Raw genomic sequence first — 72089 nt, 5'->3', positions numbered from 1 at the left:
TTGTCGATTTTTCGAACCCTAAAATCCGCGAAAATCAGCAAAGAGTACGGAATTTCAAGGGGGGGAATAAGGGGCAATGGTCTATATAATTGATTGCAAGGAGTGATTTTGGGTAATTGGATTGGTAATTAGGGGAAGAAAAAGGGGGATTTGGGGTTAATTTTGGGGTTTTATCGCGAAAAGGGAAGAAAGAAGAAGAAGAAATGAAAATAGATTATGGGATTAGAGAACTCCCTCGTGTATTAACGATGCAGGTTACTGGATCGAGTGATTTGAAACCACTCGATCGAGAGCTCTCCTCATAATTATGTTCGATCAAAAGCGTTAGAAGTGTTCGATCGAAAGCTTCATTCTCCTCCTTGGATTCTACTCGATCGAAAACAGCAGATTATTCGATCGAGGACTTTAGCTCCTTATTTCTTCTCGATCGAGTACAGGACAACTCGATCGAGGAACCCTCAAATTGGACATTTCGATTGAGCACTCTTGTTTACTCGATCGAAGGCTTTACCTGGGCATTCTGCTCGATCGAGTACAAAAGGTACTTGATCGAAGCCTTTTCTTTTGGCACGCATCCAAATGTAGCATATCTTCCCCAAACCTGCATAAAAACGCAGAAAATACTTCCCGAAAATACCAAATCCACAATACGCAGTCTATATTCGACCTTACGCTATTTTAAAACTAACTACTCTAATGTCTAAAAAGCAAATAAAAATGTCTAACAATTAAACAAAATACAAAAGTTTTTACAACGGGACATTTCCCGTTTATCTTCCAAAACACTTCAACAGCCCACAGGAGGGCTTCTGACTGGAGGAGGTCCCTATTGGAGCTTGTGTCCTCCACAAATTAGTGTGATAACATTTATAAATCTCTTATAGGTTCACAAGAGTATACTTCGTATTTTATCAGCTGATTAACGATTACCTAATAACGGTTGGCTTGCTAGAAAATTTGACGTTATTATCATACAGATGGCGGTGATCAACTGGTCCCTAAAAGTCACACCTAAAGGATGTGTTTTAGAGATGTGATTGTATGAAAATATAATCACATTGATGCCTGACTAAAAGGTTAGTCCAAGTAATTGACTAAACAGATAGTCAACGTGTTGATGAGACGATTATTTACTACCGATTAAATAATATTTGCTGAGACGAATTAACTGTCAATTCGTAAATTGAATATAAGAAGTTATATTTAATTAATGTATATAATGTTAGCTTGGACGAATTAATATGTTAATTCGTAATTAAATGTAATCGGTTATATTTAATTAGCAAGTTAAAGTATATATTATACGATATTGTCCTGCACCAAGCATTAATAAGTTTACTGCAAGCTGTTATGTGTAGACTGATTAATACGGAATGATATAACTGACAATTTATAAATAATACATTTTATACATTTTGTATACTATCAAAATAAGAAGATTTAATCTCCTTATTTTTGGTAAGTAGAAAAACCGAAAAAAAGAGAAAATAATTTCTCTTATTTTCGGAAAAATGGGCCGAAATTAGGAGATAAAAAATCTCCCTTTGGACTTCTCTTTTTCGATGTAAATAAGAGGAGAAGGGAGATTATTTCTCAACCCGAATTTCTAACTCATTCTTGCCTCTCATCTAAAACACAAAAACGAAAAACCCTAGCAATTTACAGAAATTGGGGATCGATTCTAGCAAGAACACAAAGGGCATATCTCATATCATCTTGGGTGCAACTGATAGGTGAATATCATTGTGATATTGTTCTTAGGCCGATTTTTCTAGGACCGAAGGTTGTTTCTTCATTCTCTACTTTTGTTTATGTAATTTATTTTATGACTAGCATTCATCTTTATAAATTCGTTATAATCCTTAATAATAAGGGAAGTATACAGATTATTTCCCACAAGTAGTATCACAGCCAAGGCCACAAATTTTATTTTGATGATTTTCATAAAATTGGATGTAAACAATAATTAGGGTTTCGAAAAAAAAAAAAATATTCGGCTGGAATTTTTTTTGCCGAGAAGAAATTTTTTTTTTCAGCCGATTTGTTTTGTCTTTTTTGTTGTTTTATTTCCATTTGATTCTCTCATATTGTTATTTTAATCAATTAAGATAATAATATGATAATTTGTAGATGTTTTGATTTAATAAATCGAGATGTAAATGGAAATCGTTTTTGTCGGATTGATGAATTGTTTTTGCTGTTTTTTTGGCATATTACTTAATTTAACAAAAGTTCAAATCAGATATGATAATCGGTTTTATCATGATTTAGATATTCTTTTAACAGGTTAAACTTGAATAATCTAGTTTGAATATGTATTTAAATTAAAAGTTGAATATGCCAATCTTGTTAATAGCAACTTTAAACAATTGTTCGTTTTTTCGATCGTAGGATGCGGCTCTTTTTCCAAAAGAAAAAATTTGAGTTTTTTTGGTTTTAAGGTTTTTCAGCCGAGATAAAAAAAAAAAAAATTGGGTGTTTTTGCTGAAATGCCGAGAAAAAGGAGGAAAGAAAAATTCTGTTTTTTTTTCCGTTTTACTCCAGCCGAGAGCAAAGGGAAAAAAAAATTCTGTTTTTTTTCTGTTTGCCGAGACCAAATGAAAAAAAAAAGGTTTTTTTTCGGTTTTGCTTTGTTTGTTTTGGCCTAGAAAGATTATACATTATATTTACAATGTATGATAAATTATTGTGAAGCGGTTCATAATTCATAGATATCTAATTATTTTAAAGAGGTTTAAAATAATGAATCGATTAAATTCATATTACAAGTTTAATGTGAATTAAGATTAAAATTAATGTGATTAATTGAGGAATTGTCACTTAATTTGATCAATTAAATAGGTGTTTTGGGTAAAATTAATCTACATAATTAAAGAATTATGTCTTGCATGTTTAATTTTTTTAGTTGATGCATTTTATTTTAGTTGAATGAATCGTTGAATGGTTTTATTTACGTATTTTTGCAATCGGTTGTAATTTGTAATACCTAGTGTGGCCTTAGTCAAATTATGTTTTCGTAATGATGGAAACATAATTTTTAATGTAATTTGAGATCTCGTATCTCCGTTTTGGTTTTCTTTATTTATTACGGTTTTGAAATTAGAATGTAAATAGGCTTATTATGTAATTTTAAATTGTAATTTTTGAGAAGACTAAAGATGGAGATTGGAGCTCACTCCCGCTACATGGATCAAGATGGAACATCAAGACAAGCTTCTCGGGTCCATGGATGGATTCCAAAGTTGTATTTATGTTCATTTTGATAAGATAAGCCACACTTGGACTTTATTTTGTTTTACGTTTTACCGTTCTTATTGCTTTTCATTCACATGCTAGTTAATGCATCATATTCCGCCTAAAACCAAACCACCTACTAAAATGCATGAAAATTGACACATATAGGTTGTATGTTAGTTTTCATAGACATACAGATGTCACATGTTTATTTAGCCATCACCTTAGTTTATTCATTCACGCATGCTAGATATTAATTCGCTTAAAATGAATTAAAATAAAGTTGATGGGATCTTCCTCTAAAACGGAAATTGAGATTAGTCTTTATAAGGGCAAACAAATATGAATCCCTTCTTCGTCGGTAGGCATAATATGACCCCTTCTACGTTGGGTAAGTAGTTTGTGTTGACTTAGTTTATCTCAACATTATAGTCCGAAGAGTTTCTCGTGATTATGATGGACTAAAGATAGAATTTACCGAAATTTATCGACCAAAAATTCTAACAGTAGAATTAGCCAAAAGGTTGGCTTATCAATTTACAGATAATTGAGTCTTGGGATCATTTATATAATTCTTGAGGAAGGTCAATTGTATAAATGCATGAGTCTTCGCGTTATAACAGTATTGCATTAGACTTAAATTAAAATCGATGCACATGCTTATTATTTATTCTTCTTTTCGCAGTGTAGAACACGTTTATATTACTGTTACAACAAATGGCTGGAAATAACGAAATCCCAATGCCTAGTGCCACACTTAGACGCGAGTCCTGGCTGAAAGTTTTTATGGACAACATGAATCAGTACACGTGACTGAAGAATGATGGGTCCAACTTTGCGGATCGGGAGGCAAAGACTACGGAATCTTGCCATTGCTGACGGTAAGCTCAAGTACTTAACTGAGCCAATACCGGTTAACCCAGGCCCCAATGTGGGAGTTAACGAGTCACTTGCTTATAGTGATTTCGTCATGAAAGCGGGTGCGATAAAGAACGTACTCATCTTTGCAATGGAAACCAATTTGCAAAGACGCTTCATTGCCCAGGGTGCAAACAAGATTTTCACCACGCTCACTAACGAGTTCTCAAAAGCACCGAGAATCGTTACTTATGAGCATACATGTCGCTTCTTTGATGCGAAACTCCAAAAGGGCCAACCAGTTAGCCACACATTCTTAACATGATTGAGAATGTCGAGAAATTGGAGGCACTTGATTGTAAAATCAGTAAGAGCATAGTCATTGACCGTATGCTTCATTCTCTTCACGATGGTTTTGCCCTTTTCAGGGCGAATTACTACATAAATGACTTAAAGAAAAGTCCTCATGAGCTACACTCACTTCTCGTACAAACCGAGAAGGATATGAAATTGAGTGGGAGCATGAAGCAGGATGTTATCACGATTTCCAACAAGGGTAAAGGTAAGGGCAAAGCTCCAGGCGACCTAACTGTAGGTAAGCAAAAATTCCAGAAGCCAGGAAACGGTAAGAGTGGGCTTGGTGAGACTAGTGGCTCACAGGGCAAGGCAAAGAGCAAGGGCGGTGACATTAAGTGCCACCATTGTCACAAGACTTGACATTGAAGGAGGAACTGTCCCGTGTACCGTGAGGACATTAAAGCAGGCCGCGTCGTTCCTGTTGGTATGTCATCTTATATTCATATGATTGAGATTAACCATGCAAGTTTCGGAACTTGGGTACTTGATACTGGTTGTGGTTCTCATCTGTGTAATCGTTTGCAGGGCCTAAGAAACATCACACCTCTCGGAAAAGGTGATGTGGACCTGCGAGTCGGGAATGAAGCTAGAGTTGCTGTTGTCTCGAAGAGAACATTTGTAATCCAACTCCCTAGTGGTTTTGAGTTATTTTTAAATAACTGTTACCTACCATGTACCCAGTTTGTCTAAGAACATTATTTCAGTTTCTGTACTTGATAAAGACAGATTTTCATTTTTAATAAAGGATAATAGCTGTATTTTCTCTTTCAATGAAATGATTTATGGCAAAGCGGTTTCCATGAATGGAATTTACATCTTAGATCAAACCACGGAAGTATTACACGTGAATAATAAGAAATTAAAGGTTGGTGACAAAGATCAAACCTATCTACGGCATTGTCGAATGGGACACATAAATGAGAAATGCGTAAAGAAACTCGTCGATGATGGGACCATTCCCGCATTCGAATTTTCTACATATGGCACGTGTGAATCATGTCTCAATGGCAAAATGACTCGAATTTCCTTTAAAGGTGTTAGAATGCGTGCTAGTGACCTATTAGGACTCATACATACTGATGTTTGTGGACCTATGTCAATTACCGCTAGAGATGGCTATAGATATTTTATCACTTTCACGGACGATTTGAGTAGATACGGATATGTCTACTTGATGAAGCATAAAAGTGAGTCCTTTGAGAAATTCAAGGAATACCAGAACAGGGTTGAGAACCAACTGGGTAGCAAGGTTAAAGCACTCCGTTCAGATCGGGGTGGCGAATATCTTTCAAATGAGTTTGATCAACACCTTAAAGACTGTGGAATCGTTTTGCAGTTAACTCCACCTGGAACACCTCAATTAAATGGTGTGTCCAAAAGGAGAAATTGAACCTTACTTGATATGGTTCGATCCATGATGAGTCACACGGTAGTGCCTGATTCATTATGGGGTTTTGCTCTTTTGTCAGCTGCTCTTATACTTAACCGAAGTCCGACTAAAGCTGTCGACAAGACTCCATATGAAATGTGGAAGGGAACGGTCCCTAACTTGTCCTTTATTCGGGTTTGGGGCTGCGAGGCTTATGTCAAGTGGCGACACGAGAATAAGCTCGGCCCGCGATCGGTCAAAACGTACTTTATTGGTTATCCAAAAGTAACATTTGGTCATTACTTCTATTCGCCTACCGAACATCGAGTTTTTGTTGCGGCTAGTGCGACGTTCTTAGAAAGAATTTCTCGAGAAGAAGACAAGTAATAGAACCTTCGAGCTGTCGAAGATTCCAGAACCAACAACCGAGAACAGATGGAGAAAGTAGTACCTCCAACTGAAGATACGGTTAACATTCCTGAGGAACCTAGGAGGTCGGGTAGAGTCTCTAATCCTCCGGACAGATACATTGGTATGGTCGAGGAGAATGACGTTTTGCTCCTAGAGAGTAATGCACCCGCTACCTATAAAGGTGTTATGGCCTGTTCCGCCTCAAAGCTATGACTCGATGCCATGCAATCCGAGATGGACTCCATGTATGAGAATGACGTATGGGATCTTGTTGATTTACCTAATAAGGTAAAACCTCTACAGTGCAAATGGCTTTACAAAATAAAGCGTTCTGTAGACGCGCAACCAGATACCTATAAGGCACGACTAGTGGAAAAAGGTTTCACTCAAGTGCACGGATTGCATTTTGATGAGATTTTTGCACCTGTAGTCATGCTACGTTCCATTCGGATAATCTTAGCGATTGCCGCATTTCATGACTATGAAATTTGGCAAATGGATGTGAAAACCGCCTTCTTAAACGGTTATTTGGAGGAAGAGTTGTACATGGTGCAACCCAAAGGTTTCATAGATCCTGAACATCCTAAGAAATTATGCAAGCTTAAGCGTTCCATTTATGGACTTAAGCAAGCTTCTCGGAGTTGGAATCATCGTTTCGACCAGGTGATAAAAGAGTATGGTTTCACTCGATCGGTCGAGGAACCATGCTTATATATCAAGTCGAGTGGGAGCAAGATTGTATTCTTGATATTGTATGTCGATGACATACTCTTGATTGGGAATGACATTCCTGTCCTATCTTCGGTTAAAGAATGGTTGAAGAACCATTTCCAGATGAAAGATCTGGGTGAGGCACAACTCATATTGGGAATCCGTATCTACCGAGATAGATCACGACAGACGTTATCACTTAGTCAGGAGTCTTATTTGGATAAGATTCTTGAGAAGTTCAGCATGACCAACTCCAAGAAGGGGAACCTTCCAATGACGCCGGGATACGATTGAGCAAGTCTCGTCACCCACGACGCCTGAAGGGATTGAGCGCATGAGTCGTGTTCCTTACGCATCTGCAATAGGATCAATCATGTATGCCATGATATGCACACGTCCAGACGTGGCATATGCATTGAGTATGACGAGTCGGTACCAAAAGAATCCAGGTGAAAGACACTGGATAGCTGTTAAAAATATCCTCAAGTACCTACGGAGGACTAAGGATAGGGTATTGACTTTGGAGGCGATACTAAGCTATGCGCAATCGGTTACGCAGATGCTAGCTTCCAAACGGATCGAGATGATTCAAAATCTCAGTCCGGGTTCGTCTTCACTCTTAATGGTGCTGCGGTCAGCTGGAAGAGTTACAAACAGAGTGTTGTAGCAGATTCTACCACTGAATCCGAGTACTATGCCGCTTCGGAAGCAGGAAAGGAAGCGATATGGATGCGTCAATTCTTGCAAGGACTTACGATAGTTCCTTGTTCAAATGACCCGATCACCATCTATTGTGACAATAGAGGTGCCATCTTCCAGGCTAAGGAGCCAAAGTCTAGCAACAAATCTATACATGTACATCGGAAAGCTCACCTGATCCGTGATTACGTGGAGCAAGAAGAGATAGTATTGACAAGATAGCTTCGGATGATAACATCGCGGACCCTCTCACTAAACCGTCGAATTTTGATAAGCATGAAGGGCACGTTATTTCCATGGGAATTAAACGTGTTCCTGAGTTGTAGTAGTTGATTATGGATTTGATACATTATCTTTTTCATATACTATTTATAACTTCATCGTTTTTAAAATATTTTGTTTTTCATGTGGATTGTACCGACAACATTGAACGCCACAAAGTGAATTGAAATACATTATATTTTGTTTGGTCCGTAATCGCCTTAATGAGCTGATAACTCTGGCTATTATATTGCAGTCGATTGATGGTGGGTTCAACGAGCCATAAGTCAAACGGTTGACTGATCGATCACAGATGCGAGATTATAACGATACCTCTTAGGACAAATTTTTGTGACAACATAATGGAGTCCTAAATGTTTAAAAACATTCAGTGCCAGGTCGTGGATAGGACATCCATTGTGTTCCTAGAGTCGATTCTTTTGACTATCCACTGTCTCTTGAGATTAAGGCAGTTTTTGGGTGACTTTGGTTTCTTTCTCACGGTCTGCCGTAACTGGAGGCTAAGTAGATTTTTTCTGGGTCATTTCATACTGTGCTTATATCTGCAGGATTCGAGTTGAGGAAAATATCCAACCTTTATCAGGTATAGTTATTTCTCAGGGCCACTCGAGGAGTTGTAACTGAAATGCATGGCCATGCTCGAATGATGATTCGTTTATCAGTTAAGTTACTCTCTAGTCGGGGAAACCACTCTTGATACAGATCACTTGTAAAATACGACTTTTGTGAATACGGATTTTGCAAATTGTTTTACATTGAGTGGGAGAAATTTTAAGATATGAGAATCAATTTTCGCACATACACTTGTGAGGACAAGTGGGAGTTTGTTGGAGCTTGGGTCCTCCACAAGTTAGTGTGATAACATTTATAAATCTCTTATATGTTCACAAGGGTATACTTCATATTTTATCAGTTGATTAACGATTACCTAATAACGGTTGGCTTGCTAGAAAGTTTGACGTTATTATCATACAGATGGCGGTGATCAACTGGTCCCTAAAGGTCACACCTAATGGATGTGTTTGAGAGATGTGATTGTATGAAAATATAATCACATTGATGCCTGACTAAAAGGGTAGTCCAAGTAATTGACTAAACAGATAGTCAACGTGTTGATGAGACGATTATTTAATGCCGATTAAATAATATTAGCTGAGACGAATTAACTGTCAATTCGTAAATTGAATATAATAAGTTATATTTAATTAATGTATATAATGTTAGCTTGGACGAATTAATATGTTAATTCGTAATTAAATGTAATCGGTTATATTTAATTAGCAAGTTAAAGTATATATTATATGATATTGTTACAGACCGGCATTAATAAGTTTACTGCAAGCTGTTGTGTGTAGACTGATTAATACGGAATGATATAAATGACAATTTATAAATAATACATTTATACATTTTGTATACTACCAAAATAAGAAGATTTAATCTCCTTATTTTTGGTAAGTAGAAAAACCGAAACAAAGAGAAAATAATTTCTCTTATTTTCGGAAAAATGGGCCGACATTAGGAGATAAAAAATCTCCCTTTGGACTTCTCTTTTTTCGGTGTAAATAAGAGGAGAAGGGAGATTATTTCTCAACCCGAATTTCTAACTCATTCTTGCCTCTCATCTAAAACACAAAAACGAAAAACCCTAGCAATTTACAGAAATTGGGGATCGATTCTAGCAAGAACACAAAGGGCATATCTCATAGCATCTTGGGTGCAACTGATAGGTAAATATCATTGCGATATTGTTCTTAGGCCGATTTTGCTAGGACCGAAGGTTGTTTCTTCATTCTCTACTTTTGTTTATGTAATTTATTTTATGACTAGCATTCATCTTTATAAATTAGTTATAATCCTTAATAATAAGGGAAGTATACAGATTATTTCACACAGTCCCTTCAGCATCACGGACCACCCTTCTTGATCTCCATGGACTTGAATTAACTGAAGAAGAATATTTTGCGTCCACATACGCCTTCACTTTCTTCTTCCCTTTGCTCCAGCCTTTCTCTTTGGCATCTTCTTTGGCATTATTTTCATCAGTGAGCTTGGCCGCCATCGTACCTTTATCGACGGGATCTCCAATTTCCACTCCGTTTATATCTGTAATGAAAGCAATAACAAAATGGTCCTCCATAATCTTCTCAGTCTGAGGCGAAGATGTTAATATAGCAGTGCATGACTCAATATTAACAATTGGAGAATCAGTGTCAGGGTCTATAGAGGGTAGTGCATTGCAAGGCTGAACCTGAAGGAAATGTAGATCTTTATACATAAACATACTCATATATGTTATAAATTAATTTGTCATAAAATTAAATATAGATTTTATGCATGCAAACAAATGATAAAAATAGAGGATAAATCATGTTCTTACATTGGTGATTTCGGTTTTATGGGCACAAAAGAAATCTCCTTTTCTTTTGTTCTTGTGCTTTCCTATGATGGAAGAACAAAGATCCAAGTGTAGGATCTCTCCTTAGGATTAATACCCAAAGCTTACCCTTAATAAAATTAATATTATAGAAGCTAGTACAATATTAATTTGAAGAAAATTGAACCAAAAATATTATGTAACACTTTGAATATTTCGGTTTTGTAGAGAGAATAAGGAGAGAGTTATTTTTCTCTCTAGAATTATATTTTGGATGAGTAGTTGAATGAATGAATAATCTACAACATTTTGTATATTATTAGGTAAAAATAATCAAAAACCATGATGGTTTTTGTCTTCTCAAAACCGGGTGGAAGGGGGGCTTTTAGGGGAGCCAATGCATGCAATTGTTGTTCTTTACAATACATAATAGGCTTGCATGGCTAAATAATAGGTAATCATTGTGTTTATTAATAAATTAAACAACACAATATTAGTCTAAAACCCCTCTCTTATTTCGGCACAATTATAATATGGAGTCCATATTATTTTTGTCAATTTGTCAATATGTAACATGTCATATGTCACATAAATTTGTTATGTATTTTTAACATATTAAAAATCAACGTATTGATAAAAATACGTCATATACAAAAACGACTTAGTAATTTTATAATTACTTGTACCAAAATATTTTACCGATTATAAATCAGAACAATTTGTATTTATAATAATTCATTCAAATTTAATTGTTTCTATAAACAATAATTTCATCCGAGTAATTATACGATTCAATTACTCAGACCGTATCTCACATAATCACATTTTAATTTGATACGTAAATTTTACTTCCAAAATCGTCCGTCAATTTTCAAATAATTTAATTAACTCGTAACATTATACGATTAATTAAATAATCAATTAAGAGTGTTGCCCTATAGGTATGACCTAGGGGGTCAACTGATCACCACCGTCGCACGACAGTAATGTCAAACTCTAGTCAGCCAATCATTACCGATATATGTTGACCAGTTGACCGTAACAAATTTACTTCCCAATTGTATTCTTTATAATGAGATTTTAAACACGTGATCATCATGATCAACAGTTGTGATCGCATTATTGTCGGAGGACACATATTCCAACAATCTCCCACTTGTCCTCGACAAGTGTGCGTCACCAATTCTCTTGTCCTATTACTATCTCCCACTCAATGCAAGGTGTCTTTCAGGTCGTACTTGCAAGTGATCATATCGAGAGTGGTTTCCTCGATCTGGAGAATAACTGATTGACCGGACTTATCTTTCATAGATACTTTCCGAGCGTGGCCACGCATTTCCAGTTCATTACTCCTCGAGTGGCCCTGAGATATTGTTATAACCCTGTCTAGGGGTGGACAATTCCTATCGCACTCATTCCCTTCGACTAGCCACAGCCATCATAACACAAAATATGCCCATTTGACCCCATTTACGAAGGTCGTAGTAACACAAATCAAAGTCAATCTGAAACTGTGCCATCTTAGGCGAATAGTCTTTAGTCAAAATAATCGACTCATTTGAATATTATAGTAGCTCTCGCCACGACCAGGCTATATAAATTTGCCAGAACTCTATAAGCGGTCATTAGACCCGACAAAATGTTCCTAACAGTCTGCCTATGTGATCGACTAGTCATCTCACATGACTCCATGGCACTTGAACTTGCCATCAATCGCATCACACTCTAGTCACTTCGAGACATCACCTCATACAAGTAACTATGGGCAAATACAATGTTAATCCATGTTCACTGTAACGGGGTTCAATTGTCTCTACAACCCGTTTGGATATAACAATGTACAAGGTGAGTTAATAATAACTCAAGCGACAAATGTCGACATCACACTCGGGTAGTCAATATCATATTACAACCTTGTGATGTATATCGTAAGTGTAAACACTTATTGATTGCAGTAGAAGTTTAACATGCCATGTGCCCATGTGTTCAAACTTCTTAAACTTGCAATTTCCTTTACATTCATGTTCTCTCTCATAGCATGAATCTTACCAAGTACACATCAAGGTTCCCGACCTTGGTTTCGGTTCTTTAACTTGAAAGAACTTTCTTATCGACTATCACATAACGAACGAATTCGTGATGAATGATATAACTTGTACTGATCAAGTATTCCATCCACACACAATGCACTAGGTACATGTTTTGTAGAATCTTGTAACAATTGACAAGATTATTAGCTTAGCACTTCTCACAAGTCCTAGCTTAACTAGGAAAGATTATTTTTGAATAACCTCTTATTCAACCAAGCATCTTTCCAAAACTTCTCATTTCTTTTTCTAGGCATGAAAGAATTAGGATTCTCATAAATCCTCATATGTGCTCGGACTTTCTATAATATGTGCAACCTCTTATCACATAATGGAGTATTCCGTCAAACACCGAAATCGCTCATCGGATTCTACTTGAGAATTCATGACGTTTCTATTATGGCTTACCAATCAATCATCATGCTCTTATGCATATGATTCATAATTGGACATGTACATGATCATTCTAATGGTGGAAACATTAGTAGCTAATAATCATGAGACCAACCGTTCATAGATTCAATGAACGACCATGACTGCTAATGGCAATTCCATTTTCATCTACATGAATAACCTATGTGAATGTTGATACGATGTGTATCTCTTAATACTAATCCAACATCCCTTGATCTAATTGGATTCATCATAGTCCATGTTCATCCAGAATTGAAAACTCAAATGATTCTTTATGAAAGAAGGTATTAGCTCGTCATTCTTTAATGAGTGATGAGTCGTAAACATTCAAAGGATGATAGCTCCCACTAAATTCCATGTCTTCACATGAGAATTTCCTAACTCCCACTCAATTTCACACATTTCAAAATTGACTTCTCAATCGAAACTTTATCAAGAATTGAAATATAAATTGCATTGCCAAGTTATTAGGATAAAACCATATATGTTCCCATCATATCCTTTCAAAATACCTATTTTGAAGTGGTCTCATCTTAAACCTTACAGAAAGAGATTTTAAATCTTTAACACATTCATGTCATAATGATGTGTAGCAATGTCATTATTCAAATATAAACAATATCTAGAATACGTCCTTCGCAAATACCCTTTTGGAAGGAGGTTTAACCATTTCATAGTGAGGTTAAGCAATGACATTTGCGTGGTTAAAACTTTGGCCATTTGAAGATATCGGCATATCAATCTTTGCAACTCGATCATAACTAGTATGTTACTATGATTCATTTAGGCTCTTAAGTAAATCTCAAGGTTGAAACTATTGGTCAAAAATTTCATAAACTTAGTCAAAAACTTATTAAGACTTTTCATTAGTCATTTTTCTTCCAAAACTTTCTTTTGGTCTCCTCGTGTAGTTATCTTGAGAATATACTCTTATGATTACTTCACTTGGTCTCTTTAGTCATATAGAACTAACTTGGGACCATAGATCTCATCTATTCGACATACTATGTAAATAAATATACCGTCATTCAAATCATTCTTTCTTGCGTAGATCTTCATTTACACAAGTACACAATTTTATATTGCCTTGTGTGTTGTGTCCTCATTATTCTCCCACTCTATCTTTAGAATAAATACACTATAGATTCAAAGATAGCATATGAGACACAAATTAATGATGTTGAAGTATAAGGAGAACTACCTCATAGGTTGACTAATAGTTATTGATTTCATATCTGTACTTGGTGATTGACATTCCTTTAAGAGAGTTCATAGACTCAAAAATGATTTATAAATGATCATACACAAGACTTAAGCATGTGGACATATAATGAAACCCGTCATTATATTTGTCTATTAGATCACTTTAAGTGAATAATCTTATGTTTCCAAGAACAAGCATTTAAACATGAATTTTCAGAACATAAAAGGATAAATGATAAAACGGGTGACTTGGGTTGCAAACCAAGTCACCATCATCCAAAATACAAACCATTATCCAAAATACTTTTCCATGTCAAACACGGAAACTTAAAGTTCTAAAGATTCAAAACATAAATTAAAGTCAATCTGAAACTGTGCCATCTTAGGCGAATAGTCTTTAGTCAAAAGAATCGACTCATTTGAATACTATAGTAGCTCTAGCCACGACCAGGCTACTTAAATTTGCCAGAACTCTATAAGCGGTCATTAGGCCCTACAAAATGTTCCTAACAGTCTGCCTATGTGATCGACTAGTCATCTTACATGACTCCATGGCACTTGAACTTGCCATCAATCGCATCACACTCTAGTCACTTCGAGACGTCACCTCATACCAGTAACTATGGGCAAATACAATGTTAATCCATGTTCACTTTAACGGGGTTCAATTGTCTCTACAACCCATTTGGATATAACAATGTACAAGGTGAGTTGAAATGGTTGTAAAAACCGGGTTTGAAAATCGTCATTATGACGGCCTAGAAAGGCGCGTTGAAATGGTTGTAAAAACCGGGTATGAAAATCGTCATTACGACGGCCTAGAAAGGCGTGTTGAAATGGTTGTAAAAACCGGGTTTGAAAATCGTCATTACGACGGCCTAGAAAGGCGTGTTGAAATGGTTGTAAAAACCGGGTTTGAAAATCGTCATTACGACAGCCTAGAAAGGCGTGTTGAAATGGTTGTAAAAACCCGGGTTTGAAAATCGTCATTATGACGGCCTAGAAAGGCGTGTTAAAATGGTTATGAAAACCGGGTTTGAAAATCGTCATTACGACGGCCTGGAAAGGCGTGTTGAAAATGCAACGGTCGGCAAAAGACCGAGGATTGAAACGGCCATTATAACGGCGCAGAAGGGTGATTTTAAAGGTTTGAAAAAGACACGGAAGGATTTATGATCAAGTAGCACATAAGCACTCACAGTTCATTATATTATGCATTATGCTGACACGGGTTTTGGCTTAAAAGGGTGGGTTACACACCAAGCAATCAAACCCCGATTTGCGAGAGGGATACCAATCCAAACAAAATGTGTAAGGAGGGTGCCCTAGCCTCGTGCTCGAAAGTGATGAAAGCTCTTTGACGAAACAGAAATGTGTAACGTCAATGGTATGCTTGACTCAATCGGGATTCAAAACGCGTGGATGAGAAAACTCACGCCGACGAGACGAGCCAATTGGTCGAAAAGGTTTGGGTTGTGGGCCCAAACAAGGAACCCGACCGTGACCGTAATATCAAATAATGCATTCCAACCAAGACCTGTTCGAGTCTCACCATCTAGGGATCACAAAGACGTAAGTGTCCTAGTTTTCCCCAGCGGAGTTGCCAATCTGTGGTCATGGGCCACGTCTCGGTCCGTGGACTTGGGGGTCCGCCTACCGTTCCGTAGTCACGGGCCACCTGCACGCCCAACCAATCTGTGGACATGCAGCGGTCTATTGAAAGCCACGCTCGGCGGCTTAAAAATGCTTTCGACCGGATCATTTTAGATCGGTCGGTTTCATCTCGGTAAGGGTCTTGAAACGATTAAAGATGTTCGGAGTCGCCACCAAGCATTTGTAGGATGCTTGGAACCCGATCGAATTCCTCTTTATACCTTGGTCAAATCGAAGCACAAAGCAGCGTTTGACATAGGTACTAAAGATAAGGAAATCATCCCTCTTTAGCATCCTATCTCTAGAATGACTCTCGTACGCCCTGGATAAGGTCGTCCACTATCCAAAGTTTATGAGTAAGAGGTGAAGGTACATATTGGGAAGCCTTTTAATCAGACACCCAATCCCGCCCGCGTTAGCGGCCTCTACTGATCGATCTTGGTTGGTTGAATGCAAAAGTTGATAAAACAGTTTAAATGCATGAATGCGCATCCAATAATTCAAACCTAACATGTGAGAGCTTTGTAAGTCGGTTGATTTAATCCAAGTATCATGTATAAGATGTCGAGTTGGATTAATGGTTGATTTGCATGCAAGACGGAAATTAAACATCCATTTACCGTATTAGGTTTATGGTGCATAACATGATCCATTTGTCTGAGTATTTTGCAAACATGATTTTGAATGAATAATAGTCATCTGATCCGTCTTATATCCGGGCTAACCGGAGTCGGGATTGTCCTAGACTAATGTTGAAAGGGAACAGACCCTGTACCAGACGGCTATATGAGGCGCGAGCCAGCCGGCGGTGTAAGGGGCCTCTCTCTGGTTTTGGAAATGAGAAACGGAGGGCCTGTTTTGGCGCGGGTTAGCCCACGGTTTATGTGCCATGTTCTGACTTTTTAGAAAACGTTATAAAACGTGTTGAAAATGGTTATTTGAACCCGGTTTGATTTGAAAGGGTCGTTTAGACCACATTTGTTGATTTGAAGAACTAGACTCGAATAAACATCATTATTTTGATAATATTCGGTGTCGGGTTCGATTTGATAATCTTGACATGAATAGTTTTGAAAATAATTATGGACTAATTGTTCTAAGTCCATTTGAATATAATTAGTCGATACTCATCATCGTTCCCGGTTTAAAATCCGGCATGGTATGTAGAACCAAGGATGACTTTGTGTTGGTGACTAATATGTTTGTTTTTAGAAAATGTAAAGAAATGAAATAAAAGGTTTTAAAATACCTTTTAAATGTTATTAACCAAATATTATCACCAAAACACGGATTTAACCGTCATGGTATATGGAACCAAGGGTGAAAAATGCTTTATGGTTAAAACAAGTGAAATAAAAAGGATTCGAAAATATTTGAAATGGTAAAACAATACCAATTACAAATATGAAAATGAATTAAAGGGAAATGACGAGAACAAACACGGCTGAACTCTGACCTGGGCACCCCATTGAGGCGCGGGCTAGCCGGCGAACCAAGGGCTTCTGCCTCAGACCAAAAATCAGTTTTGGCTCGTTTATTCCATGTTTTGGTTAATGTTATGCACGTTTTAGCATGTTATAGTCATGAAACAAATGAAAACATAATAAAAGAGAATTTTTACACCCTCATACTTACATGTTTGGTTATGGCGAGTGACCGACGTAAGTGTAACAACTCGTTTGATCGGAAAAAAGTCGGTTTAAAACCGTTTTGGTAAGTAAAAAGAGTGTTTTAATATTAGTGATGGTGTAGTGGTCGAAGTGGTCGGTCAATTGATTTAATACAAGATGACGGTACCAAACAATGTGTAAGGCTTGTATTTATGATCGGTAGGTCGTAAACACGCGTCAGATTGTGACTTAAGAAGTCGAGTCGAAAATTTTAAGGGAAAAAAGAGGGGGCGGACACTCGCGTAAGTCTCAAATGGGTGGCATTTGAGGGGTATTTATAGGAGAATGAGTGGTTGTGTGAGTTTTGAGGGACGTGGCCACCTGGGCTGCTCAAAGAGGCGCGAGCCACGTCGCGGTTCTTCGAGGTGAGTTGTCGCTTTCACAACAAACGCAATAATGATTTGTTCTATCCTAGGTTTTGTAGTCATATGTTTGGTACTTGATCATTCATGAATCCGGGAAAACTTAAGGTAGAAGGTTTGAAATGTTTTGTTTTTGGTGGTTGACTCGGTTTGACTCGTTGTTGGAGTCGGGATTTGAATTTTTGAGTTGGTTTTTGGTCCGGTGTCGGTTTTGACTCTAGTAAGTGTCATTGCGACCCCGTCGTCGTGCATTAAACACTCCAGGTATTTTTGAAACGTTTTAAAATGTTTTATTTTCGAAATCGTTTTAAGTTTTCCGACGTAAAGTTGTACACAAACTGTCGATCAAACGCCGCGATTCCAAAACATGTTGTAGTCCGATAATATCATCGGGTGTTTGTTGGAGTCTCAGCAGATACTGGGTATCTACAACCATAAAACCCTAAATACTATATAGATCACGTGTGAAGTATATATTAAGTAGGAGATCCAATCTTATTATTTATCCTAGCAATATTTTAGTAGAACATATGAAATAAATCTAAATAACCATTAAGATATAAATATCTTTAATAATATTCTTATTTAGATTTACCCTAATCTTTACTTGCACAAGGAATATCACCCGAGTAGGAGACGGCTCATAAGGCTACTACTTCAGTGTGAATCCCTAGTAAGATATTAGGTTAAATAAATTAGGGTTTAGATATGAATAATTAGAAAACCCTAGTTAGCCACCAAGCAACAACTCATAAGTTGTCACACAGGTCGACCAAACGAAAAGATAACTAACTATCTATTCATAACCCAATTTAAGTGCAAACTCCAATCTACTATAAAATAGGTTTTTCATTTAAATAATATAAAGATAAGATTTAAAAAACTATTTTCAAAATAAACAATGTAAAACTCAAGTCGTGCGTTTCTTATTATTACAGCTCAATGTTATAGCTAAATCACCTATAACATTGAGTCTGATAGGTAATGTTATAACCATAACAGTTATAATTTTACTTACAAAAATCACTTCTTTAAATATCTTTATAAGACGATGGCCTACGCTATCTAACCTTCCTGGAGATCTTCAATGTAGGATTCATCTTTTCAATTTGATTATGAGCTCCACATTTTGAGCTTCTAATGCTTGTACTTGCCTTGTTGTGAAATGACCACCAAAAGTGCTAAGTGGATTAATATTTTCAGGGTTATAGGTTGAGCAGTTATATCATTACTTCAATGTGTCTTGACAAATCTTCAAGGTTATAGTCAAGACTACTACAACATTGCTTGCTTAACTGGTCACCCTTAGCTTATTCAATCTAACAAGAACTAAACAAACGATTAAGGGCAACAGATATATATATATATATATATATATATATATATATATATATATATATATAATAAAGTAATCTTGTCATTATCAAAATATGAACATATACTATATGGTCCAACAACAAGGCTTGTTTGGCACGAGCATTGGTGTGTATGGACCAGCTTGGAATGAGCTCTTGGCTTGCTGGCATACTAAGCAGCTCCTGAGGACAATCTGAAATCTCCCACCATTTTATGCCAATAGAACTAGTCCTGTAGTATTTTCATTGTCTTTTGGACCACAAAGTGTCCCCCTAGGCCACCTGAATGCACCTCCCCGATTAATAAATTCCTGTTAGAGCCCCTTGGTACATAAAGTTTGTTGTCATAGAATAAGAAACCCTCCTGCAACATGTACTTGCTTCCATGAGCCCCGGTTCCCTCATTTTGGTCTATCTACTCCTCAGAGAAGTCTGGATCCTCCTTATACGATTCTTTCATGAATTCAAATACTAGAACCTTCTGCTCCATGACTGCCAGCAATGAGTGTCTCTTTGACAATGCATCTTCAACAACATTATCATTGCCCTCCTTGTATTTACTTGAGAATGTTAATGACTGTAAGAACTCAACCCATTTTCGGCATGCCTGTGGCTCAACTTGTGTTCGACATTTATATACTTTAAAGCTTCATGATCTGAGTGTAGCACAAATGGTTTGGTTTTCAAATAATGACTCCAATGCACGGGCGCCTTGACAATGGCATAGAACTCCTTGTCATAAGTAGAATACTTCAATTTGGCTCCATTTAACTTTTCACTGAAGTAGGCCACTGGTTTTTGTCTCTGAATCAAGACTGCTCCAATGCCAACACCACTGACATTGTCACATTCCACCGCAAATAACTGATCAAAATCTGGCAGCTTTTGGATTGGAGTTTCAGACATCAGCTTCTTAATTTTCTCAAATGACCGATGAGTATTCTCAGTCCAATGGAACTTCCCTTTATTAATGCACTCAGTAATAGGTGCAACAACTGAACTAAAATTCTTAATGAATCTCCTATAAAATGATGCTAATCCATGAAACGCTCTCACCTCAGTAATTGCTTTAGGAACTGGCCAGGATTGGATTGCTATTATCTTCTCAAGGTCAACTAAAATACCCCTACCAGATACAATGTAACCCAGAAATGTCACCTCCTCAACCATGAAGGTACACTTCTCCAACTTGCCAAACAATTTCTGGTCACTGAGAATTTCAAAAACAGCTTCAAGATGCTTAAGATGTTCACTCTCGCTGCTATTGTAAATCAGTATGTCATCAAAATAAACCACAACAAATGTAACACACCTCATTTTTGGCTAATTAAAAACTTATAATTATATGAAAATACTGAGCCAAAATAGAGATGTATTATAATCAATATACAAAGTCTTTCTTACAAATTAAAAATTCTTTATACAGAATGAAATAAAGCTTTTACAAATCAGCCGAGGAGCCGAGTAACAGATAATACCTCAATATAAGCAGTATAGTTTTTAGTCATGGCGTAGAAACATACACACGTAAAAAGAAAAGTAAACATAGAGTATAATAAAAACACTCCCCGTTAACTAACCAGTACCTCAAACCAACTCCCTTCTAATTCTATAATATATTAAACTCTCTTGTCCCAACAATCGAACAATTTACAACTCACTACTCCCTCTCACTTATTACTCTGTCTCATAATATAATACTCCATAGTAACCAGATACCGTATTCTCATCGTCGACTCTAAGACCAGGATAAGGGGTGAGTGAACTGGCGGTAAGACCACGAAACAATATTTCCATCTCACCGTCGATTTCAAACTCATAATATAACTCAATAAACAAGGTCACTCCGGACCGTAAACACAATATGGCATAAAGGCCTCATAACTCAATACTAGTAACCAAGCCATCTTAATTTAATGTCATATCGTCAAAAGGTTCAATAATGAACCATGCTCAACAATTAGAGTATAAATTCTAAGTAACTCAGCCACGAGTATTAAATCTTATTATAAGAAATCTTATTATTAAATCTTATTATAAGAAATCAATCTACAACTCTAGTCAATAAGTACCAGCTGAGAACACGCCTATCGCATCACTTAATATTTTTTTTTTTGGTGAAAATGTGAATATCATTAAATCAATCATAGTACACCATACACCTTTCATACTCATCTTAAGCTAGGCCACTAATCTATTACATCGATTTGTTTTAGCCAAGCCTTACATTTCACTCGTTCCTTATCAAAGCCTCCTTTGTTCACTCGTATTTTCAACAGCTGCTGTACTCCTTTCACTACTCGGATTGGTTGGGTGATATAGTGCTCCAACCTACACTTATTTCTGCAATCCCAAGTGCTGTAAATTAGACCAGTGATAGCCGCCATTATCACCTTCTTTTTCAATAATGATCTGCACCTCCAACGAATAATCGAATCCAACACATTCCCCTGCCACTGAACCTGTAGCCAGGTCTGCAAATGCATCAGGCACTGCAAACTAAACGAGCATTCAAAAAATAAGTGACTATGTGTTTCCAAATGCAGTCCACACAGATAGCACACACCAGCAGTGCTAACACCAAACTTCTGTAACCTATCCTGCGTTAAAAAACGTTGTTGCACATAAATCCAAGTACTAAAGTTGTGCTTGAGCACGCATACTCTATTCCAGACCATAGGTACCCAGTCCTTCTTTGGATAGGGACCAAGTAACCACTGATAACCCATCTGAATAGAATATTTTCCATCCCAAGCTCCATTCAAAAACCCTGACTTAAAAATGTCCTTAACTTTGCAAATCTGTCTCCACGTCCATCACTTAATATTCATAGTACATGAATCATTCTCCCATAATAAAGTCAAGTCTCATATGCTTGTTATCCCTACTACGTAGAATATTTCCCAATAAGGAGTATAAGTTATTGAATTCCCAATTATACACAACGAAATGTCTTCATTACTGAATACCTCGAACGTGGGATCAAACCCAATAAACCTGTCTTTATTATCTTTACCATAATTATACCACCCTTATCCCATCTCACAAATAATATATAAAACTAACTTATACAAAGTATTAGCTATAATGTTTTGAGGATAATGTTTGGAAGATAAGGCCTGAGGGATTCACTGTTAAAAGCTGTTACAATTGGTTGAGAAACAAGCATGAGGATGTCTGGTGGTGTAAGATCATCTGGAGTAATATGGGTGCCCCCAAGCACGCTTTTGTTGCTTGGCTTATCACCAACAATGCCTTAATGCTTAAGAGTAAATTGTTCCAGCTGCACATTGCTCCTGATGATCTCTGTTGCATATGTCAGTTACAGGAAGAGAATCATGTGCACTTATTTCATCATTGTGTGTATAGTACTCAAATTCTGCAAGGGGTAAGTCAGTGGCTCCATTCTGATCTTACTCAGTCTGATATTCTGATGAAAGTTACAAGAAGTAGATGGGGTAGACTCCGGAAGAGTATTTGTTGTGCTGCTGTCTTTCATTGTTGGTATTCGGTCTGGTTGCAAAGGAATCAGGCCAGACTTCATCATTGCATAGCCCTGCCTGCAAATGTTATTGCTCAAATTCAACAGGCTCTTAGAAGTCGTTATTGTCTTTATAAATCTTGTAATGTGTCGAGTAAGGATAGAGCTTGGTTGATTAGAGTGCAATTAGAGTCTATTTAGCACTATATTGTCAACATGCTCTTATTCGAAATTTCTCTTTGTAATGCTTGTTCTATTAATGAAAGCTTACCTTTTAGCAAAAAAAAAAAAAGTATTAGCTATAAGTATAAAGTAACAATCAATAGTAGTCCAACTCAAATAAATTTTCGATACACATAAAGTAGTAATAAATTAATAATAGTTAGCACGTTATTCACACAATCTCGAACAATAATAATAATATTAGGATCGGTAAAATCGTGTTACCTCTGATACAAGCTCGACAAGAATAATACGACAATTGACATAGATGGGTGTAACTCATGGAGGCGCAAGAACTAATAATCGGGAAAAGGGCAACGAAGTAACTGTCATGAAACATGACAGACAAGGATGAAGGTAGTGTGATGACCATAATAGTTTAATTATGGAACCTAGTGACCGATTATATCTGTGATGATGGCTAATTAACAATTAGTCATGTGAAGAGGGAAGGAATATAAAACAAATTTTAGAATTTAGGGAAGTGCACAAGGGGTAGAATAGCAACTAGGACGGCTAGGTATTTCATGCGTTTTAACAAGCTAATCAAATGGGCTTTAAGGCAATTACGTAGAAATTTTTATTTTATTTTTCCTTAACACATTATTATTAAAATGTTATTTTAAAATAGTAAAACAACCATAAAGAAAATATCCGAGTATTACAATCTTCCTCCCTTAAATCGAACTTCGTCCTCGAAGTTCGGATTTAAATAAAACAGAAATCCTTTTGAAATTTTTTGGGTATTATAGCAAATCTGCCCAAGCATGGCCTTAACACTTCAGTCAGCAATCTCATGAATGTGCTTGGTGCATTTGATAACCCAAAGGGCATCACAAGCCATTCATACAAACCATGGTTTATTTTGAATGCAGTTTTTCATTCATCTTCTTCTTTGATGCTCACCTGATGATAACCTTGCCTGAGATCAATTTTTGAGAAGATCTTGGCACCACTCAGCTCATAAAGCATGTCATATAGTCTTGGAATTGGGAACCTGTATTTGACTGTGATATTGTTGATGTCTCTGCTGTCAGTGCATATTCTCCATGTGCCATCTTTCTTTGGCACTAACAGAGCAGGCGCAAACAAGGGCTCAAAGACTCCCTCACAAACCCCTTGTTCATCAGCTCCTCAATTTGTTGCTACAACTCCTTAGTAGCAGCTAGATCACTTTTGTAAGCAAATCTATTGGGCAGCACAGAGCCTGGGGACAAGATAAATATGGTGCTTAATGCCTCTCAATGGTGGCAGTCCACAAGGCAACTCTATTGTAACACATCTTTGTACCTCAGAATCAAGGGCTCAACTTCTACATGTACCTCAGAGCTCTCCATCTCCACTACCTCCTCTGACAACAAGATCATCATAGGTTACTCTTGTTTCAATTCTCTGATCATAGTTGCCTAAGATAGAAACAACACCCCATTGACCTCCTCTGGCAGGCTTGGGCTCCCATAATTTCTCTGGTTAGGAAGTAGTGAGGTCAAGGTAACTTTCTTGCCTCCATGCTTAAAACTGTATGTGTTCTCTTTCCCTTGGTGGGTTATGTTCCTGTCAAACTCTTATGGTCTCCCCAACAGTAGATGTCACACATCCATTGGGACAACATAACCTTATCCCTATATATTTTCCCAATAGAAAATAGAACCAAACATTGTTTGTCAACCCTCACTTCTGCCCCCTTGCTTAACCATCTCAACTTGTGTGGGTTTGGGTGTTCCTGAGTTATCAAATTCAGCTTGTTGACCATTTCTAAAACATTTTTCACAAAAACCTAAACTACGTTCCTGACTTCTCTAATCATCTTCATCATTTCCCAAGCCAAAGGTTGATCGATTGTGAGTTCTTGCATCTTGTTTTCCGTGCCAATCACAGTAATAAGTATCTAATAACCTTAATCAATTCATTATTGTTGTTGTAAGTTTAATAAACCGTAATTTGGGTTAATTTGGGGGAATGGTTAATTAGTGATGGATTGTGATATAGTATTGCTTGATTATCATTGTTAGGTGACGATTTCGTAGAGGAGCCTTACTAGAGCTTTGATTGTTGATTTGTCGATTGCTAGTTAGGTAGGGTTTCCCTATTCAATTGCTATATCATTGATTATAAGATGATGAGATGTTCCATGTTTACTATGGATTGTTGTTGATATGGTTACATTGTGGTTTATTATTGGCATTGAGATTGATCGTGAAGCCATTATCGGGAGATGGTCTTCACCCCATGTTCGCCCCTTGTGGCTCCCATCATAAGGCGGGTGTGCACATTAATGATCTGGGTTCGCTCGTTGCGATGAGCGGGGGCTTTAGGTGGCTTGGCTGTGGCTAACCACTGGCGGTGTGGATTACCTGTTGCGATGGGTAATCCGGCAGGACTACATATAACGATGGGTAATCGGCACGGCTACAAATAGCAATGGGTAGTCGTGTCAGGGCTTTGGCTCGGACACTGGTTCTTGTAGTTTAGAGATGGTTGGTTGTTTCAGGAATGGTTGGATTGGTTTGTGTTATTTTGTTTAGCATATTATTGATTGTATAATTGGCTGACCCCTTTATTGTTTTTAAAACTGAGGTGATCCATGGGGGATGGTGAGAAGGTGTTTAGCAGATTTGGATGCTTGGGTTTCTTACGGGATGGGTAGGACACCGCTGAGTCTAAGGTTTTTTTTAGCTTCCGCTTTTCTTGTTATAGACGTTGTCTTTAGTGCTATGAGTTATACTTTTAGTTTTAGGTTTTGGTTTGAGCTTTAATCGACTAAAACTTCTTTTATTTTTAATAAACGTTCTTCTATGGTCTATTTGATATACTCTTCCTCCGGAAACCGAGATGTTAATGCTCCCATTTACTAAGCTAGACTTTAGTAAGGCACTTTGGTAGATGGGGGTGTTACAAAGTAGTATCAAAGCAACGATTTTGGAACCTAAAACCAATGAACAAAATGAACATTGGGCATCTAAATAAAATGAACCCGGGTAGGAGTTGTTTGGAGCTACCGCAAAGGTTTGGAGACATCCTGAAACCGCAAAGTTGCCCTCACAACCTCGAGCCGGTCACTACTGGATATGTCAAGGGGATCGTTGTGAATATGTGTGTATATACATGTTTAGAGTGAATGTGTGTGCGCGCTTATAGAAGGTGAAATATCATGATGTGGAAATGTGTAGTAATGTGATAATATTAGCGAGCAATGAGGTTAGTATGGGTATGTTGATGAATGTGGCGAATGGTATCAATTGTGGTATGTTTATGGGTAAGAAGTGAGGAGTATTATTTGGTGGGTAAGTATGAGCATGAGCTGGGAAAAGTGGTGATGCGAGTTGTGAAGCAAATCGAATATGTGATTTATAATGAATGTTGTTGACACGGCTGTCGCAACTTATCAAAAATAAACCAACTGATCTCTAACTAATATAGCCAGGGAAGTCGGGATCGTATCCACAGGGAGGCTATTTGCAATCTAATTGTCAATTTAATTTAAGTCTGTCTGAGTCACAAAATTGGGGGTTTGAATTGTTTACTAAAACTAAAGTAAAGCAAAGACGATGAATTAAGCGTAAGAATTGAGTAAAGTAAAAATAGAGAGAAACAGCTAGGATGGTCGGTTCACCATGGTCCACAACGATCTAAGGTAAGGTCAACGGTCAGCAATAAACGATCTGAATGGTACTGAATAGGTCCTCTTGGTCTACTAATCACCCTAGAATCCTATTGTAGCTCTCGCCCTAATTAAAGTATCCTATTGTTCATAGCAAGCCTTCGCCTTTTCCAATCTCTCGATCCAGGTCAAGGTTTAACAAGAAAGTCAATTAATTACGTGCACTTAATTAATCAAACCGCATTAGATGCCACGATTAACAATTCAGATGGAGCAAACTGCTAGACCTAAAACCCTAACATATTACATCATAGGACCGCGGATCCCCTAAATCTTAGGATAAGAAGTTTAGCTACGCATAATTCAACTAACTAATTCAAAAATAATAATAATAATCGAATTAAACATGATGACGAAACGTAAATAATAATTGAACATAAAACTTGCAACTAATAAAGAAGAAGACGAAATAAGCAATAAGAACGAATTGAAAAACGAAGAACAATTGAAATTGCCGAAATTTAAAGAGAGGAATTACAAGTTTAGATCCAAAAACAAAGAGGCAAAAGTAACGTTGCAGAGAATGATTAATTAAACGACTAATGGGCCGAATTAACAAGTTAAGCAAAGATGGCCTGACATGAAAATAGTCGATCGGCCAAAATTTCAGTCGATCGACTAATCCTCTGAGGATAACCAGTTGATCGACCATTATAGGCTGTCGATCGACTTTTCTGGGAGAACAACAGCATCCATCATCACTTTATCATGCTTCCTTATGTCTTCACACATTCTAAGATGATCAGTCCCGAGTTTAACTTTACTAGAATCTCGAATGCAACTCCGAGGACGGGTTTTTGCTTGTTTACACTGTTTCGGGTCCAAGTCTGCATAAAATACAAAATAACCTAAAGTAGCCGATTCATTGGGAGAATAGTAGCTAGTTACTACTAAATAAACATGGAAATGCGTGCAAATGAATAGAATAAATCTATAAAATAGGCACGCATCAGTTGTGTTTAATTTATATATTGGTATGATAAACGCTCATTTAGTATATTGGTTTTAGAAGTATTGAGTTGATATTGGTTGCGTTATTGATGTCTAAGTTGTTTGGTTAAGAAAGATTGATTTGTAAGAAGTCCGATTTCAGAAAGGCTGTCTTTAAATGGTCATAATTAGAGTTCAAGGAATCATATTTATTTGAATCCAATTGGATGTGATTCATTGTTCTCTTATGATTCTAATGATAGCTCACACACCTGAAATGAGAAAGAAATGAGGGAGATATGATCGTTTTACGAAAACTGGACGTTGCTGAGAATTTGGCAAGGTACTCTACCAAGTATGTGGTACTCGACCGAGTATCATTAGCACTTGACCGAGTGTGGGTGTTTGTGATTTTGCAGTAGATTTTGGAATGTGGCCACTCGACCAATAGAGTAAGTACTCGACCGAGTGGGTCGTACTCGACTAAGTACCCATGGTATTCAATCGAGTTCATTTTATGTAATATATAAATCTGGAGTGTGAGCACTCGGCCGAGCAGTTACAGAAGTTGACCAAGTGGCTTGTACTCTACTGAGTGTCTAAGGATACTCGACCGAGTATCTCTTTGAGTGGCTGATGTTAGATTTTGAGCCGTAGGCTACGTACTTACGTATGTACTCGACCGAATGACCTTTGTCATGGACCCACACTTATATTTTGACCTATGTGAATGTCATATTGATTTTGCTAGCATTGTTTTGTTTTTTAAATGTGTTGTCTTATATGTATTTTGGTCTTAATGCATGAGATAGACGAATTTTGTAATGTGTGAACATCATGTTGTGGTTAGTATGGTGGTGAGGAAGATGCTTGATCAGATGTGATCGTGTCGAATAGAAGTGAAGTTGATGAATTTATTGAGGCAAAGAGCATGATTTGTGAGATGGTGAGTGATATAGTCGTAAGCTTGAGTAATGTGATAAGAATTTATGGTCACGTGGTAATGTAAGTCGGAGGAATGTGAGAATGGAGGATTGAAAGAACTATATAAGTCGATGCCAATTGGGATTAGCAGAAATTAATGGAGGCAAATGGTTATGTCTATGTGGCTAAGGATATATGTAATGGAGAGTCGTTATCGTAATATGGGAGGGAATGGTGTCTAATGAGCTTAGCTTGATTTATGGCGGTATGTGAATTTGTATATATTTGTTACGATCGGAAAGTTGAGTTACGGAGAGGTGGTTGTAGTTATGTAAAAGCTTGGAGATGTTAACGATATGAGGTGACTTATTGGTTAAGAGTGATGTCATGCATAAAGGATGATGTAATTAATTGGAGGATAATTAGTGAGTGTTTGGACTTATTGGTGGTGAGTGAGGGTGAGTAGCATGTTGAGAGAGATTATTTATGAGAGTGAATGGGTCGTTATTGATATGAGTTATTGGAGATTTGACTTTTGGGAGCAATGAGAGGGTAACTGAATCACAAAAGAGCTAAGTAGTAAGCGTGATGAATGAGGCTGTTGAGTAATGGTGCAAGTATAATGGGAATAGAGAGACTGATTCGAGTGGAGTGAATGTTGCCTTGAGATATGAGACAGAAATATACGAAAGTATGGTGGTGGGGGATACTAAAAGGGGCGTGAGTTAAAGATCATATAAGATACATGAGACGACATATTAATCATGGACCTTTGGAACTAAAGGAATGAGAGTCTGATAGAGTTATTACATTGTATGGGACCTTGGTGGCAAGCTAGGTGGCGATGTAATCAAGGAATAAATTAGTATGGATATTGAGGTAATGTTGTTGATATGATTAATGGAGATGCTGTAAGAATTGGGATACAGGTTTGCGAGGGAGTATCAGATGTTGATGTAAAATGTGTTTTCCAGTAGTTGAGCATTAGTAATATGGTCACATCGGTCAGGAGATGGTAATTATGTGAATTGGAGAATGTGTTATGAAGGGCATATGAGTTTAATCTGGTGATAACTATATACTTTATCACTCGGTACCTTGCGTGACCTGGAATGGTTAGTTATTTTTGAATGTGTATTTATGATGTATGTAAGTGATCGTGTGAGGTTCCGACCTCATGAGTAGTAGTACGGATGATATTCATGAGGTTGTTATCTGATTATTTCGTGTAATATGTTGGGTTTTGTGGTCTAGTAAGGCGGTATTAAGGAAGTAATTCTTGCCAAGGAAGTTATACCGAGACTGTGTTTATGAGATTGTATAAATTACAATGATTATCGATGTAACTGTTGTGTTTCAGGTTGCGATCCGGGCACGGTACTCCGTGTTGCGATGCAGGTATCTTCGCGATGTTGTGCGGCTGTTGGTGGCGGTGTTGTGATACCGTCATCGGGGGTGGCGGAGGAGACGAAATTGTTGAGAAACGAATTTTGAAATATTATGTTCATTTAATCATTGACATATGGATTTGGGTCATGTTTTAATAACGTTATTCCTTTATATTTATTTTGACTTGTGGGTGAGATGGTTGAGTCTATTATGGATGAGAATTGCACATGTGGTTATTTATTGTCATAATTTCAGGGATATTTTGTTAATGAGACATGGTAGTTGGAGGTTGTTTGAGTACATTCGATCTTATTTTAGATGCATCATTTATTGACATAGTTGTGACAAGTAGTTAGCGGAGTATGTGTGGTACTGAGTTAGAAGTTTGCAGGTTTTCATACTTTCTGGTTGGCATGGTAGTGATGGAATGTTGGGGATTAAATCATGAAAATGTATGGACCAGTGTGGTAGAGATAGAGGGACTTTTGAGGATCTCATTGGTGTGTACGAATTTTGGGTCTTGCGTTACGTAGTTAGGATAGGATCATGGATCGTGGAGGATGTTGTCGGGTGGTGGTGCAGATTAGTTAATTTGGCGAATTATCTTTGGTAGTGGTAGGATCTTTTGGAGGCATGGAAATTGTTAGAGATGATAATATTGGAAAGGGGAGTAGTTCCGAGTATTGATGTTAAAGCGGTACGAGACTGGATGGTGATAATGAAAGGGATAGCTAAGGATCTAGAAATGGTTGGGATTACGAGGACGTAACATTTATCTTAAGAGGAGTAGGATGTCATAATGCGTTGATAGTTTTATATTTGGTGGTATATTTTGAGGTTTTGAGTTTCCATTGTAGGATCAAGGATGGACTTGGAACTGTGGTTTGATATCGTTAAAAAAAAGGAATTTTTGTTCTCGTAGGATTATATATTTGAATTAAATGGACATAGAGTAATGTTGTAGGTCTATATGATTGCGAGTGAACTTCGAGGACGAAGTTCATTTTCAGGGTGGTAGAATGTAACGTTTCATTTTGGTAATTGTTCTTGCATGGTGAATTGTATGGGTTGTGGATTGTTAGTAAAAGGTATGGTAGCGAGGCGGTGTGGTATACGTCGTGATGATTATAATACATTAGAGTTGGTGTTGAATTAGTTGGACTAGTTGCACTATGATTGTTGCGATATTATTAGTTATGTTGTTGAGGTTGATGTCATTTCTTGAGTGAGTGTCGAGGGTGGAAGAAGGGAGTTTGTGGTGGGTAGGTGCAGTTACGAACATCAAGGAAAAAGTTCATTTTAATAAGGGAAAACTGTAATACTACTCATTTCTGGTTGTAGAGTACTCGGTCGAGTAGGCTGCACTCGACTCAGTACGTCTGTTGAGTGTTTGGTCAGGCTACTGACATAGGAGCACCCGACCGAGTTGATGGTACTCGGCCGAGTATCGTGTACTCGGTCGAGTACGTAGGACACTTGATCGAGTGCCCGGTCTATTACGAGCTATTTCCGCGGTTTTGACTAAAATGATTAGAGAAGTATAAATTATGCTTAATCAGTTTCAACAACATTTTTCACAAAAACCTAATCTACATTCATGACTTCTCTAATTATCTTCATCATTATCCAACCCAAAGGTTGATCGATTAGGAGTTCTTGCATCTTGTTTTCCATGTCCATCGCAATAGTAAGTATCTAATAATCAATTCATTATTGTTATTATATTGTAAGTTTACGCAAACCCTAATTTAGGTTAATTTGAGGGAATGGTTAATTAGTGATGGATTGTGATTTAGTATTGCTTGGTTATCATTTTTAGGTGACCATTTCGTAGAGGAGGCTTACTAGAGCTTTTATTGTTGATTCGTGAATTGCTAGTCAGGTAGGGTTTCCCTACTTAGTTGTTATATGATTGATTATAAGATGATTAGTTGTTGCATGTTTACCGTGGATTGTTGTTGATTTGGTTTCATTGTGGTTTATTATTGGTATTGAAATTGATCGTGAAGCCATTGTCAGGAGATGGTCTTCAACCCATGTTCGCCCCTTGTGGCTCCCGTCACAAGGGGGATGTGCACATTAATGATATGGTTTCGCTCGTTGAGATGAGCGGGGCTTTAGGTGGCTTAGCTCTGGTCTACCATTGGCGGTGTGGATTACCTGTTGGGATGGGTAATCCGGTAGGGCTACACATAACGGTAGGTAGTCGTGTCCGGGCTGCGGTTTGGACACTGGTTCTTGGAGTTTGGAGATGGTTGGTTGTTTCAGGAATGATTGTAATGGTTTGTGTTATTTTGTTTGGCTTATTATTGATTTTGTAGTTAGCAGACCCCTTTATTGTTTTAAAAACTACGGTGATCCATGAGGGAAGGGGAGCAGGGTGTTTAGCAGGTTTGGATGCTTGAGCTTTCTTACGGGATGGATGGGACACCGCTTAGTCTAGCTTTTGCTTTTAGCTTCCGTTGTTCTTGTTATATACGTTATCTTTAGTGCTATGAGCTGTACTTTCAGTTTTGGGTTTTGGTTTGAGCTGTAATCGGCTAAATTTTCTGTTACTTTTAATAAATGTTCTTTTATGGTCTATTTGATATACTCTAATTCGGGCAACCGAGATGGTAATGCTCCCATGTACTAAGGTACACCTGGGTAAGGCATTTAGGTAGATGAGGGTGTTACACCCTCCCCTGAACTGTGCATCTGCTTCTCAAAATCAGGGATCTCTAGTTAGCTTCTAATGGAGCTTCCTGGGAATGCATGACCCTCCATAAGACCAAGTTGTGGCCTGTGTCAGGGTGAGCCATACTAGATCTTAACTTGGCCCTTCCCCGACTTCTATCTCCTCCAATACCAAGTTCTCATCAACTTCATACTCAACCAAGCCTTCCCTCTCCCATTCTTCTACTTCCATTGCTGTCAGTTCTCTCTTAGAAGGACAATCCTTGCTAAAATTGCCATACCCTTGGAACTGAAAACATTTACTCTTCCCCTTCGTCACAGGTGGGTTGGTTTTTTGGTTCATGGAGCCCTTCACTTTATCTAATGTAGGCTGGGTCACTGGTTTTGGTGTCTCCCCAATTCCAACACCACTGTAACCTTAGAGTGTCCAGGCCTAGTAGCAGTCTTAGGCACTGTAGTCTTAGACTTTACCATGTTCTTCACTCTAAGGGACAGGTTCACAACATCATAATATGACCACAAAGGTTACATCCTAACCATGCTATCAATATTCTTGTCTAGACCTTCAAGGAGCCTAACAATCGTTTTCTCTAGTTTCTCATTGATCTCTCATTCTAAGTTTAGTTGCTCAAACTCCCTTAAATAGGTCTGTAGATACCCAAATCGGTGGATATTGGAATTTATAGAAAATCCGACAAACACCCGATGATGATAGGACGGCATGTACTCCTAGTTGGCATTTGTCATTTATTTGGATTCGTTTTACGACATAGAACGGGCGTTGTCGATGAAGCATTTTTTTAATTTAAATGATATTTAAATTAAATGTAATTGTAATACCCCTCATATTTTATGGTTATATGACCTTTGTGTGTGTGTCTAAAGTACAAGGTATACTATGAAAGGTTAATAGGAAGCTTGCACAAATGTGCCAATTACGGAAATATGATCACTTGTTTTAGGGGTAATTTGAAATGGGATATCTATAGTTTTACAGCTTCTATGAAAGCGATTCAAATTGGAGGTGAAAGCTTATTGTCTTAGCTTTCCAACGAATGGTCACAAGCTTGATTCCGATCTGTAACGAAGAAATGACAGCTATTTGAAAATCAGTGCGTAAAGCTGAACTCGCTGAGTGATGTTACGCGCTAATTAGTTTCATAATTTCGCACCTTACTATAATATTCATAATAATATATTATTATATCCCATTATTATTATGATTATTATTATTTATTTATTTTACCTGCAATAAATATTTAATTATAATATTATTATATATTACAACTTATAAACTTTCCTAAAACGATACTACCTTACTACTATATATATAATAGCAAACCACAAGTTTTATTCACTATCACAAAATATAAAATATATATATAGAGAGAGAAGAAGACTAGAGAGATAAGGAGCTTGTTCATCTTTTTTCATCTTAAGGTTAATTGGTCACGCTTTTGTGAGACGGGTTTTGTTGCTTGGATTCGTGTGCTTTGCTATTTGGATTTTGTTGAGCCGCTTTGCTATACAGGTAGGATAGCTACTCAATCACTTTAATGTTTACTTGAATGGTATTATCTAATTTTACTGGTTGAATTATTTGGAATTGTGATGGATGATATATAATTGTTGGTTGGTTGCATTGAGATATATTGTTTAATGATTACCTCAGCTTGTGACTGAGATGATTTGATTATTGACTACCTCAGCTCGTGTCTGAGATGCTTATATTGATTTGGTTTTCCCGGCCTTGTATCTGGGATGGTAAATATATTGTTTGCATATCATATCATGGGCACTTGCATTGGTTTCCCCAGGCTTGTTCAGCAGGACTTGTCTCTGGGATGTTATTGAGATTACCCCGGCCAGGGATTGGCGGGATGAACGGGAGCATCGGAGAATTGATCATGAGCATGCATTGCATTTGCATTCGATATTGTCATGTATTCATTTATTGCTGTTGTTTAGCTATTCCTACTCAACCTCGTGGTTAACAGTATTCGTGAACACCTGTGGTGAACTATAATGGGGAGCATATTTGACAGGTACTAAAGATTAGCTGACTTGGGAGCTATGGTATGCGTGAGGACTTGGTCAATCAACCTAGAAGTCTAGAGCACATAGATTATGAAATCACTTTATTTATTTCCGCTGCGAGTTGTAAATTATCTTATATTAAGTTTTAGTTGGTTAATTTGTAATAAACATGTAATCATTAAAGTTTTTAATTTAAAGTACTTTGGTGAGTTGGTCTTTGTTATTCACTACCTCGGGAAACCGAGATGGTAACGGTCCAATTTATTTGGGAATGTCTAGCTAAAGGCTCCTAAATAAATGGGGGTGTTACAAAGTGGTATCAGAACAACGATCCTAAGGCCTAAACCAATGAATTTAATGAACTTAGGATGAGTCTAATAAAATGAACCCGGGGTAGAAACTGTTTAAGAGCCCTCTTCTAGGTTAGGGAGACGTCCTTAACCTGGCCCTTTTCAGTTTTGAGCCGGTCACCTCGAGAATGGTTAAGGAGAGAGAAGGGTAGTTAACGTGGCTGTTTTAACTTAAGCGTCTAATTGTGCCCTGAAGATGTGAGAAATACTAATTTTATCGCAATTTGAGAACAAAAAGGTATGAAATTTTGAGACGAATAAAAAGGGAAGGTGTGTGGTCTATGAGACGGCGGTCACATTGAATTAAATTTGTTTTAATTCGTTGCATAATTGCGCATGGAAATTTTCTTGGCATATCATGAGTGACATAAATGGGAGAAACATGAACCATGAAATATTGCATCTTTATATGTATTGGTTGTATATATGTGAATTTGATGCTTAGAAATTTCATGTCTAGAGATATGCGGAATGTGCTACCCTGAACCGATTTGTGATATTTATGCTATAGAATTGTTATAAAAGTTTAAATTTAATTGTCAAAGATTAAGTAGTATGATAAATGTTTAAAAGAGAGGCAGGCAGGCATGAATGGAGTGACACGAAAAAAAAACGAAAATTGTGGCAAACTACAGCAAAATTGTGGTAAGTTATAAAGAAATCGTGACAAGTTATAAAGAAATCGTGGCAAACTATAAAGAAATCGTGGCAAAATAATTTGTACGCAATCATTTATTTCTAGTATGCATGCTCGTACCTTAGAATTGAAATGATTTGATGTGATAAAATTTGATGTAGAAATATCTTCAGGGGAGTCATTAACTTTTGAGAAGATACATCAGGGTATGAATATTTTAATCGGAAAAATTCTTTCTCTATGGATTTAATTGAACTTCTTTGAAAGATTTAGAGATCATCTTAGGGATGAATTGATTGGGAAAAAATAGAGGATTTATTGACTGCTATCAAAATGAAGTGTCTTTGAGGGAACTTAAGGGAATAAATGTGTCTTATAAGGGAATTGTGGTGAAATCTAAGGTGAGATTTACGACAATAATTACCTTAAAAAATTTTTTGTGAGAACGGTTATCAAATGTGAATGATATCTTTAATATTTTTATGGGTTATATAAGAAAGATATATAGTCTGAGGTTATTGGGAAACATAGGTGTATAAGAGAAGTGAGATTGATGATTGATGCGATAACAAGGTAAGTAATGTGATTTATAAGGTGATATTGACAATAAATGTAGTGAAGTATTAATGTGGTTTTCTGGTTAATTGTGACATGAATAAGGTGTAGGTAAGGATAAATTTTTTTTAAAAAAAAAAGGTTATATGTTCATGAGAAGGATATATTATAATAGGATAGAAGTAAATTTTATTTATTGAGCTTAATTTGATTTATGTTAGTGTATGAAATTTTAGATGACTGGGATGCTTAAAAATTTGGGTTACTAAGAGGTAACTTTAGGGTGTATGTTAGTTATGAGTTACCAGGATGAGGTAAAATTTTAGATTTTGGGAATTATTAATGATGGGTATGATAACTAAAGATGAAATGTCGACGGGTGATTGAATTTAATGGTGGTAAATTGAGAATTAGAGTACGTGAATTTAAATAATGTGTTTGATAAGGGAGCAAATAACTGAAACATGTTTCGGAGAAAAACTATTGTTATGAATTGTTGCATTTAGTTCAGCATCAAAGATAAAATAGCCGAGCCTTGAGGATTAAATAGTAAGACTAATGATTTGGGTTGTTAAGTAATTTTAAGATGAGTAAGATGAATAAGGATTGATGCGAACTTAAGGATTGTTGACAATGAGTATGATTTATGCATATGGTGTATTAAGATTGATAAGATAATAATGTTATAATTTGAAAGATTGATATTTATTACACAAGAAATTGTTATGGACTCTTGTTGGCAGAACGATGAGTGGAATGTTAGGACGAATATTTTGTAAATATAAAAAAGTTGATAGTCATGGAAAGAAGTCTGGAGGATCTTGGTGAGTGTTGTGTAGTCTTTGAGGTTACGCGGACGTAACCTTAATTTTAAGTAGGGTAGGATGTCATATTTCGTTCGTATCACTTCTTTTTATTTGTTATTTGGTTGTCTTAAGAAATGTTGGTAAGCGTGATGTGATCTGTTGTAGCATTAGAGTGGACTTAAGTATTTAGTTGTTGTAAATGTTGGTGGTGCACCAGATAGCGTGTGAGTATCTGGGGGAGAGAATTGGATAACAGCACGTAGCCTGTTAATATTTGGGATTATAGTGGTGCCAAGATAGAGGTGGAACTTTGGGACGAAGTTATTTTTAAGTGAGGTAGAATGTAATACTACTGAAGTTAATGATATATATGTTGGGTAATATGTGTAAGTGGCGTCATAATGTGAGTTAGCAGTGAACATTTTGATTAGCATGCAGGGTCTAGGTGGATTGGGTTTTGAGTGGTTGTTAGTATGCGCGAACTTCGAGGACGAAGTTCATTTTAAGGAGGGAAGACTGTAATACCCCTCATATTTTATGGTTATATGACCTTTGTGTGTGTGTCTAAAGTACAAGGTAGACTTTGAAAGGTTAATAGGAAGCTTGCACAAATGTGCCAATTACGGAAATATGATCACTTGTTTTAGGGGTAATTTTAAACGGGAATATCTAGAGTTTTACAGCTTCTATGAGAGTGATTCAAAGTGGAGGTGAAAGTTTATTGTCTTAGCTTTCCAACGCATGGTCACAAGCTTGATTCCGATCTGTAACAAAGAAATGACAGCTGTTTGAAAATCAGTGCGTAAAGCTGAACTCGCTGAGTGATGTTACGCGCTAATTAGTTTCATAATTTTGCACCTTACTATAATATTCATAATAATATAATATTATATCCCATTATTATTATGATTATGATTATTATTATTATTATTTATTTATTTTACCTGCCATAAATATTTTATTATAATATTATTATATCTTACAACTTATAAACTTTCCTAAAACGACACTACCTTACTACTATATATATAATAGCAAACCACAAGTTTTATTCACTATCACAAAACATAAAATATATATAGAGAGAGAAGAAGACTAGAGAGATAAGGAGCTTGTTCATCTTTTTTCATCTTAAGGTTAATTGGTCACGCTTTTGTGAGACGGGTTTTGTTGCTTGGATTCGTGTGCTTTGCTATTTGGATTTTGTTGAGCCGCTTTGCTATACAGGTAGGATAGCTACTCAATCACTTTAATGTTTACTTGAATGGTATTATCTAATTTTACTGGTTGAATTATTTGGAATTGTGATGGATGATATATAATTGTTGGTTGGTTGCATTGAGATATATTGTTTAATGATTACCTCAGCTTGTGACTGAGATGATTTGATTATTGACTACCTCAGCTCGTGTCTGAGCTGCTTATATTGATTTGGTTTCCCCAGCCTCGTATCTGGAATGGTAAATATATTGTTTGCATATCATATCATGGGCACTTGCATTGGTTTCCCCAGGCTGGTTCTGCAGGACTTGTCTCTGAGATGTTATTGAGATTACCCCGGCTAGGGATTGGCGGGATGAACGGGAGCATCGGAGGATTGATCATGAGCATGCATTGCATTTGCATTCGATATTGTCTTGTATTCATTTATTGTTGTTGTTTAGCTATTCCTACTCAACCTCGTGGTTAACAGTATTCGTGAACACCTGTGGTGAACCATAATGGGGAGCAGATTTGACAGGTACTAAAGATTAGCTGACTTGGGAGCTATGGGATGCGTGAGGCCTTGGTCACTCAACCTAGAAGTCTAGACCACGTAGATTATGAGATCACTTTATTTATTTCCGCTGCGAGTTGTAAATTATCTTATATTAAGTTTTAGTTGGTTAATTTGTAATAAACATGTAATCATTAAAGTTTTTAATTTAAAGTACTTTGGTGAGTTGGTCTTTTTTATTCACTACCTCGGGAAACCGAGATGATAACGGTCCAATTTATTTGGGAATGTCTAGCTAAAGGCTCCTAAATAAATGGTGGTGTTACAGTAATACTACGGTTTTCTGGTCCTTACTTACTCGGTAGAGTAGGTCATTTTCAACCGAGTAAGTCATCGTGTGTTTCTGGACAAGCTGTTTTTGAAGGGCACTCGGCTGAGTAGTGAGGTACTCGGCCGAGTAGTGAGGTACTCGGCCGAGTAAGGCGTACTCGGCCGAGTATGTCAGGTACTCGAACGTGTACCTGGTTTGACACGTTAATTTCTGTGGTTTTGATTAAAATGATTAGAGAAGCATAAATAGCGTGTTGAGCAGTTTCTAAATCATTATTTTACAAAACCTAACATCGTTGTAAACTCCTCTAAACATCTTAATTTTTTCCTAAGCTAAGGGTGATCGATTGTGAGCTTTTGGATCTTAGTTTCCGTGTCGTCTGTGTTAGTAAGTCTCTAGTATTCCGAATCAGTTTATCATTGTTATTGTTAGAGTTTCTGTAAACCCTAATTTGGGTTAATTTGGGAGATGGTTTATAGTGATGGTATGTGATTATTGTGTGTAGGTGACGATGTCATAGAGAATTGTCATTGATTGCTTGTGTGTGCTTGCATTGCATAAGGTAGGGTTTCCCTACTCAGTTGACTGTATATTAAAGTATAAGATGATGATTGTTTTACTGGCATGATTACTTTCATTGTTGAGATTGTACCTTGGATTTGGCATGACTATATTGGTATTGCAAGTTTGATTGTTTGATTGTCTGTGTTTCGAGGTGCGTCCTTGGCTAAGTGGAGTCATCACCGGGAATGGCTTCATGCCCTTGATTTGCCCCTTGTGGTTCCTGTCACAATGGGGATATGCACATTAATGGACATGGGTTATTGCTCGTTGCGATGAGCGGGGCTTAGGTGAGCAAGGCTGCGGTCCCCCACTGGCTGTGAGGGTCTCCTGTTGCGATGGGAACCTGGCAGGACTACACACTTTGGTGTGTAGTCGGTTACTGGTTACAGATGGAGTTTGGAGGAATGTGTGTGGATTGACTTGGATGTTGTTTGTAATATTTCTTATCTTGTTTATGTAGTGAACTGACCCCATTTATGTTTTATAAAAATGCGGTGATCCATTCGGGGATGGTGAGCAGATATTAACTAGTGATGATTCATGATAGCTGCGGGATCGAGGATGGGAGTGTCATCACCTAGAGACTTAGCTTCCGCTGTCACGAGTCTTTTATACTTCGAGCTGTAGTTGGATCATATTTTTTTATACTTTGTTTTTGGTTTTTGAGACATGTAATAAGTTAACTCTATACTTTAATAATTGTTCTTTGATGGTCCCTATTGATATACTTACCTTAGGTAACCGAGATGGTAGCACCTTTATATGCTAGGGTGGTCCTTTGTAAGGCACCTTCATATATGGGGGTGTTACATTAAATGTTTTCAAGGTTTTAAATTCATTTTATTTATTTTAATTTGAATTTATTTTCAAATTTATCTTATTGAAAATAAAATAATTTTTGATTTGAAAAATCTTTTTTGAAAGTTTAAAATTGTTTTATTAATCGTATTTAAAAAACTCGATTTTACGACGGTTTTATACACGATTTCAAGGTCGCTTTCTATACGATATGGACATGAATTTTGATGCAACTTTTGGCCCAATCTCCTCTCCTCCAACCCAGGTTCGAGTCCTAGCAAACTCAACCTAAGCCCATTGACCCTTGAATTTATATCAAATTGGGTTGTCAGGTTTATTTGATCTCTATGTGCTTTCTTATCGCCCATTGACCCATGAATTTCCGAGTTCCTTTGTTTATGATAAACTATGACATAAAATTTGGTTTAGGATGTTCAATGTCGACCATAGTTTGTCATTTGATCAAATAGCTGAGTATTTGAATATCGACCCTCATAATAGTGGTGATTTATTGACCGTACCTGAGGACTTGCATGCTATCAGATACTTCCCTTTGTTTACTGGTTTTGCTGATGCGAATGTTAGTGTTATGGCATTGAGTGATGTTCAGCATGTTTGTTTGAAGTTGTTTTTGAGGATGATGAGCTATATTTTATATGGACGCTATGACAGAAGTAAGGTTTATTCTATGAAGGTTCTATTACTTGTTAGTTACTTGAACCCTTACCAGGAGGCTCCGTTCGAATTTAGCCCTCCTGCTGTTATTGCTAGTGCTCTTGAACGTATGACAGGGAAGAATGCAAGTATAGATTGTGGGGCTATTATTACTAGGTTTGCTCGTAGGATGCTTAACTTTCAGGGTGAGGCTCCTTATGAGCCAATGACTGATTATGAGCCTTCTTCTAGCACTACCACCACTACAGGACGCCGTAGACCACTCTGAGCTCCACCTACTCATATTCCTGGATCTTTTCAGCCACGGCCTGCTGCTCCATCTTTTGCATCTCCTACTCATTATGGTTACCATTTTGATCATGTTGTTGAGAGGGAGGTGAGGATTCATGAGGGGATTAAACTGCCTTGACTAACAGGCGGTTGTGGGAGCAGCTGGAGGCCACTAATCTATCTGAGGGGCGTTAATACACTGGCACTTCGCCCAGCTAGTACTCTTCTCCTGGGGATAAGAGTCAGGTTTTTCATCTTTATGGTGTTACTCCAACAGAGTTTGGTTAGTTTAGTCGCGAGTATGGTGCTCTTGGTCGTCCTTTCTACAATCTTATCCGGCCTAATATGCCTGTTGGTGGCTTTAGGGATCAGTTTGGGCCTCTAATTCTCAAGGAGGTTAGTTTGGTGCTGGGACCTCAGGGTATGGTGGCCAGTTTGGCGCTTCTATTTCAGGGATATCTGGTGAATTTCGAGGCGGTCGTATTAGAGGTCGTGGTCGACGTGGTGGCCGTGTTGCTGATCCAGGTGTTGAGGCTTTTATGAGGGAAGTTGATGAGCATGATGAGGCCATTCATGGTATTGACAATGATGATGATGATGGAGATGAGCAGTGGTGACAACTGGTCACTACATCCTCCACTTTGCAGCTGGTTTTGGGGAGCTTCTACTTTATAGTTGGTATTATCCTCTTTTGTATTTCTTTGATTGTATTATCTTTAGGTTGTTAGTTATCTCCCTATTCCCATTGTTAGTGGTGTCCTTTAAGTTACTGCTGCTGTTGGATTATTGTGATTGATGTGCTGTTAGGGTCATAATGAGGACACTGTGACATTTAGGTTTGGGGGAGTATTTATTTATGTTGTGTGATTTATTTCTGTTGTATGCCTTTAATTATTTTTGTGTCTTTAAAAACAAAAAATCCAAAAAAATGAAAAAATTTCAAAACCCAAAAACATGTTTTTCTTTATTTTAGGTCGAGTCTTGGTGAATTGAGTAGCAATGACGATAATTTGCATTGTTTTTGCGTTTGTGTAATACCCCGCATTTATATAGATTCGACTCGACCAAGTAAACGATTCACTTGGCCGAGTAGAGCCTCACTCGACAAAGTGAAGGACCGAGTGCCACTAGACATGATCCAAAAACTATGAGCTCGTTATCAATGTCGAAGCTACTAACGAGTTGAGCATAAAGTTGGAAGTAGATAGTGCATAGAGTAAGAAACACTGTCCACAACGGTTGCTTTTAAAAGCTGCTCAAGGAAACAGTCTCAACAACTGCTACTTTCGGTTACTTGGGGTTGTTTTCAGCTATGGCACGAGATATTTATAGAGCTCGAAATGGAATAAAATATCGTTTTATTTATTATTATTAGGCTTATTATGATTTCAGAATATTAGGTAGTTTATTTCCTATTTACTTATTTCCTTATTTCAGTTTTAGGAAGTTTAATTATCTATTATATCTTTTGGGTAATTTATTATTCAACAAGAATAAGATCTCATCAGAGATACTAGGTCGGTTATTAGGTTATTTTTGAAGCCTATATAAGGCGTGTAATGGCTGTCACTACAGATTATTGAATATTGAATAAGAAAAGAATTAGAATTGCTGTTGCAATTGTGCTATTCGGATCGACGCGTTTTCGTTCCAACCCTAATTCTTGTTTGACGCGTTTTCAAACATTAACTCGATCAACTAGCAATAGGTCTTGCGAAATTGATCACCATTGAACGATCTATAGGTCTAGATCGGTTAAATATCCCTTTTTCAATATTGTTCGTTATTTTATTAAACCGCTTCCTCGCAATTTTCGTATCATAAGTGGTATTAGAGCTTTGGCTCTTGATTACCCTACATCTAGACGGTCCTAGGCATGTTAAAACCATGTTGTTAGTTGAATTTCTGATTGCAATTTGAGTTCAAGGGTTAAAGGTAGTTTGAGGGTTAATCGGTTTTGCATATCAGGAGCAAGTTTCTAGTAACTTGTTATTCAAGGCGTGACGGTTAAAAAAAACATAGTGTTCACGAATCACGCGTGGTACTGTTCATACGGGAACAAAAAAAAAGAGATGGAGTATTTGAAAGTTGTCGAAGGGCATTCATGCTTTTCTGAAGAAAATTCGATGGAGATTTATTCTGCCCTAAATCTTGATTTACCTCCAATATTTGACAACTATGAAGATGAGGAGTTTTGTGTTGCTTTTGTAGAAGGGGCGTGTGATTTGTTCAATTCTGGTCATGGGTTTGAATTATTTGCTAAGTCCATCATGATTGCAAACGATTCTTCTGAGTTTCAAGACCAGCCCAATCGTTGTTTGGTTAAGTTTCAAGCGAAAAGGATTATTGTACCTATGAAGGATTCATATTATTTGCATCATTTGTTCGACAATGGAGTTCATGGTAAGAAGTCTATGTTTGTGCACGGAGGGTGGAGGGGTGGAAAGCACAAGCAACTATGGCACAAGGGGTTTCTGAAATTTAAAGGGGATAACGAACTGAAGCTTGGCATCGAAGATGATTCTTTCTTATGTTCGAGCTTGTTGTTGCCGTTGTTTGCCATTCTTTTTGATTATGTCCGTGGAGTGTTCCTATTTGATCCCGGCGGTTTGGCGCCACATGATTTGAGGATAATTCCCTTCCGGGGGGAGGGGGATGATCCAAAAATTATGAGCTCCAGTTATCAACGTCGAAGCTACTAACGAGTTGAGCATAAAGTTGGAAGTAGATAATGCACGGAGTAAGAAACAGTGTCCACAACTGTTGCTTTTAAAAGCTGCTCAAGGAAACAGTCTCAACAACTGTTACTTTCGGTTACTTAGGGTTGTTTTCAGCTATGGCATGAGATATTGGTAGAGCTCGGAATAGAATAAAATATCGTCTTATTTATTATTATTAGGCTTATTATGATTTCAGAATATTAGTTAGTTTATTTCCTATTTAATTATTTCCTTATTTCAGTTTTAGGAAGTTTAATTATCTGTTATATCTTTTAGGTAATTTATTATTTAGCAAGAATAATATCTCATCAAAGATACTAGGTCGGTTATTAGATTATTTTTGAAGCCTATATAAGGCGTGTAATGGTTGTCACAACAGATTATTGAATATTGAATAAGAAAAGAAACAGAATTGTTGTTGCAATTGTGCTATTCGGATCAACGCGTTTTCGTTCCAACCCTAGTTCTTGTTTGACGCGTTTTCAAACATTAAATCGATCAACTAGCAATAGGTGTTGCGAAATTCATCACCATTGAACGATCTATAGGTCTAGATTGGTCAAATATCCATTTTTCATTATTGCTCGTTATTCTATTAAACCGCTTCCGCGCAATTTTCTATCATAAGTGGTATCAGAGCTTCGGCTCTTGATTTCCCTAAATCTAGACGGTCCTAGGCGTCTCAAAACCATGTTGTTAGTTGAATTTCTGATTGCGATTGGAGTTCAAGGGTTAAACTCAGGCAGGTAGTTTGAGGCTTAATCGGTTTTGCATATCAGGAGAAAGTTTCTATTAACTTGTTATTCAAGGCGTGACGGTTACAAAAAAATATTGTTCACGAATCACGCGTGGTATTTTTCATACGGGAACATAAAAAAAAGAGATGGAGTATTTGAAAGTTGTTGAAGGGCATTCATGCTTTTTGAAGAAAATTGAATGGAGGTTATAGAGGGGACTGATTACATCCCACCTTCCCCATGAAAATTGGATCAATGAATATTAGACGTATGAATGAATGCCTCAAACGAAAATAAGTAGTGGCCCTGTTTAATAAGACTAATTTGGATATTATTGGAGTTTTGGAAACTAGAATAAAGATTCATAATAAGAATAAAGCAATGTGCACTACTTTTCTGCATTTTGCTCTCTAGCATAATTACAACTCTCATTATAATGGCAGAATTTGGCTTTTATGGAAGAATTGTCTTGTTAAGGTTACTGTTGTTAGTGAAGCAAGTCAATGGATCACTGTCCAAATTAAGTATATGACCTATTTCTCTGGGTTTATCACTTTTGTTTATGGCTCAAATGATGGTGGACCAAGGAAGCAGCTTTGGAACCACCTCAGGAATTCTCAATACAATTCCCCGTGGCTTATTTTAGGTGACTTTAATTGTGTTAGAAGTGTTGATGAACGAATTAGTGACTGTCCTCTAGTGCTTTCTGAGTTAGACGATTTCTATTCCTGCCTTGATGATGCTAGATTGGATGATCTTTCTACTATTGGATGCTATTACACTTGGACTAATAAGTAGAACCCTGATAGTAGGAAATAGATAAAATTGGATAGGGTCCTATGCAATATGGACTGGCTATCCTCTTTTCCATCTTCTTTTGCTGAGGCCCTTCCATCTGGTATCTCTGATCATTCCCCCTTGATTGTAACTATTGACCCTAACATTCAGTCCAGACCTAAGCCCTTCCAGTATCTTAATTGTTGGGGTGATGATCCCCTCTTTTAGGATACAGTTGCTCAGATTTGTTCCACAAAGGTGTCTGGAACTGCTATGTATCAGTTGGTCACTCGTTTGAAAATGTTGAAGCCTGCTTTAAAGAAGTTAAATGCTAAAAATTTTTCTCACCTTTCTGCTAGAGTTAAAGAACTCCAAGATAAACTTCATAGATGTCAAACTCAGTTGAAAGTCTCTCCCACTAATGGAGACCTGCAAGAAGAGGAAGCTGACCTGAATAGGCAATACTACTAGCTTAAAAGATCTGAGCTGAGTATGCTCCATCAGAGAGCGAAAGAGCATGATATAAAAGCTATGGATACCAACTCTGCCTATTTTTTCTCCAAAGTAGCCGCTAGAAGGAATATTAATTCTATTGCTAAGGTGCAGGATATGAGGGGAAACATCTGTGAGGATACTGACTCTATTGGCACTGCTTTTGAAGATTATTCTAAGAATCTTTTGGGGGAATATGATCGTAATGTGGTTCCAGAGCTTGAGATCATTAAAATTGGTCCTTGCCTTACTGCAGAGTTACAACAAATGCTTATTCAGGCTGTTACTCTTGAGGAAATCAGGAAAGCTCTTTTCTCTATTGACCAAAAAAAAAGCCCAGGCCCTGATGCTTACTCCTCTGGTTTTTTTCAGCAAGCTTGGGGTATTATTCAGGATGATTTTACTAGAGCCGTGGCTGATTTTTTCAAGACTAAAAAATTACTGAAAGAAATTAATTCCACTGTCATCACTCTTATTCCTATGAAGGAGAATGCTAATACTGTGCTGGAATATCGCCCTATTTCGTGTTGCAATATCATTTATAAAACTATTATCAAGATCTTGGCTAATAGACTTAAATTGGTTTTGCCTAATTTGATTGGACAGGAGCAAGCTGCCTTTGTGCAAGGTAGATCCATTTTTGATAACACCCTCCTCACACAAGAGCTTATTAGAGGGTATGGTAAGACAAATATTTCTCCTAGATGTATGATCAAAATTGACATTCAGAAAGCCTTTGATTCTGTTGATTGGCAACTTCTTCAGCAAATGCTCTTAGCTATGGGATTCCTTGCAACTTTCACTCCCTGGCTGATTACTTGTGTTACCTCTACCAAATATTCTCTGAAGATCAATGGCAGCTTAGTTGGGTATTTCCCTAGTAAGAAGGAGTTGAGACAAGGGGATCCTCTTTCCCCCCTATTATTTGTTCTTAGTATGGAGGTCCTCTCTAGACATCTTAGGAGGATTGACTTTAATTTTCACCCTAAATGTGCTAGGATTGGACTGTCCCATTTGTTTTTTTTGCAAATGATCTTTTAATTTTTTCTAGGGGAGATGTTGCTTCTGTTCAAGTTGCAATTAATGGGGTCAATCAGTTTGCTACTTTGTCTGGGATTAAAGCAAATGCTCAGAAATCTTGCATCTACTTTGGAGGGGTTAAACAGCATATTAAGAATGCCATCCTACACTCTACTCACTTTTCTCAGGGAGCATTCCCTTTTAGGTATCTTGGTACCCCCCCTTCATTCTTCTAGGCTAACCAATGTTATCTATCACTCCCTTATTCAGAAAATCCAAAGCAGATTAACTCAATGGGCTAGCAAGACTTTGAGTTATGCTGGCAGGATTCAGCTCCTTAATTCAGCAGCTTTTAGCTTGGAAAGCTTCTGGTGCTCTTGTCTTTTCCTCCTAGTTGCTATTGTTAAGCACATTGAAAAGCTATGCAGATAATTTTTATGGGGATACTCTCAGGGAGATAGGAGAATAATCTTCTTTAGTTGGGATAAAATTTGTAAAAGTACTCGAGCAGTGGGATTTGATATTAGGGAGATTCTCAGTTGGAATAAAACCTTTATGATGAAGCAATTCTGGAAGCTCACTTGCAATACTGAGACGGTTTGGGCTGAATGGATACATTCATACATCATTAAGGATGCGGATATTTGGACCATTCAGCCCCTAGTGACCTCTTCTTCAATCTGGAAGCGCTTAATCAACCTTAGAGACAAGCTCATTCAACTTGTGGGTGTGCACACTGCTAAGCATCTACATGATACTGGTTCTCCTGCTACCAGATTGAGAAGAACTTACCAAATTTTCAGACGGCCTTCCCATAACCTCTACTGGACTAAAGCCATCATAGATCCTGTCATTATGCCAGGCATAGGTTTATTCTCCTTCTTGCTATGCATAATTGTCTCTCAACAACTGATAACCTCTGTAAAAGAGGCTTTCACATGGTTAGTTGATGTGCCTTATGCTTCAAAGCTGAGGAAACTGCACAGCACCTCTTCTTTACTTGTGATTACTCATCTTGTGTACTTCAAACCATGTTCACTTGGCAGGGGTTCAACAGGCACCATCTGAGTCTTAATCATGAGCTTAGGTGGTTGGCTAAGGTCACTGGGAAGAACTGGGGAAAGAAGTGGGCTAAATGTAATTTGGCAGCTCTGGTTTATAGTTTATGGGCTGAGCGAAATGCGCGAATTTTTCAGGATACATATCGCTCTACTGATCAGCTTATTTATATGATTAAAAAGGTAATCCGAGTTCGTCTCTTAGCTTATGTGACTGGCCTCACTAATGAGGCTGATGGTGCTAGTTTTTCTTTCTAAAGCTACCTTAATTGAGGGGTCTTGTCCTCTAGTGGGTGTCTCTTTGTAAGTCTTATTTCTTTCTATTAATGGAAGATTTCACTTCTTACAAAAAAAAAAAGAAAATTCGATGGAGGTTTATTCTACCCTAAATCTTGATTTACCTCCAATATTTGACAAGTATGAAGATGAGGAGGTTTGTGTTGCTTATGTAGAAGGGGCGTGTGATTTGTTCAATTCTGGTCATGGGTTTGAATTATTTGCTATGTCCGTCATGCTTGCAAATGATTTTTGTGAGTTTCAAAACCAGCCCAATCGTTGTTTGGTTGAGTTTCAAGCAAAAAGGATTGATGTGCCTATGAAGGATTCATCTTGTTTACATCATTTGTTCGACAATGGAGTTCATGGTAAGAAGTCTATGTTTGTGCACGGAGGGTGGAGGGGAGGAAAGCACAAGCTGCCATGGCACAAGGGGTTTCTAAAATTTAAAGGGGATAACGAACTGAAGCTTGGCATCGAAGATGATTCATTCTTATGTTCGAGCTTGTTGTTGCCGTTGTTTGCCATTCTTTTCGATTATGTGCGTGGAGTGTTCATATTTGATCCCGGTGGTTTGGCGCCACATGAATTGAGGACAATTCCTTTCCAATGGGGAGGGGATGATCCAAAAATTATGATCTCAAGTTATTAATATCGAAGCTACTATCGAGTTGAGCATAAAGTTTGATAGGCTTACGTTTACCTATGCAAATATAATTACCCTAGACACAAGTTAATGTAGAAATAGGGGTCGAGCACAAGAAGACGGGAATTGCGTTGTGAAATGCTACGGAAAGATTCTTATCAAGGTCGATTTCGTTATGTTTGTTTGTTGTTGGTTTGATGACTAACAAATATTAAGATGTAAACTATATGATAAAAGGGAGTCTAGGGGAGTCGGGTCACACATGCAAAGGTAAATATATGATCATGATAAATTCGGTAATAATAACATTGTCAATTGTTTAGGCTCAGAGATACCCACCTTACGATATTTGTGTCAACCATAGACCGGGTCCTAGAGAAACCCTTGTTTATAACTAGGTCGTCCTACTACACATGCTTAGTCTAATTCAATTCCATGCCTCTCTGTTGGAATATGTGTCCTCCGACAATAATGCGATCACAACTGTCGATCATGATGATCACATGTTTAAATCTCGTTTTTAAGAATACATGTGGGATGTAATATTTTACAGTCAACTGGTCCACACATATCGGTAATGATTGGCTGACTAGAGTTTGACATTACTGTCGTGCGACGGTGGTGATCAGTTGATCCCCTTAGGTCATACCTAAAGGGTAACACTCTTAATTGAATATTTCATTGATCGTATGACGATACGAGTTAATTAAATTACTTAAAATTGACGGACGATTTTGGAAGTAATATTTAAGTGTCTCATTGTAATTTGATTAAATAAGATACGGTCTAAGTAATCGAATTGTTTTATTACTTAGATAAAATTATTGTTTACAGAAACAATTGAATCTGAATGAATAATTTATTATAAATACAAGATGTTGTGATTTATGAATTGGTAAACTATTTTTGTACAGGTAATTGTGAATTACTATGTTAATTTTTCTAAGTGACATATTTTATTAATATGTTGATTTTTAATTGTTAAAAATACATTTTATATATAAGATGTCATGTAATGTGTCACATTTGACATATTGACAAAATCACAAATAAAATGGACTCATCCATTTTATGTGTGTGTACCGAAATGGAGGGTGTATTAGGATAAAAATTGTGTTGATTATCTATAAGTGGAAAACATAATTATAAGACCTAAACATAGCCTTGCATACATAGCTTTCTCTTGGGAAGAAAAGGAGAGCATGCATTGGGCTATATCTCCCCTTCCCAATTTCGGTTTTCCCACATGAAAAAGAGCAAAAGTTTTGCTTATTTTTCCACTCTTACACTACATGCAAAAGTTAGAGCATTATTCATTCATTCACAAAATAACTTAAAGAAGTTTAGAAAGAGAAACAAATACTCCAAAATTCTTCTCCTCTTGGCCGAAATTTCAAGAGGACAAAACAATATTTTGGGTCAATTTTATTAAGATTAGTATTGTTCTAGTAATAATAATATTAGTTTTTTAAGAGGTTATCTTGGGTATAATTTCTTGGCAGGGATTCTAAGCTTGAATCCTTGTTCATCCAATATTAGGAAGCTTAAGAACAAGTAAGAAGGAGATCTTACTTGTGCCCTTTTAATCCGAAAATCATATGGTGAGAAAACTATTTTCTTATCTCTTCTTATTTAGTTTTCATGCATAAGATCTATATTTAAGGTTTTATGACTAAAACTTTAAACCAAAATATGTGATATTTAAAATAAGATTTCCAACAAGCGGTATCAAGAGCCTTAGGTTGTTTGCATGCAAATCGGTTATTGTTTTTCCGAGTTATACGATTAACATATAAAACTTATAAATCTGTGTTTATTATGATATATCACGAAATTTATTATGCATGTTAAAGTTTCTGGTCCTAAAATGTTTTTAGGATATTTTGGTTTAATTTATGGATTTTATTGTTCATTTTATATAATAATGGCATTAAAATGTGATTTTTATCATAAAAATGTCATTTTTGGACTAAAAATAGCTAAACTTCTATTTTTCCAGTGGTTTTTGGATATGTTTTCACATATATTTTATATTGATGACCTGTAAATTTTCATGATAAAATGAGTTGTTATGCTCGAAATATGGATTTTTCAAGTTAAAATCGTATTTAAATGGGAAAATAGGTTAATATGAGTTATATTTCGAATCTGGTCATGAAATTTAGTATGTTTTCAGATGCAATTTTACAAGATGTGTGTAAAAGTTTTGGCTATAATGAAGTCTTATGCAAGATTTATGAATTTTTGATGAAAAATCACATAAATAGTGACTTTAGTTAGTAAAAATGCTAAAACATACTTCATGACTAAAGAAAAACATTACATGTTGCATTTTATCATATATTTCGGATCTAAAAGTGAAAAGTTGATAAAAATAATTTTTCTCATATTTTTATGGTCATAATTGTTAAATTCGATAAACCGCAACATTGTTTTTCTCGATAAATTTTCAAAATTTTAACCTAAGTTTTGAACATTATGAGTGTCATGGTATTTTTCCAGAATGTTCATGAGTTTAAATTTCAAATTTTGAAATTATTTGAAATTTTTATGATTTAATTTGAAGTTTATGATATAATTTTGTATTTTTGAGTCCTTTTATGAACAATATTAAGAAATATAAGTTAATTATTGTCAATATGTTAGTGGAGACTAATTTTGAGTCCTAAGTTGGTTAGGGTAATTAACTTGCACATAAATATGAATTTATGTAATTATTGTGATTTTAAAAGGTTAAATCACGCAAATCCGTAAAAACCGATTAATATACGATATTGGCTCTTTAAAGGCGATTTAGCATAAAATTTGGCATGTTCATACATATTATAATGCTGCATTTTATTTATGATTGTCATATTTTAATTTTATGTAATTTTACTTAGTATGGCCTTAGTTTTAATTGATATTACCCGAAATGTATGGGAATATCGATTCCGTTGTAATTTATTGTGATCTCGTATCACCGTTTTGTAATTTAATAGATTTATTTTTATTTTTAATTACAAATTTATAATAGGAAATTATGTAATTTATTATGTAATTTATTTATTCCGGAGTTCCTTGAAGACGGTGCCACTCGAGAAGGCGATCCATTAAAGAAAGTGTTGCCTTGAAATGCGTGCCAAGACCGAAGTTCAAGGGACCAATGGAGTTGGTTTCCGAATTTGTAATAGTTTATTAGATTTACTATTTTAGGAAGGCCATACTAGGATTTTATTTATGCTTTGCATTTTATTTATATGTTGCATGCATCGCTAAATCACCATAACTAAAACATGCATTATCATTTAATCGAGTTAATCGACCGTGTCAATTACAATTATCGTAGTTCACCGCTTTAGTTCACTTAAAATGTGATAGATAATAAATTGACTTGACCTCTCGCTAAAATAAACAATTGAGACTTAGTCTTACCAAAAATTAGAAACCATGAAAACCTATTTCATGAGGGAGTGCACTCGGCCCTACCGGGGTACAAACCTTGTTACGTAGGGAAAGTGGATGATAAATGTCTATCCACCGAATTCATGTTGATAAGGGATGAATCGGCCTTACCGTGCCCAAGTTGATATGGATTTGGATCATGGACACATTTATTCGAAATTTGGATTGAGCTCAACGGAAGTATTCGTGACCGTAGTCGCATGTGTTCCGGGCTAAAGATAAATATTTATGTAGTTTTATCGACCAAGTGTTCTAAAAGTAGAATCGATTAAAGAGTTAATCCACCGAGTTATATTGATAAGGGATGAATCGGCCCTACCGTGCCCAAGTTAATATGAATTTGGATCTTGGAATCATTTATAATAGTTGGGTAGAGGTCACGATATAAATGTTCATATCTTGTTAAATTTATTTACAAGTATTATTATAACGATGAATGTGTTATTTTCATTATTCCGTTATCGTATTGTTCTATTTCTTTACCTCAAATTATACGATATCATTTCGATTTTTAGTTCAAATCTCCATTAAAACATCGTAACTAAAGACAAAATTTGAATTTTTCTTCTAAAAACCTCGTATTATCCATTGTAAGGATCTCTTGTGAAGACTATAGATGAAAGTTATTCGTGATCAAAAGGGTTTTTGATTTTCGACTAACATATCTACTTACAATGAATGGTTTCTCATGTGCTTAATTGAGTTAAGTATTTTGAAACGTTAAATCATTTTGGTGACTAGATTTGTTGGAAATCGTAATAGACCAAAATACCGCAACCACTTCAATGAAAGTTTTAAGACTAAACAAACGAATGAAGAGTAGTCTTCATGAATATAATTTTGCTTCTCAAAGCAAAGACTCATTGAAATAAGTGGGAGCATTCTCTTAAACCGTTAAGAAAAGGATAAGGTTTTAAAGAAGTAAAATTAGAATGGAATTGATACAAGGTAATGTTAAAACTAACGTTATTGAGAATAACAATACTAAACCTATCAATCCCGACCGATAAAGTTTCCATTGTCTTAATTGTTGGACGCTAGAAAGGAAACTACCCCAAATTATTGAAGAATCAACAAGTTAGTTGTGGGACATCTAATGGGACCTTCTTCTTTAAATGTGATCCGGTTGATGTCGTCACTCAACCAATCAAACACATTTATAATACTCAACAAACTACTAGTTAGCGGTAAGTCGAGGTCGATCCATGGGACGGTGTGCTTTGGGTTCTAAGTCTATCTATCTCAATTTATGCTAGTGTCACGATTTGTTTGGGTTTGTAGTTGTGTCCTAGACTAATAAAAGCAATAAAGTAAAACAAGCAATAAAAGGAAAAATGTAAACAATTGATTAAAAGTGCTAGGATATCATGGGGGCATAGGGGATTCATGGTGTTGATCATACAAACATGTCCACAATGTTGCAAGCAATTAATGTTGTGGGGGAACCAAGTTGGTTTATGTTTTACGGTTCATAGGAAGAGTTGGGTCCCGGAGCCGAATCGATTAGATTGTACAACACCTACAAGTCGACTTACTTTCCTCCTATTCAACTTCTATGCATGGTCTAACAAGACTCGAGTTGGTTTATATCTTACAAGTCAAGTTGAGTAGATAAGAGATGGTAAAAATGCAAGGATTCATAGGCTTAGCATTTCATCAAACATAACATGTGCATAAAGTTGACATCACAACAAGCAAGCAATTTAATCATGTGAACATATTAGATTAAGCATGAATCAATCCCCATGTTTGTTTCCCTTAATTACCCACTAATCCTAGCTAAGAGACTACTCACTCATTATCAAGTTTAACATGCTAACAAGGTTGTCAATCATATTAACAAGGTAAAACATGATGAACAAGTAAGAAAGTTTAACAATAATTAAAACAAGGATTAAGAGAGTTATACCTATGGAGATTCCAAAATAATAATGCAAAGAATAATAGAAGAAATTGATGATTGATGGAAGGTTGTCAATCTCCCAATAATAACCCAATAATCTTCAATTACCTAATAATAAACTTGAATAATAAACTTGAACAATAATTAAGGAGAGATTAATGTGTAATTTGTGTGGAAAGATTGAGATTAATCTATTCTAATCTACTCCTAATCTAATCTAAGAAAGCTTGATTTAATCTAATAAAACTTGGTTCTAATCTAATAAAACTTGATGGTTTGATTATTACAAATGGGGTATTTATAGTGGAAATTAGGTGGATGCATTAGGGTTAACTAAGGGCTAACCTATTAATTACACTTTTGAGATTTGAGCAGGGAGAAGCCGGTATTTTTAGAAGGAAGGGCGTCTTTCACGGAGCTTGAACAACACGAAAATTGTTGTAAAGGAATCCGAGCGGATTAGTGTCGGGACGGGCGGATTGTAGCAAGGGAATCCGAGCGGATTTGGAGCAAGACGCTCGGGCAAAAAGAGAGGGAATCCGAGCGGATTTGGAGCAATCCGAGCGGATTTGGGAGGACGAGCGTCTTCAGCGCGGGACGCATGGATTCCTGTACAGCTTCTTTGTATGAGCTCGGATTGTAAAACGGACGTCATTTTCTCATCCGGACTCCTATTGGAGTGATTCAAAAGCCTAGATCGCTTGTTTTTTCGACGCCGTTCCATCTAGCATATTTTCAGAGCCAAAGGAGCAACCCTTGGTTTGCGTTCCGAGCAGTTTTCTTCATGAATGGCTTCCTTGCTTTTCCTCCTTGCTTTAAACCTTATGACCCTTCTATATACTCTTTATTCCTACGTCTTTGGTCATCATTCTTGCCTCCTCTTCATACTAGTCCATCTAATATCATCAATAAGCTTCCAAATATGCACGAAAGACGGGAATTTCCGCCTTATTATCTCCTTTTCTACAAAACATATGAAATGCGATAGAAAAGCAAATAGGAAGGTTTTGACGGATAAAATGGCCATGAAATGCTATAATAGTATGCAAAATAGGCTCAATTAGGGGACTAAATGTGCGCAAATAATGTTCACATCAAATATCCCCAAACCGAACCTTTACTCGTCCCGAGTAAAGAGGTGACTAAAACTAGACCTTTATTTAAACTAACCTAATAACATAACCGATATGAGACAATTAGCGGGTCTCACTCCGCCCCTTCAACTCACAACAAGACAACCATGAGGTAGGATGCCTTCTTGCAAGGCAAGGTGGGTCTTGCCAAAATGGCGACACATCCAATCATTAAGCACACAAAATCAAGTAATGGATGCATCTACAAAAGAATAGCCACTTTCCTCATCTAAGTGGCGGAAATTATCTACAAGGGAAGCAATTCAAGGGTACACACTCTTTCATAGATACAATTTCTTCAAACTACTAAGCCTAGAAGGATACCAATAAATCACCTCCAAGTTGTGTCAAGCTAGGCTACCTTTGTCCTCAATTGTTAAATGCTTTTGTCAAGAGTAGACTCCCTATGGTGTTAGAAACACTGGAGGATCGCGGAATTCCCCCTCTTGCCTAGACAAGAAGAAGGGTCGTCCCCTCTCTACCATGCACAAAAATGGATACGATGGATAAAGGGATCAATAGATATTTGAGTTTCACTTTGGGAGTTTGCTTTTGTTTTTATTTTTCCACCCAATTTCTTGTGGCATTTGACATTTGAGAACACTTTCTTGCCATTTCTTTTTGAACATTTTCAAAGTCACCCCATATGTAGTGAGGGTGCCTTATATTTGAAGCTTTAGGAGTTCTATTTTTGCTCCTCTTTTCATTTGATGCATTTTTGCAAACTTTCTTTTCACGTTTCATTTCATTGAACTCAAATCAATTTCTTTTTGTGCCCATTCCCTTTGATGACAAAAATGTGGTAGAACATGGATGATGGTTGCATGCATGGTTTCAAGGGTCACCTTGGAATAAACGGTAGCCAAGGAGTTATCACACCACAAGGTACTCTTGACTAGGCCTTAATCCATGGGTCAAAGGATACTAGCATGACACATCCTAGGGTGTTTTACAAGTATTCTAACAAGCAAAGTCTTAAGAAGAAAAAGCATCTACTAGGGCCTATATACACTTGTCAAGCTTCCCAAGTAGACGGTTTCGCAAAATTGTTTCTAACATGCAAACTACATGCCATGATGCAACTAACATATATACATCCTAATGCAAATGTTTCTACCAACTAATATGTCAAATAAGCTAAATGCAAGTCCTAAGTTCACATTGTTTATACCGCATCAATCAAAATAAAGCCACATAGTCATTAACATAAAGAGGAAAAGGAGATTGGAAAGATCATACCATGCGGTCTTCAATATCCTCATGTCTCGGATGTGGCGTAGTCAATCAATGTGAACAAGGATAAGACAAACACAACATATACAAAACAATATATACAAGTCTACACTACAAAGGAAATGAACTTGTTTTTGGATTTTTCAATTATTCAAATTTTTATGGTTTTTGTTTTTATGAAATTAAAAGACATATTTTTGTGATTTTTCGAAATTTTTCAATTTTTATGCATTTTTTGAATATAAATTCCCATCCCCCACTTTATTTTGGACATTGTCCTCAATGTACATGTAGGAGTAGGAATAAAAAAGAAAGTACATGTTTTTTGGATTTTGAATTTTTTTGAATAAAGTACAAATGCAATGATATGATATGAATGAATGCATGCTCTAACTAAATGCAATTCTATTTGACATATATAACAAATGAATGCAATCTAAACTATACTATATGATGCATGTTCTCTATTAAGCTATGGTCACCTATGATCAAACCTCCCCAAACCGATTTAAACACTATTTCTAGTGTAGAAATGAATAGGTTTGGCCATTAGTGACAATGCATGAATTCTAGTCTACATGCAATTGTCTATATGAATTATATTACAATGCAACTATACTATGAACTAACTAATGTAAATGCAAAATGGAATATAATACAAATGCATGCAAAAGCTACACTAAATGCAATGCATATACAAAAGAGAGAGAGAGAGGGAGATGGGTATCATACAAATGGAAGTGGTGAAGTAGGCCTCTTTCACTCGTCATCCTCATCTTGATCATAGCCATAACGATGAGAGCTTTCGGCTTGATCGTATCCGGGTTCTTGGCCCTAATATCCTCCTTGGTCAAATCCTCCTCCTTGACCCGAGTACCCTCCACCTTGGCTAGAATGCCCTCCGTCCCCTCGACCCCAAGCTTGGTCCCCATATTTGGGAACAAGAGCTCCGGTTGTGCCCAAGAGGGCTTAGGACCATCGGGGTCAATATAACCTTGTTGAGCCATGTTATAGTATTGGGGGTAGAGGGCCAAGTAGTTGTCTTCCCTCCCTTTATGCACCCCAAGGTCCACTCTATTCATGAGTGCCATCAAATCATTAATGCCCGGGTTACCGGGGATTGCCGGCCGAAATTCGGTATATGGAGTAGGGTATGGCGGGATAGGTACGTAGGAAGGTGAGCGAATAGGTATTCCCGGCCCTCCATGAGGTGGTTGACGGTGTGGCTCTTCCCTTTGAGGGGGATTATCAAGAAGTTGGATATCAAGGAGGTAGCTTGGTGGAGGAGAGTATGAACTCAATCTTGGGTCACTGCCCGGTATCTTCCATCCTTCAAGGATCATTGAAGTGCATCCCTTGGTGTGCCACTCTACACTCCCTTCTTGAGTGTAGTTACACCATCGGTGACTTTGGAAGATGGTGTACCAAGAACCACTCGCTAAGTCCATGATGAGGACATGAGCGACAAGTTCCTTTGAATAGCTCCCAAGCTTCATACAAAGATTCTTCGTCCCTTTGCTTAAAACCCGTGATTTGAGCTCTTAGCATGTTAGTCTTTTCCGGAGGGTAGAACTTTTTGTAGAAAGCAAGAGCCAACTTCTTCCAAGAGTCGATTACAAGAGTAGCCTTATCAAGGCTTTTTAACCATTGTTTCGCTGTACCAATTAGAGAAAAAGGACATACGACCCATCGAATTTGGTCTTGAGTCAGTCCGGTTTGTTAAATCATATCACAATAGTCACAAAAAGTCTCCATATGAGAATGAGGGTCTTCACTAAGCATCCCCCCAAATTGGCTTCTTTCGACTAACTGGATAAATGCGGATTTTGCAATGAAATTTCCGGTCAAGTGTTGTGGCGTGGGAGTACCATTGGGTAGGTTCTCCTCGGTTGGTACGGAATGTGATGAAACCTTTGGCATTGTGGGTTGATTTTTTGGTTGATTTTATGTTGGGTACTCCTCACCTTCTCTTGCAATAGGGTTGATGAACTCAATAGTATTTGGTTGAATATCTACAACCTCACCAATACCTCTCAAAGTATTTCTAGCAAGTCTTCTATTGGTTGTCAAAGTTCTCTCAATTTCGTCAACAATGGGTAACAAGTTACCTTGTGATCTTCTAGACATGCAAAATAGCAAACAACTCAAAACAATTAGAACAAACCTTGAGGAGTTTTACTTCCCCAAGGTAAAGAAAGACACAACTAATAACAATAAAAGAAAATCAAATCAAGTTAACACCATCCCCGGTAACGGCGCCATTTTTGGTCGGACTATATTTCTCGGTTACTTGTCGTTAGGAGCACCTAGACCAAAACAATATTTATAAATTCACAAACTACTCTACTATTAGTAAAGAGGTAAGTAAAGGTCGGATCCCAAGGGACGGGTATTGATGTAGGATTTTCGATTGCAAGTAGTGGTGTCTAAGGGTGTCACAATTTGGGTTGCGATAAGAAGATCACTAAACTAAATAACAATGTAACTGAACAAGCAAGATGATTAAGATGAGATGTAAATAATTGATTAAAAGCACTAGGGTGTCATGGGTTCATAGGGGATTCATGGGATTTGATCATACAAACACGTTTTGAACTAGATGCAAGCAATTATTGTTGTGATGGGATCGAGTTAGTGTATATCTTACAATCCCTAGGGAGGTTTGGTTCCCGGAGCCGAATCGATTAGATTGTACAACACCTAAAAGTTGACTTAATCCTCCCTATCCAACAATATGCATGGTCTAATGAGACTCAAGTTGGTTTATGTCTTACAAGTCTCATTGAAAAGATAAGTGATGGGTAAAAAATGCAAGGATTCATAGGCTCGCATTTCATAAAACATAAGATGTGCATAAGTTGAAATCACAACAAGCAAGCAAATTAATTATGAAAGCATATTATATTAAGCATGAATCAATCTCTATGTTGGTTTTCCATAATTCCCCATTAACCCTAGTTAAGGAAACTACTCACTCATTATCAAGTTTAACATGCTAACAAGGTTGTCAATCATATTAACAAAGCAAAACATGATGAATAAATGAAGATGATTAACAATAATTAAAAAGGGACTGATAGAATTATACCTAATGATGATTCCAAAATAATAAGCAAAGAATAATAGAAGTACTTGATGAATGATTGGAAGGATGTCAATCCTCCAAATAAACCCCAAATAATCTTCAATTACCCAAAATAAATGATGAACAATAGAGAAATTAAGGAAATGAGATTTGTATTAATGCCTAATTAAAAGTTGATTACAAGATTAAAGAGAGATTAGAAGAACATAAATTATATTAAGGATTGATGTCAATCTAATTAGTACAATGGGGTATTTATAGTGGGTATTAGCTACATAAATTAGGGTTACTAAGGGCTTAAATGACGATTAATACCCTTAAGAAAAGTTGAGGAAATGCTCCTCTTGAAGAAAGATGTGAGTCTACTTTTTGCTAGTCTTTCAGAAATATGCGCATCCCTAGTAGAACAAGGAGAAGGCATGCTGTCCTGGATGACAATCCGAGTTGCTAAGGGGTCGGGATGAGCAGATTGTGGGGGTTGGACGAGTGACTGGAAGGTGGGACGCTCGGATTGAGGAGGTGTTGGACGAGTGGGCAGGCTGGAGGGACGCTCGGATTGTGGAGGTTGGACGAGCGTCCCGATGCTGCGACGCGCGGATTCTAGTTCAGCAAGCTTTTTCTTCTTTTCTTCTTTTCTTCTTCCAACAATCCTCAAGGATCTTGTCAGAGATGCAAGGATCGTCTTCATCACTTCCCATTATTTACAAAGGCCTTCTAGTCTTGTCTTCACTTTGATGCTTGGTCATTAGATTCGATCAATTTAGCTCCATTTTGCCATTAAAATGCAAGGTTTGCACTCCTCTCCTATCAAGGAAACAAAACCTCAAAGAATATGCAAACCAAAGGACTAAAGATAGTAAATGACCCAATTATGCACTAAAAAGCATAGGAACGAGACTAATTCGCAGACTAAATATGCTCAAATAATGGTCACATCATCTGCATAACTGATGCCAAGGTTAGCGAATGTTCTAGAAGCCCATCCTAGTCTTCTAGGTGGAGCTTCTATTAGTTTAGCCATATCACACTTAATGCCAGTTTGAGCAAAGGTCGATACATGATATTATCCTAGATGACATTTTTTAGTTTGTAGTAACTCTCGGTGTCAGGCCCCTTCCTCTATAGTATTAACAATACGAATTGCCATCCCAAAACATAAATTTCTTTTTATGGGTCTGGGTTGGACCGATAGGTTCGAGAAGACCTAGGAAAGATAATTTGTTGAAGGCTAGGGCATAAGATATGCCTATATTTTTGAATGACCATGGAGAGTTGTTAGGTTTCTTTGACGAAGGCTCCATGAGGCTGCCATTGTTGATTTTGATTCCTGGATGAGAAGAACTAGGAATAGGTTGCTCACTTGTTGCTTTCTCCTTAGGACTGTCAGGTTGAAGGTTTGTCTAGACCCTTTTTATCTTGAGAGGTTGGGCCTCAAGCGTCTTACCCATTTCAGCAAACTGGTTCTCCATGTTGGAAAGCCGAGAGTTTAGGTTATCAATGGCTCCCTCTAACTTGGAAAATTTATTGTTGAAGGTAATGAAAAGCATGAACATTTCACTTTTTTTGGTGAAATGTGAGTATATATTATATATCAAAAAACCGTGCAAATATACAACGAAGTTATCTAGAGTACTAAAATAAAATGCTAATACTCATAGAAAGAGACAAGAAATAACCAAGAGAAGCTAACTATTAAACTTGGCCATCAAGAGGGGCCATACAATCCCATCTCCTAAGCCATTCCCTGTCACCTCGACTCAGATTCTTGCCAATCATGAGATATCATCTTCCTCAAGCACGTTGATTTCTCCATCGTCATGAGGATCGAGGAGATGAGAACAGTCTAGGGATGATTCTTCGTCATGTTTAACGCTGCTAGACCCAAGACGATCAATCCTCTCGAATTGCTCGACATAAGGCGGCACTGGAAGGGTGCCCTCTTCGATCATATCTTGGATGGTGTGTTTCAAGAGAAAACACTCTTCAATATTATGACCACTACCATGGTGATATAGGCAGTACTTGTTGCCCTTCCAGAGGTTCACCTGCTTCTCTAAAGGTGGATCCAGAGTTGGACCTATCATATGTAGCTTGCCTTGGGTAGAGAGTTTGTTCGAGGCATCGGCATAAGACATGCCCAGATCAGAGAGCACCCTTTGTTGCCTTACAGGTTTCCTTTCGGCTGTTTTTGACTTTCTAGGACGACGATTATTGCAAAATTTTGGCTTTGGATGGCCTTGACTAGTGGTTTATCTAGATGGCGTGTTCTTTTTCACCATCCTATTTTTAAGGGTGAGGACACGAATGCTCAAATTTTCCACTGTAGCTTGAACTCGTAGGACCATGGCATAAACATCTTGGAGAGACATAGTGATTGTGGCTTGAGTTGTTTCAGGATTTTGTTGTGTGGTGGAATTTGCGGGATTCCTACTCGACAGAAATGACGCGCGTTACAACTCGATTCGACATGGGATCATGCATACTAAGTGTTGGGAAATGTGTCCTCAACAATAGTGCGATCACGTGATTTAAATATCATTATTAAATCTCATTTTAAGAATACAATTGGGAAGTAATATTGTTACTGTCAACTGGTCAACATATATCGGTAATGATTGGCTGACTAGAGTTTGACATTCTTTTGTCGTGTGACGGTGGTGATCAGTTGACCCCCTAGGTCATACCTAAAGGGCAATACTCTTAATTGATTATTTAATTAATCGTATAACGTTACGAGTTAATTAAATTACTTGAAAATTGACGGACGATTTTGGAAGTAAAATTTACGTATCAAATTGAAATGTGATTAAATGAGATACGGTCTGAGTAATTAAATTGTATAGTTACTCGAATGAAATAAATTGTTTAATGTAACAATTAAAATTCGAATGAATTGATATAAATACAATCTGTTGTGATTTATAAATGGAAAAATATTTTGGCACAAGTAATTATGAAATTACTAAGTCGATTTTGTATATGACGTATTTTTATTAATACGTTGATTTTTAATATGATAAAAATACATAAACAAATATATGTGACATGTGACATGTAACATATAGATAATTGACGAAAATAATATGGACACCATATTATCAATAAGTGCCGAAATATTAGAGGTGCACTAGCTAAAATATTGTGTTTATATTTTGTATAGAAAACATAATGATGATAAAGCTAGGTAGCCATGCAAACCTATTCTCCTTGTGAAGACCAAAATAGGCATGCATTGGCTCCCCTAAAAGCACCCCACCCACCGGTTTTCCCATAGAGAAAAAGGCAAAGTTTTTGTCTTATTTTTCTAATATACACTACCTTGTTTTAGGGTGATAATTCATTCATTCCTTAATCAAAAAATTTTAGAGTTTTAGAGAGACAAAATTCTCTCTTCTTCTTCCTCCCATAAAACCGAAATAATATAAGTGTTTTATAATTTTTGGTTCAATTTTCTACTAAGATTAATATTATACTAGTACTTATAATATTAATCAAATTAAGAGAAGCCTTGGGTATAATACATAGGGAGAGATCTTATACTTAGATCTTTGTTCTTCCATAAGGATAAGCTCAAGAACAAGAAGAGAAAGGTGATCTCTCTTGTGCCCTAATAGCCGAAATCTACAATGTAAGGACATGATTTCTCCTCTATTTATATTGATGTTTGCATGCATAAAATCCGTTTTAATTTTATGACAAATTTTAGACATATATGAGTATGTTAAATATGTATATGAATCTACATTTCCTTCAATCGGTATCATGAGCCACGGTTGTTTGCATGCAAATTGGTTAAAAGTTTTTCCGAGTTATATGAATAACAAAATAAAACTTGTAAAATTTGTGTTATTATGATATATCACGAAATAATTACATGCATGTTAATATTTCTAGTCCTAAAGTGTTTTAGGATTTTTGGTTAATTTTTCGGATTTTTATTGTTCATAATTTACAATAATGGCATTTAAATGTGATTTTATGAGTAAAAATGTCATTTTTGGTCGAAAATTAGCTATACTTTGAATTTTAAGTTGATCTTTGGATATGTTATCACATATATTATTTTGAGATAACCTGTAATTTTTCATAATTTTTGCATTTGTTATGCTCGAAAAATGAATTTTTCATTATTAAATATGGATTTAAGAGAAAAATAGGTTAATATGAGTTAAATTTCGAATCTGGTCATAGAACATTTATATGTTGTCACATGCAATTTTACAAGATGTGTGTAAAATAATTGGCTATAAAGAAGTCTTTTAGCATGATTTATGAATTTTTGAAGAAAAATGACATAAATAGTGACATTATTAGTGAAAATTAATAAAATATATTCTATGACTTAGGAAAAACGTCTAATGTTGCATTTTAGTCACTTTTTCAGATCTAAAATTGAAAAGTTAGTGAAAATAATTTTTCCATGTTTTTATGATTATTTTATTAAATATCGATAAACCGCAACATTGTTTTTCCGGAAAATTTTCGAAATTTTTAACCTAAGATTTTGAACATTATGAGTGTCATGGAATTTTTCCAGAATGTTCATGAATTTAAATTTCAAATTTTGAATTTATTTGGAATTTTTGATTTATTTGAAGTTAATAGCTTAATTTTGTATTTTTGGCCCATTTATGAACAATTTTGTAAATAAAAGTTAATTATGGTCAAATTATTAGTGAAGACTATATTTTGAGTCCTAAGAGGTTAGGGTAATTAACTTATGCATAAATATGAGTTTATGTATTTTTGTGATTATAAAATGTTGAAATCACGCAAACCGAAAAAAACCGAGTAATATATGATATTGGCTAATTAAAAGGCGATTTAGCATAAAAATTGAGCATGTTCATACATATTATAATGCTGCATTTTTCTTTATGATTGTCATAATTTTAATTTATGTAATTTTGAATTATGTAATTTTACTTAGTATGGCCTTAGATTTTAATTGGTATTTCCAGAAATGAATGGGAATATCGATTCGGTTGTAATTTTTATTGTGATCTCGTATCACCGTTTTGTAATTTTAATAGATTTATTTTATTTTAGTTACAAATGTATAATAGGATTTATGTAATTTATTATGTAATTTTATTCATTCCGGAGTTCCTAAAGACGGATTTCTTCAAGAATGGCGATACATAAAGACGGTGTTACCTCGAGATGCGTGCCACAACCGAAGTTCAAGGGACCAATGGAGTTGGTTTCCGAATTTGTAATAGTTAAAGAGTTTTTCTATTTTAGGAAAGGCCATACTAGGATTTATTTATTCTTTTATGCTTGCATTTTATTTTATGTTACATGCATTGCTAAATCGCCATAACTAAACATGCATCGTCATTTTATCGAGTTCATCGACCGTGTCAATTAGAATTATCGTAGTTCACCACTTTAGTTCACTTAAAACGTGATAGATAATAAATTGACATGACCTCTCGCTAAAACAATTAATTGAGATATAGCCTTACCAAATAGTAGAAACCATGAAAACCTATTTCGCGAGGGAGTGCACTCGGCCCTACCGGGGTACAAACCTTGTTACGTAGGGGAAGTGGGTGATGAATGTTAATCCACCGAATTCATGTTGATAAGGGATGTATCGGCCCTACCGTGCCCAAGTTGATATGGATTTGGATCATGGACACATTTATTCAAAATTTGGATTGACCTCAACAAAAGTTTTTGATAAGGGATGTATCGGCCCTACCGTGCCCTTGTCGAATGTGTTTTGGGCTAAAGATATATGTTAATGTAATATTATCGACCAAGAGTTCTAAGAGTAGAATCGATTAAACGTTAATCCACCGAGTTATATTGATAAAGGATGAATCGGCCCTACCGTGCCTAAGTCGATATGAATTTGGGTCTTGGAATCATTTATTATAGTTGGGTAGAGGTCACTATATAAATGTTCATATCTTGTTAAATTTACAAGTATGATTTAAAAAGACAAATGTTAATATTTCCTTTTCCTCCATATTTGTAGTTCTTTACAATGAATCCAACAAATGCTACCGCACCTATCACTATTGATTCTTATCACAATGTTCTTGATGACATTTGCTCCAACAACAATTTCGATACAACTAGAGAACTTCATTTCGGGATAGGTTCGGATGGAAACCTTAATTTCATCACCTCTTCTAAACCACCCACTACTACTAGACCTCGTGTGAGTCCGTCTCAGGAAGACTACCTCATGCAATCTTTAGGATCTTTGTCTCTGGAAGATAAAGATGCCAAAGCTAGTGGGAGCTCTAGCAATCAAGTTCTTGCTTCAAAGGGCAAGAGGTTCAAGAAGAAAGCAAAGAAAGTCAAAAACTTCAAGCAAGTTAATGATGAGTGCCATTATTGCTATAGCATGGGACATTGGCTTAGGAATTGCCCTATGTATTTGCGAAATATAAGGGAAGGACTCATTACTCCAAAAGGTACAATTCCTAAAGAAATTTATGTTATTGATATAAATTATACTTCCACTACGACATGGGTACTTGATACCGGTTGTGGTTCTCACCTTTGTAATCATTTACAGGGTTTAAGAGATGTGGAGAAGCTTAGCAAGGGAGATGTGGATCTTCGACTTGGAAATGGAGCTCGGGTAGCGGCCGAATCCAAAGGAACTTATGTTCTAGCCTTGCCAAACGGATTTGAGTTGTATTTGCATAATTGTTTTTATGTTCCTACACTCTCTAAAAACATTATTTCAATCGCTATGCTAGACATGGACGGTTTTTGTTTTGTCATTAAGAACAATCGTTGCTCTATTTCTAGGAATGATTTGGTTATTGGCCAAGCTACTTCCATCAATGGCATATACATTTTAGAGACCTCAAATCCGACAAATGATATTTATAACATTCAATCAAAGAAACTCAAAACAAGTGACCCAAGTGAAGCGTTCATTTGGCATTGTCGATTAGGTCACATAAACGAGAATCGCATCAAAAGATTAATTTCTACTAATGTGATTACACCATTTGATTATCAATCATTTGGTACATGCGAATATTGCCTACTTGGCAAAATGACTCGTAATCCTTTTAGTGGTAAAGGGACACGAGCTAGTGAGCTATTGGGACTCATACACACCGATGTATGTGGACCAATGAGTATCACCGCTCGTGGTAATTATGACTACTTTATAACCTTCACCGATGACTTAAGTAGACATGGGCATGTCTATTTAATGAGACATAAGAGTGAAGCGTTTGAGAAATTCAAGGAATTTCAAAACGAAGTAGAGAACCAATTGAACAAAAGGATTAAGGCACTTCGATCCGATCGTGGTGGTGAATACCTTAGTCTTGAATTTGATTCACACTTGAAAGGTTGTGGCATTATATCACAACTTTCTCCGCCCGGAACACCACAACTTAATGGTGTTGTCGAAAGGAGAAATCGAACCTTACTAGATATGGTTCGATCCATGATGAGTCAAACCGAGTTAGCAAACTCGTTTTGGGGATTTGCGATACAAACCGCAATTCGATCTTTGAATAATAGTCCCACAAAGTCCACCGAAAAGACTCCATGTGAGATGTGGACGGGTAAGATCCCAAATATATCCTATATGAAGATTTGGGGATGTGATGCTTACGTCAAAACTAAGAACGACAACAAGCTAGCCCCAAGATCCGAAAAATGCATCTTTGTAGGTTATCCCTCGACCTCTCGAGGGTATTACTTCTACAAACCTCAAGATCATAAAGTGTTTGTGTCTTGCGAGGCTGTCTTCTTAGAAAGAGAATTTATTTCTAAAAGACAGAGTGGGAAAAATTTTGAACTTGATGAAGTTCAAGAGCCACAAACCGAAATAGAGACGCAAGAAGATGTTCCTTCGTCGTCTAACGTGGTTATACCTCCTCCACTAAGAAGGACGGGCCGAGTAATTCGCCATCCCGATCGATATGTGGGACTTATCGAAGAAGATGGAACACTCGATGTGTTACTTATGGAAAGTGACGAGCCCGCCACCTACAAGGCCGCAATCTCTAGTCCTAATTCCACCTTATGGCTTGAAGCCATGAAGTCCGAAATGGATTCTATGCTTGAAAACCAAGTTTGGGACTTGGTAGATTTGCCTAAAGGGGCAAGACCCCTCCAATGCAAATGGATATTCAAGGTCAAAAATGGCATAGAAGGACATGACGATGTCTACAAAGCTAGGCTAGTGGCAAAAGGATTTACCCAAGTCCAAGGTCTCCATTATGATGAGACCTTCGCCCCGTAGCCATGCTAAGATCCATACGGATTTTGTTAGCGATCGCCGCATTTCATGATTATGAAATATGGCAAATGGATGTCAAAACCGCTTTTCTAAATGGGCATTTAGAAGAGGAGGTGTACATGATACAACCCGAAGGTTTTGTTGATTCTAAAAATCCTAACAAAGTGTGCAAGCTTAAGAGATCCATTTATGGTCTTAAGCAAGCATCTAGAAGTTGGAATCATCGATTCAATCATGTTATAAAAGAAAATGGTTTCACTCGAAATGTTGAGGAACCATGTTTATACATGAAATTCAGTGGGAGCAATGTTGTGTTCCTAATCCTGTATGTCGATGACATACTACTCATTGGAAACGATATTCCAATGTTGTCTTTTGTTAAGAAGTGGTTAGGTAACCACTTCCAAATGAAGGATTTAGGAGAGGCACAACGCATATTAGGTATCCGGATCTATAGAGATAGACCCAAGAGGATATTGGCACTAAGTCAAGAGTCTTATGTTGATAAGATTCTTGACGATTCAAAGCATGGACAAATCCAAAAGGGGTTTGGTACCAATGGTAACCAGGAACAATATTGAGCGGACTCAATGTCCCTCCGAACCCCATGATGTTGAACGCATGAAGTTGATCCCTTACGCTTCATTGTTGGATCAATCATGTATGCCATGATATGCACACGTCCTGATGTCTCGTATGCCTTGAGCATGACGAGTAGATATCAAGCAAATCCAGGTGAGAGTCACTGGATTGCTGTCAAGAACATCCTTAAGTACTTGAGAAGAACTAAGGACTCTATCCTCGTGTTTGGAGGAGACAATGAGTTGCGTGTTACGGGATACACGGACTCAAGTTTTCAAACGGATAGGGATGACATGAAATCACAAGCTGGTTTTGTTTTCATGCTCAATGGTGGTGCCGAAAAGTGGAGAAGCTTCAAGGAAGTCAGAATCGTGGATTCAACAACGGAGGTGAGTACATAGCGCATCGAGGCGCCAAGGAAGCTATGTGGATCAAACAATTCACGGAAGGTCTAAAAGTAGTACCTACCGCCGATGATCCCATCACTCTCTATTGTGATAATAGTGGGACGATCTTCCAAGCTAAGGAGCCGAAGTCTAGTAATAGATCTAGACATGTACTTAGAAAGTATCATGTAATTCGAGATTTCATTGAAAGAAAGGAAATTGCGATTTGTAAGGTTGGGACGGATGACAACATAGCCGATCCACTCACCAAGCCTTTATCGCAGGCTAAGCATGATGGACATGTTACGTCCATGGGACTTAAACGTGTACCAAATTTTTGTTAGATTTTGAAATGAAATAAAAGTGTTGTTTTTGTTCATGTTCATAATCACATTTGTCTTTTATCTTTAATTTATACTTTGTTACATCCAAACGGGTTGTAGAGACAATTGAACCCCGTTAAAGTGAACATGGATTAACATTGTTTTGCCCATAGTTACTTATATGAGGTGACGTCTCGAAGTGACTAGAGTGTGAGGCGATTGATGGCAAGTTCAAGTGCCATACAGTCATGTGAGATGACTAGTCGATCACATAGGCAGACTGTTAGGAACATTTTGTCGGGCCTTATGACCGCTTATAGAGTTCTGGCAAATTTATATAGCCTGGTCGTGGCGAGAGCTACTATAGTATTCTAATGAGTCGATTCTTTTGACTAAAGACTATTCACCTAAGATGGCACAGTTTCAGATTAACTTTGATTTGTGTTACTACGACCTTCGTAAATGGGGTCAAATGGGCATATTTTGGGTTATGATGGCTGTGGCTAGTCGAAGGGAATGAGTGCGATAGGAATTGTCCACCCCTTGTCAGGGTTATATCAATATCTCAGGGCCACTCAAGGAGCAATGAACTGGAAATGCGTGGCCACGCTCGGAGGGTATCCAGTGTGTGGGCTCTGAACCCAGCTGAGACTTTATCGACGCTTTACTCGTCAAAACCCCTATCCTCCTGAGGAGAAGTTTGGTTTCAAACCCCGGTTCGGGCCTGCCTGCCACCCACACCAGAATAAATAGAGTTTTCCGAATAAATCCGGTCAATCAGTTATTCTCCAGATTGAGGAAACCACTCTCGATATGATCACTTGCAAGTACGACCTGAAAGACACCTTGCATTGAGTGGGAGATAGTAATAGGACAAGAGAATTGGTGACGCACACTTGTCGAGGACAAGTGGGAGATTGTTGGGAAATGTGTCCTCAACAATAGTGCGATCATGTGATTTAAATATCATTATTAAATCTCATTTTAAGAATACAATTGGGAAGTAATATTGTTACTGTCAACTGGTCAACATATATCGGTAATGATTGGCTGACTAGAGTTTGACATTCTTCGTGTGTGTGGTGGTGATCGATTGACCCCTAGGTCATACCTAAAGGGCAATACTCTTAATTGATTATTTAATTAATCGTATAACGTTACGAGTTAATTAAATTACTTGAAAATTGACGGACGATTTTGGAAGTAAAATTTACGTATCAAATTGAAATGTGATTAAATGAGATACGGTCAGAGTAATTAAATTGTATAGTTACTCGGATGAAATAAATTGTTTAATGTAACAATTAAAATTCGAATGAATTGATATAAATACAATCTGTTGTGACTTATAAATGGAAAAATATTTTGGCACAAGTAATTATGAAATTACTAAGTCGATTTTGTATATGACGTATTTTTATTAATACGTTGATTTTTAATATGATAAAAATACATAAACAAATATATGTGACATGTGACATGTAACATATAGATAATTGACGAAAATAATATGGACACCATATTATCAATAAGTGCCGAAATATTGGAGGTGCACTAGCTAAAATATTGTGTTTATATTTTGTATAGAAAACATAATGATGATAAAGCTAGGTAGCCATGCAAACCTATTCTCCTTGTGAAGACCAAAATAGGCATGCATTGGCTCCCCTAAAAGCACCCCACCCACCGGTTTTCCCATAGAGAAAAAGGCAAAGTTTTTGTCTTATTTTTCTAATATACACTACCTTGTTTTAGGGTGATAATTCATTCATTCCTTAATCAAAAAATTTTAGAGTTTTAGAGAGACAAAATTCTCTCTTCTTCTTCCTCCCATAAAACCGAAATAATATAAGTGTTTTATAATTTTTGGTTCAATTTTCTACTAAGATTAATATTATACTAGTACTTATAATATTAATCAAATTAAGAGAAGCCTTGGGTATAATACATAGGGAGAGATCTTATACTTAGATCTTTGTTCTTCCATAAGGACAAGCTCAAGAACAAGAAGAGAAAGGTGATCTCTCTTGTGCCCTAATAGCCGAAATCTACAATGTAAGGACATGATTTCTCCTCTATTTATATTGATGTTTGCATGCATAAAATCCGTTTTAATTTTATGACAAATTTTAGACATATATGAGTATGTTAAATATGTATATGAATCTACATTTCCTTCACTAAGGCGATAAGCAAAAACTGGTACATGAAGGGACAAGTATGAGGACAAGACGCGGATACTGGATTTGATTGTGAGTTCTTGAAACATCGTGATTGACTTTTCGTGTTTGAACTCACGGTGCATGACTTTGACTTTAGACTCGAGTATTGACTTTGACGGAGTGACGTTTAGACAAATGACCTTATTAACGGATTTAAAGATGGCATGACGTGTGTAAGACAGATCAAGGTTTGGGTATGTGTGTCCCGAACGTGTCATTAGGAGAATTCGAGAGATGGATTTTAGAATGACTAGACGTGTTAGCCTCGAGTGTCTGAGTCTAGGTGTGGAAATGTCTAGATCCTGACCGACTAGGGATTGGGGGTCCAAAATGACGGCGTGACGCCTTAGGACTTGACTTGAATTTGAATGACCCAAAATCTAAGGGAAGATGGGATTATAACCTAACAGAGTTCCGACTAGGACATTGTCGGTTTGAATTTTGACACTGACTTAGCCCAATTGAATCTACATATTTGCATTTACATGGTTTGAGAATATTTTGATTTAAAACGTTTTTTTGGTTTTTGGATTTTTTTTACGTTTTTTTAATTTATTTTTTTGAGAATTTACGAAGGATATTTATGGAGAATTTAAAATTGAATGTAATTTCACAAAAAGGATTTTGTTTTTTGTTTGTGTTGTGTAATTGGAAATGGATTTTACATCTACAGAAAATTGAATATTATTTAATTTACGAAATGGATTTTTGAAAAGGATTTTTTTTTCAAAATTCAAATTTGAAAATCCGAAAATTC

General features: G+C 36.8%; 1 protein-coding gene and 1 non-coding gene across 2 annotated transcripts; both read left to right on the top strand.

Annotated features, from left to right (window-relative positions):
• The first annotated feature begins 45830 nt into the window (after positions 1-45830).
• LOC141607756 (uncharacterized) lies at positions 45831-48127 on the top strand. The gene is made up of 5 exons (XM_074427107.1): positions 45831-46660; positions 46843-47024; positions 47138-47190; positions 47265-47813; positions 47858-48127. Exons 1-5 carry the CDS (start codon positions 45831-45833, stop codon positions 48125-48127), a joined length of 1884 nt encoding a protein of 627 aa, XP_074283208.1.
• A 9818-nt stretch (positions 48128-57945) lies between these two features.
• LOC141610268 (small nucleolar RNA R71) lies at positions 57946-58052 on the top strand. The gene has a single exon (XR_012528172.1). It is a non-coding gene; the product is annotated as a small nucleolar RNA R71 (small nucleolar RNA).
• The last annotated feature ends 14037 nt before the right edge of the window (positions 58053-72089 follow it).

Source organism: Silene latifolia, chromosome 10 (genome assembly GCF_048544455.1).
Source record: "Silene latifolia isolate original U9 population chromosome 10, ASM4854445v1, whole genome shotgun sequence".
Classification (NCBI taxonomy): Eukaryota; Viridiplantae; Streptophyta; class Magnoliopsida; order Caryophyllales; family Caryophyllaceae; genus Silene; species Silene latifolia.
Note: the sequence above shows the minus strand (reverse complement) of the source record. Positions and strands in the feature narration are given on the sequence as shown.

What these genes read in the sequence shown, in the direction of transcription:
- LOC141607756 (XM_074427107.1), top strand. Translation starts at nt 45,831, where the DNA reads ATGGATACCAACTCTGCCTATTTTTTCTCCAAAGTAGCCGCTAGAAGG. An exon ending in ATCAATGGCAGCTTAGTTGG is followed by an intron (nt 46,661 to 46,842) that starts GTATTTCCCTAG and finishes AATTTTTTCTAG; the next exon opens with GGGAGATGTTGCTTCTGTTC. An exon ending in ATTCCCTTTTAGGTATCTTG is followed by an intron (nt 47,025 to 47,137) that starts GTACCCCCCCTT and finishes TTATGCTGGCAG; the next exon opens with GATTCAGCTCCTTAATTCAG.